We start from the raw sequence: 61,141 nt of genomic DNA, 5'->3' as shown, positions 1-61,141 counted from the left end.
ATAGCATGTTGTCAAAAATCATGAAAAAATGTCATAGTATAGTATGTTGTCAAAAATCACGCAAAAACATCATAGTATAGTTTGTCATCAAAAAAACAAAAAAATGTCATAGCATAGCATGTTGTCAAAAATCATGAAAAAAGTCATAGTATAGTATAGTATGTCGTCCAATATCACAAAAGAAGTCATAGTATAGCATTTCGTCGAAAAACACAACAAAACGTCATAGTATAGCATGTCGTCAAAAATCAAGAAAAAACGTCATAGTATATAGCATGTCGTCAAAAATCACGAAAATATGTCATAGTATAGCGTGTCGTCAAAAACTATGTCTAAATGTCATAGTATAGCATGTCGTCAAAAATCACGAAAAAAAGTCATAGTATAGCATGTCATTAAAAATCACGAAAATACATCATAGTTTAGCATGTCGACAAAAATCATGAAAAACGTCATAGTATAATATGTTGTCCTAAATCACAAAAAAAGTCATAGTATAGTATGTCGTCAAAAATCACGAAAAAAGTTATAGTATCGTATGGCGTCAAAAATCATGAAAATACGTCATAGTTTAGCATGTCGACAAAAATCATGAAAAAAGTCATAGTATAGTATAGTATGTTGTCCAAAATCACAAAAAAAGTCATAGTATACTATGTCGTCAAAAACCACAAAAAAAAGTCATAGTATAGTATGTCATCAAAAATCACGAAAAAATTTCATAGTATAGTATGTCATCAAAAATCACGAAAAAATTTCATAGTATAGTATGTTGTCGAAAATCACAAAAAAACGTCATAGTATAGCATGTCGTCAAAAACTATGAAACAATGTCATAGTATAGTTTGTTGTCCAAAATCACAAAAAAAAGTCATAGTATAGCATATCGTCAAAAATCATGAAAAAAGTCATAGTATAGCATGTCGTCAAAAATCACGGAAAAATGTCATAGTATACTATATCGTCCAAAATCACAAAAAAACGTCATAGTATAGCATGTCGTCAAAAACTATGAAACAATGTCATAGTATAGTTTGTTGTCCAAAATCACAAAAAAATGTCATAGTATAGTATGTTGTCCAAAATCACGAAAAAACGTCATAGTATAGCATGTCGTCAAAAATCAAGAAAAAACGTCATAGTATAGCATGTCGTCAAAAATCACGGAAAAATGTCATAGTATACTATGTCGTCCAAAATCACAAAAAAATGTCATAGTATAGCATTTCGTTGAAAATCTTAAAAAAAGTCATAGTATAGTACGTCGTCAAAAATCAAGAAAAAACATCATGGTATAGCATGTCATCAAAAACTATGAAACAATGTCATAGTATAGTATGTAGCCAAAAATCACGTAAAAACATCATTGTATAGTATGTCGTCAAAAATCACAAAAAAAAAAACGTCACAGTATAGCATGTCGTCAAAAATCACGAAAAAAACGTCACAGTATAGCATGTCGTCAAAAATCACGACAAAATGTCATAGCATAGTATGTCATCCAAAATCACGAAAAAATGTCATAGTTTAGCATGTCGTCAGAAATGACAAAAAAACGCCATAGTATACTATATCATCAAAAATCACGAAAAAAAATCATAGTAAGGTATGACGTCAAATATCACTAAAAAGCGTGATAGTATAGCATGTTGTCAAAAATCACAAAAAAAAAAAAATACTATACCATACCATGTCGTCAAAAGTCACGAAAAAATGTCATAGTATAGCATGTCATCAAAAATTATGTGAAAATGTTATAGGACAGAATGTCGTCAAAAATCACGAAAAAATGTCATAGTATAATATGTCGTCGAAAATTACAAAAAAACGTCATAGTATAGCATGTCATCGTAAATCACAAAAAAAGTAATAAAATTCAAATTTCAACGTCATCAAAAATCAAGAAAAAAACGCCATAGTATAGCATGTCGTCAAAAATCATGAAAAGATTTCATAGTATAGTATGTCATCAAAAATTAGGAAAAACAGCATAGTATAGCATGTCATCAAAAATCAAGAAAAAACATCATGTCGTCAAAAACTATGAAAAAATGTCATAGTATAGTATGTTGTCCAAAATCACAAAAAGGTAATGGTATAGTATGTTGTCAAAAATCAGGAAAAAATGTAATCGTATAGCATGTCGTCAGAAATTATGAAAAAACGCCATAGTATAGTATGTCGTCAAAACTCATGAAAAAATTCCATAGTATAGTATGTCCTCAAAAATTATGAAAAAACATCATAGTAAGGTATGATGTCAAATATCACTAAAAAGCATATTAGTATAGTATGTCATCAAAAATCACAAAAAAAAAACCTGTCATACTATAGCATGTCATCAAAAATCATGTGAAAATGTCATAGTATAGCATGTCTTCAAAAATCACTAAAAAAGTCTTGGTAAAGTATGTTGACAAAACCACTTAAAAGTGTCATAGTTTGACATGTCATCAAAAATCACGAAACAATGTCATAGTATAGTATGTCGTCAAAAATCAGGAAAAAACGTTACAGTATAGCATGTCGTCAGAAATGACAAAAAAACGCCTTATTAAAGTTTGACGTCAAAACTCCATAGTATAGTATGTCCTCAGAAATCATGAAAAAACATCATAGTGACGTCAAATATCACTAAAAAGCGTGATAGTATAGTATGTCATCAGAAATCACAAAAAAACCCCGTCATACTATAGGATGTCGTCAAAAATCACGAAAAAAGTCATAGTATAGTATGTCGTCAAAAATCACGAAAAAAGTCTTGGTAAAGTATGTTGACAAAAATCACTTAAAAGCATCATAGTATAATATGTTGTCAAAAATCACGAAACAAGGTCATGGTATAGTGTCTTGTCAAAAATCATGGAAAATCGTCATAATATAGCATGTAGTCATAAATCATGAAAAAAGTCATAGTATAGTATGTCGTCAAAAATCATGAAAGAACGTCATAGTATAGTTTGTCGTCCAAAATCATGAACAAATGTCATACTGTAGTATATCGACAAAAAATCAGGAAAAAACGTTTGTATAGCATGACATGTTTCATGACATTTTTTTGACAGACTTAACTGTGGCACTTTTTATGTAATTTCTATGTCATAATATACTATGACATAATTTATGAAATTCTTATGACAAACTATACTATGACACTTTTTATGACACTGTGTGTCATACTAGACTATGACATTTTTAATGACTTTTTTGTCACAAACTTTTTATGACATTTTGTCATACTATACTATGACATTTTTTATGAAATCTTTATGACAAACTATACCATGGCATTTGTTATGAAATATTTATGACAAACTATACCATGACATTTTTTATGACATTTTTATGATATATTACACTATGAAAGTTTTATGACATTTTTGTCATAAACTATACCATGACATTATTAATGACATTTTTATGAAATACTATACTATGACATTTTTTTGTGACATGTTTTTCACCCTTTTTTGACATACGCTACTATGACATTTTCTATGACCTTTTTATGACACCTTACATGTTGACATTTTCTCTGACATTTTTATGTCATACTACACTCATATTTTTTTTATGCCATTTTAATGTCATACATTACTATGACATTTTCACTTGACATTTTAATGTCAGCTTTTAAGATTTTTAAAGGCATGAATTGCTCTGCATTTTACATGATTTTTTTTTCTGACATACTATGACCGTTTATATGATTTTTTATACATACCATGCTATAATTTTTATGTTTTTTATGGCATACTGTGCTATGACATTTTATTTGATTTTTTTTTATCAGTAGATACTATACCATGACTTTTTATATGATTTATTTTTTTTTTTTTTAAATTGCTGTTTATAGTATTTCTGTATGACACGTACCTGAAGGGAGCCGGGAGGTAAAATTCCATGGGCACACTTCTGTGCAGTCCACCTGTGACCTGGTTTTGGCTCATCCTCTGCATAGAATCAAACCACTTGGGGAGAGGCGTTTTGCATGCCTGAATTTGTAGACTTGCAGATTTTGTTGATTTGGTAATGTTTCCTTGTCGCTTGTGCCTCTACCAGACTAAGTGAAAAGCCTACATAGTTATATTGTTTCTTTCTTTGTATTTATTTTTTTATTGTCTTTATTACTATGTTGTGCTGTATCGTATAGACAAAGTAAACAACATTAAAAGAGAGATATGGATCAAAGATTTGTGACTGTGTTTTACTTATTAAAAAAAGCCAGAACACAACTGACTTGTGGAGATCTGCACTCTGGGTACACTTTTCTAGTTTATGACATGTTTTATGACATACTGTACTGGGTATCTAGAACTGAAAGTAGCTATGAGGTCTTAAAATGTCTAAGAAGTGTCTCTGAAAAAATGTCTTAACTTGTATTAAATTTAGCTTCAGGATTTATTCATCTACCCTGAAAAGTAATTGTAAAAAATTAATCAAATTAAAATAAATAAATAAAAGTATGGACGCAGAGCAGCTAAATTCAACATTCAGAGTCATATTAAACATGCTACAAATAATATTTCCACTTTATTTACATTTAGGACATGACTGTGGTAATACACAGATGATGTTAAGGGTCAAATAAACTGAAGCTGTTACATCATGATTAATGATTTCCATCCATCTCCATCGTGAGTAAAATGGGGAGACAGTTAAGGCAAGTGTACAGACAGACATGAGCAACTTGTGATTTTACAGCTGATTTATGGCTGCTTGCTGATTCCCAAAATGGTTTGATCTTTTGACTTCCAGCAGAGCAAAATTCACAATCTGGCAGTGCAGATGAATCATTAGTCCCTGGAGATGTTTTATGATCCTTAATCTATTACCATCAACCCTTTTATACACTCACATTGCACTATAAACACTGGGATATAAAAGAAAGAGTATGCAATCTGAGTTCAGAGAGTACACTGTGACTCCCTTGATCATGAGAAACAGCCAACACACAAAAATAACACAAATCTCATTAAATCCTGTTGAAATTAGCTTAAACAAAAAGATGGAAAAACAGGCGTTAAGTTGGTCCTTGCAACTGCTTTTATCAACATGATAAACTGATCCTCTTCTGTCTCCTTTGATGTGTAGTGTCTTTCTGTTGGCAGGATAACTGAACACGTACTCATGCGTATGCACACGCACAAACATGCAGCATTTTTATTTACAAGAAATGCAATACGAAACACAAAACGTGAAGCTTGCTTAAGATAAGCATCTCAGCTGTAGTATTGTCCCAAATATTCCACCATTTTCCTCTTGAAATACGTGACAGTTGCTGTGTCTGCATGGACACAGAGGGTAACAGCACCTCGGGCTCCAGCTGTTCCCTCCTGCAGACAAACCGCAAGTGGTTCAAGTCAGAGGGTACATGCGCTGAAAGTCACATGAAAAATGGACAGTTTTATGCCAGGGAGTAGATGGTGTTCATTGGAGAGTGGAGCTCCAGACTTCCCCCAAAGTCCAACTCCCTGACGTCCCTCCTGGTTCCAGTGTACTGGCCGATGAACGAGCCGTCCTCGTTGAATGGCATCTCGCCTCCTTCACCGTAGTCCACCAGACTGTCGTCGCTGTCTGATCGCTTCATCATTGCCTCCATAGACGGCTGGCCTCTTTGAAGCCCTCTTTCCTCCTCTCTGCAAAATAGTGCAAAAGATAAAAACACTGACATTAGAAGACCAGACACCAGAGGACAACAGCTGGACAATAAAACCTAATGTATAAGTACATTTAAATGTACATACCGCCGAGGGTAAGGCAGAGTGGAGACACGTGCTATCCTAAAATATGAGGAAAGGTTGTTCATTTGTAAGACAGGATAGATGATTTTATCACATTTCATTCATCATCCACTCATGAAATGTTTATAACTGTTCCAATTTTCTGAATATACTATCTTGTTAATGACATACTGTAGAAATAACCCATAAAAGGTTTTACAGTTTAAAAGTCAATAGTGTCAATGAGTCAATATTTAGTCTTTTCATACCTTTCAAGAGACCTTGAGTGGTTCAGAAGGGAAAGGAACAGGGTTGAGGTTTGGGGAGGATAAAGGTTTAGGTAGAAAAGGTAGAGTAAATAGAAAAAAAAAACAGAAAATAATGTAAGTGTGATCAAAGAGTTATCATAAATAAGGCCATAAATACTGTAACCAGATTTGATTTGTACCTGTGCAGCATCATGCTAAAATTTAATCAAAATTAAAGGCACCCTGTGGAGTATCCAGCCTCTGGCAGCACTATAGAGCAGTGTTGTATTGTGCACATGCTGGTGACTTGATGTCCTTCTGTTCCACTGATCTGCCAGCCAGCAAACTTGTATCTACCTTTAAGGTACTGACCGAAATAATCCAGTACTATGTAGTATCGAAGCTTCTCCAGTCACACTATACCTTCATTCAATCCTTTTTGCTTCAGGGTTTTAATCCTGGATCATCCAGACTTCCTGCCAGATCAGCAAACTTTGTGTTGCCCACATCTCCAGACTCGAAACCACTCTGCTCCCAGTGAATGGTCAGTTCAATGTCTCCCCAGTTAGCATGATCAAACACAGCAGCAGCAGCTAGCAACTAACTCACTCTGACAACAAAATGTCTCGACTCTGTTGTCAACCCTATTAATAACCATTAAGTAACGCTAACTGTGTGATGCGAACAGTTAGCCCTGTCACTGTGTGTGGCTGGCACTCTCTACAGTCCAGTTCAGACCAAAGATACGCGTCGAGACAAGTTGAAACAAGCAACAACTTGCTATAAGCTGTTCTGCAACGTTCTAAAACCTGCCAGTTCACACCAATGCAACCAGATGAGATGGTGTATCATCTCTATGCAACAACCCTCTGTTTTATTTTGTGACTGAATATAATTTGTGGCTTCTTTAAATATGAATGAGGATAGTGATAGTGAAATACTGGCTACGGCTGCATCTGTAGTAGTGATCAAATGGCGAGAAACAAAACAGAGGCACATACAGCGAGCAGCAGCAGCGACCGACCATCCAACACCAGCGCACAAGGACGGAAACAGGGGGCTTGGTGGGAACAGAGCACCTGCGTACTAAAACCAGTGACTGGCAATTTGACCAGCTGAGTTGTGGGTGACACCATCAGCCGGCTTGAGTTGAGTTCAGACGGCCAGTTGACACCGCTGAAACTTGTCTCTGCAACGTTCTAAAACGGTTTCATCACAAACAAAAACTGTACGCGGCGCGGAGGTCACACTCCCATAGCAGCAGCTACACCCCATGCAGTCTGTGGTGGAAAGCCACTTAATTCACATCCTGGGTATCATGTTTACACTCAGTGAGTAACACTGAGTGTAAACATGTGGTTTGTTTGTTTACAAGATAACTCCACAGGGCAGCTTTAATTCACCAAATCAAAAGCTGATGCACAGCTACAGAGCAAATGGATGTAAATATAAGGCTACTGTTGTTATAGTTTTCAATAGTGATAGTGCTGTACAGTGTTATGGAAAACATAATGACCTTTTCAATGTTGAGTATTATTACCATGCTACTATATAAGTAATTGTACATGATGCAGCACACCTTGAAACCCTCAATACGTTTTTGTTTGGTAGATAAACACACTCACTGTAAACTTAATTCATTAACTTATTAGTCTGTGTTGTCTTTCTATTGTGTTTACTTCCCACCAGCTGTCTGCTGCGATGCTTACCTGTAGTCAAATGATCCCTCCTGATCTTTGTCATCCACCGGCTCCAATGAAATGTCTTTTTTGTCCCGCACTGAAATACAAAACAAGCTACACTGTAAGAGGAGACACGGTGTGATGTTATCAGACATCACAGGAAATGAGGAATCACCACCATACCTGGGTATTTCCCCCCTCGGCTCCTTTTGATGAAGCAGACTATGAGTAGGATGAGCACGATGAGAGCCACAGCACACATAATCCCGATGAACCAGCCCTGAGTGGAGATGTCCACCTGGTCCTGAGCATATACTGAGACACACACAAGCATGTGCACACACATGTAAGTATAGACATTGTTACAGTCACCTTCTTTTAAGCACTTCAAAGTGTTAATTTGGGAGAACACTAAATGTGACAGCAGTAAATTACTTTCAGTGGTGTAGTGGGGTGACTCCTCTGTATGCCATTCCCCTATCCCGATCCGAGTTCGTGCCGCCACAGAAAATCTGTATCGAGTGTAGCGGTCGTATCGTCGGATTGAGAAACTGGTGACATTTGGAGTGAACTCCTCAACTCGGAGCTCTTCTCCCCTGGTAGCATTCACTGTGGAGAGAGTGGAAATATCAGTGCGTTTGGAGGACTCTTGATGCTGGTAGAATGCCCACAACTGAGCTATTAAGTGGCTTACCTGCTCAGAGAGCGCCCACACAAGTGTTCATTACCCTCTTGAGAACATACTTCAGTGGTATTTTGGTCTTTGAGTGCATATATAAGTGTGCTATTATGTGCAACTGGGATGTGGACTTAAGTGTTGTGTGGAAATCTTTGTCAGATTTAGTGAAATAAACTGTTTCTTTTTGTGTTATTGCTTTTTCTCCGAGGAGGACTGCATAATAGGACATTATGAGGTGTCTGAGAGTGTTTCAGATGGATGTCGGCGTACCTGTCTGGTACTTGAGGATATACCCAGTGATGATACCATTGGGTTCTGCTGGCAGGTCCCAGTCAACGTAAATACTGTCCAGATGTCGCTGTTGGATCCTGAAGGATCTGGGAGCAGATGGTACTACGTACAAAAACACAGCAGGAGACAAAGCATCTAAGTTTTTTTTCCACTATGACTTTTGTATGACACTTTTATGACATATTATACTGTGACATTTTCATGACATACTTTAATACAACATTTTTTATGACACTTTTGTGACATACTATATTATGACACTTGTTATGACATACTTTAACATTTTTTATGATATTTTATACTATGACTGATTTTCTGTGCCATGTTTTTATATTTTTTATGACATATTATTAAAGTATACTTTCATGGCATGCTATACTGTGACTTTTTTTAGGATGCTTTATGGCATACTAACTATAATATGTGTGTTTTATAGGGAACAAGATTGTGTTTTTAGCTCTTATGTGTTACTGATACTTGCTTGCATTGGGTTTGCACTTAATTCACTCTCTTGTTCTTCGTTCCCATCCGATCTATCTGAGTTATGTTGCATTGATAGTGTTCCAAGCAATTACAGTCAGTGTATAATGAATGTAAGTCAAAGTGTATCACTGACTGAACTGGTTAGAAGTGAGGGTGGTGACGAAGTCTTAAAAATGTATGGAAAGGATCTTTAAAAAGGCCTTAAAAGGTACTGAACTTAACTTCGGGAATTCCTGCATATACCAGTTCTTACCTCCTTCAGGTGTTGAGAACTGTATATTATTACTGGGCGGCCCTTCATATCGATTGTTTGACACCACTACATACATCTTGTAGTTGCTATAGGGGATGAGCTCAGTGACGACCCCAGAGGGCTCTGCGACATTGTCTGGAAATGATTGAGACTTCAACCCTCTGTTGACCCTGTGCCACCTCAGCTGACTGCTGTCCCTCCAGTAGTAGACCTGAGAGATGAGAAGCAACACACCAAGCAGTCTGATAGTTAAGTTCTAAAGTATTCATACATATGTAGCCTATGCATCTAATATTGCTGTTCTTTTTCACTGCATTACATTCAGTTGGCCAAATAACTTCCTGTATTAGTAAACGTAATCATGTATTGGGAGGAAAAAGGGAGGAATCAGGATGTGTTGTTCTTGTTGTTAGGAATATCTTCCTAACCTGAAAGCAAAACCAGTCATACAAGACATATTTGCATTTCAGAGGTCTAATATGAAGATAAAAACAATAGAATTATAACTGTAAAGGAAGTTTGAAGTAAGTAGTTTAATATTCTACAAAATATCAAGTCAATATCACAAGCGATAACTTGTATTTTACGTGCTTAAGTTATAATAATATATATATATATTAATATATTCAGCATCATACTTGCATTGGGCCATGTCATTGAGCTAGTTTGCTGTCTCTGTTAAGTAGCTCACATTTGCGAGTCACTTGCAGTCCATTCAGAATGGACCCCCACCAGTTGGGAACCACTGCACGAGGTAAATTTTAGTTTGTCAAAACTTGTTCAAATACAGTCATATCTCTGTTCTCTTTATCCCTGTTAAATATATAACCCTCACCTTGCAGTCACCACAAAGAAGAAATGATTGTATTTTCCACACTATTAAATCAACTGAAACTCACCAGTATCCACCACTATCACCAATGGCCTCTCTTAGTGATCTACAGCATGCGCTCAATTTCTATTTTTGTCCATAAACATAAATAAAAGCTTTATTCAAAGTCCATGATTAAGTATTAAATTCACAATAGACACACCTTGTATTCTTTCAGTTCTCCCATCATAGAGCCGCGTGACACTGGGTCCCAGTGCACAGTCACCTGAGTGCTCTCAATGTCGGACACCCGCAGGTTCAGGGGAGCAGTTAGAGGACCTGAGGTAAAAACATTGCCCAGCTTTAATCATGATCTGAGCTCAAACAAACAAAAACAATGTGGCAAATGCAAAATAGACTTCACTAACACACATTAAGTTTGTTTTTCCTTCCTGTAGTATTCACCTAAATATTATAATGCAGCAGATTTAGGTACTTACGGTCTTCCCCAGAGTAACCAATGACAACAGGAGACTCTGGACCCAGCCCAAAGTCATTGACAGCCTGGACTTTGATCTCATAAGGAGTGAAGGTATCTGCATCATAGATGTAATATTTCAGCCATTTAGTGGTTGCGTTCTTCCACTCCTCTCGGGAGTCTCTCCTTCTCCACCACACCAGATACTTCAGGTGGGGCCCGTTCCACTCTCTGTAGGTCAGAGGCTGAAAACAGGGTGAACAGCAACCAGTGTAATTTGATTTCATTGTGGTAGAAACAAATAATGTTAACAGTCAAGATAAATATGGAAGTGTTACAGTTTTTCTAGTCATTACCTCCCAGCTGATCTCCATGTTATTCCTCCATGTACCCACACCCTTTAAGTTCTTTGGGATGACGTCCGGGGCTGTGCAGGAAAATCAGTGGTAAGATCATAAGCTTTAAGGGAAGAATTCAGCATTTCAGGAAATATACGTATTCGCTTCCTTACCATGAGTCAGATAAGAAGACTGACACCATTCCCATGTATGTGAGATAACTATGATAAGATATGAACTTCATTCTTAGTGTAAACACATGAGAGTGGTATTGATCTTCTCATCTAACACTTTTTAATGAAGCAAATAAGCGTATTTTCTAAAATGCTGAGCTTGTCATTTAAAATATGCGACATAACTGTCTGTTTTGTTAGTTCACAATCTGTTTCAGACAGGAATGTATTTCAGGAACAAGACACCCACGTGCACCGCTGCTCTGGAAGCGCGTCGATGGACGACTTGGGCGACTCATTCCGATTTCATTGATAGCGATGACCCTGAACTCGTAGTAGGTGAAAGGTGTAAGATGCAGAATGACAGAGTTGAGGTTCCCAGGGTACGCTGAGAGGTTTCTCCACTTCCCAGGCAACCAGTCATCGTCATCATACTGCACCAGGTACTCTGTAACAGAGCAATAAATTGAGAAATACAACACTTAGAGTTTACATCAATGTCTGTGAAAACATGAATGCTTCACACATATCTTCCCCCCGGCAGCACAGAAGATCTACACAATCAGCATAGTTTCAAGGTGGACACCCAAGATTAGTGTCACCAATTCAGTATCTGACCAAATGTCTCCACTTCTGTTCCTGAGGTATGGAGTAATGGCCAGAAAGTGTTTATGCAGAATATTATGATGTCGCAGTGCAGTTGACCTTTGACTTTCTGGATATAAAATATCATGACATCATCATTATATCCTATCACACATTTGTGTAACATTTTGTCTTATTAAGAGCATGAATTCTTGAGTTACAGCCAAAAACATGCTTCCTGAGGTCACAGTGACCTTAACCTATGACCACCAAAATCTAATCAAGTTCATTCTAAGTATAAGTCTACGTAAACGTTTGTGCAAAATTTGAAAAAACTCCCTCAAGGTGTTCTTGATACATTGTGTTCGTGAGACAGAGGCCAGGTCACAGTGACTTTGACCTTTGACCACCAAAATCTAATCTGTTCAACATTGAGCCTAAGTGAACGTTTGTGCCAAACTGGAAAAAACTCCCTCAAGGTGTTCTTATATTGCATTCCCAAGAATGACACAAATGGGGTCACAGTGACCTTGACCTCTGACCTATGACCATCCAATATCTAATCAAATCAGTTCATTCTTCACTCGAAGTGGACATTTAGCCAAATTTGAAAAAATTCCCTCAAGGTGTTCTTGATACATTGCGTTCATGAGACTGGGACAGAGGCCAGGTCACAGTGACTTTGACCTTTGACCACCAAGATCTAATCAGTTCGATGTTGAGTCCAACTAAATGTTAGTGCCAAACTGGGAAAAAAAACTCCCTCAAGGTGTTCTTATATTGCATTCACAAGAATGAAACATATGGGGTCACAGTGACCTTGACCTTTGACCACTTAAAATCTAATCAGTTCATTCTTGACTCAAAGTGGACATTTGTGCCTAATTTGTAGAAATTCCCTCATGGCTTTCTTGAGATATCATGGTTATGAGAATGGGATGAATGTATGGACATAGCGACAGATGAGAGGACAGACAAACAACCTGAAAAAATAACGCTTTCAGCCATGGCTACCACCAGCGTGGAGGCATAAAAAAAAACAAAAACAATAATACTCACAAAATCTGAGTTTATTTAGTTGAGCGGCTCTTACCTGTTATAGGATTGTGGTTGCTATCTCCAGGGACCCAACTGAGTCTAACAGTGCGTTCATATGGATCTGACAACTCCAAATTAGTGGGAGGATCTGGACGGTCTACACACAAAAATACATGAACAATTAAAAATCCAAACATGCTGTATGGTTGATGAAATGTCATTTATTTTAAACGTATCGTACCCATCACCATGAGGTGCGCTGAGGCAGACTTTTGTTCCAGCTCACTCTTGATGACACAAGTGTAATTGCCCTCATCGCCTCTGTTTACATTGGTGATGACCAGATTTGATTCATCCATAGAGAGTCTGAGGAAACAAGCGAGTAAAACTGGTGAGATTAAGATGCTTCTTGGCTCAGTGTGTAGGATTTAAGGATTTGACAGAAAAGGAATATAATATAATAAGCATGTTTTCTTTGGTGTGTTAATCACCTGTAAGTAAGAATCATTGTGTTTTTGTTACCTTAGAATGAGCCGTTATATCTACATAGGGAGCGGGTCCTCATCTATAGAGATTGCCATGATGCACTGCCATGTTTCTACAGTAGCCCAGGATGGACAAATCAAGCACTGGTTCTAGATAGGGCCATTCATGTTTTACATCGGCCACCATAGTTTACAGCCCCTCCAGGTTGACAGCATCAGAAAAACCCGTATTTTTTAAACGTGAAACTGCTTTATTCAGCGTTTTTACTGGTTTAAACCACCAGGTGTGTTTGTTTTGGAGAGGCGGAGACCTCTGTGGGTAATTCGGCTCCTGGTAAAAACCTCCTGAACAATAAACAGTGAAGTAATTCTAGCTGGGATAAGTTTCAGCTGGTTGCATCAGCAATCCTCACCACTAGAGGCAACTAAATCCCCCTAAAACTTACACGCTGCTCCTTTAATTGAAAATAGTGTATACTCATATACTTATGGTGTATGTCTCTGTAGAGTTCATTCAAAAGAAAGACGTACCTCCAGCCAAGAGTGACGTGTCTTTTTTCTTTCATCCAGGTGGTTATGACAGGAGTTGTGACATCTGATGTCACACCACACTCAAGGCGCACGTCGCTTCCACGCATGACTTTCATACTCTGTGGTCTCGTAACAATTAAGGTAGGCTCTGAGAGGAGAGGATAAAAAAAAAAAAAACACAATGGGTCACACAATTAAACAAGTATAGGTAAAAAAAAGTATGTGTGACTTTGCCTGATATCAAACTGAACTGTGAACTCCTTACACTTCGTTTCCATCGTTAGTCTTACATTGTCTCCACTCTAAATGATTTCTGTCGGGGAAGGGGAGTCGATCTTCTCCAAACAATCACAAGAGGCCAACATATTCACCTGAATCTAACATAATTTTAAGATCAAACTGATGTGGGCGGTTTTAAAGGTCTGTACCCAGCCAAAGTGTGACCCTCACCTTTGACTTCTATTCGGACTTGATTCTCGTCTCTTCCTGCGATGTTGCTGACTATACACAGGTAAGTTCCCTGGTCTTCTATCCGTATGCGTTTGATCTCCAGAGTCCCGTTACCATGGGTCTTAAAACGATTTCCTTCCAGATTCCCCTGTCCATATTTGGACCTGAGCAGACCCACAAACACAAACTGTGAGCAGATGTCTGAACACACTCTTTGCATTAAAATGTCAATCAGTACGTTCTCACCATCGCAGTTCAGGCACTGGAGAACCAAAGTAGCGGCAGTCTGCGAAGATACGACTGCCCTCCACCACCCTGAGGAGTTCATTCCTGGGCCCAAGAATACGTGGCGTTGCATCTGGAGAAATATCAATGATAAATAATTAACTTCATTATGATTATAAAACAGCGTCCTCTTTCCTTTAACCTCTGTGGTCTATTGCACATGTAGTCTATTTACTGATTTCTTCAGTTGCCAAATCCCTGATTGTGATTTTTGTGTAGGTGGATAGAAAAAGACGAAATAGAAAGAGTTTCTCTTTACGCAAAATACAAAATATCTTTTGGTATTATCACATTATTACTCAGGCTACTGCCATTGGGGAGAGAGGTATCTCTTCCATGATGGATTTCTCCCTGTGTGGTCATCCAGAATCTCTTTTTATCCCTAAAACCAGATATTTACCTCTGGCTAAAATTTGCAACTGTCACGCACTCCAGCTGCTCTAGAAATATATTTACTAATGTATAACTGTGTATCTTTGAGTTTATGGTTCAATAATTTTTGGTTATTTTACATGAGAGATTTGATCTGGATTTTTTTTCGTTTTGTCTGTGCTCTTCATATTTGTTTAAAGATGTACCAATCAGGATTCAGCATCATTTATATCAGAATCTGATAACAACTGGTTGACTGTTTGATCACTGTTGCTCATTTCTTATCAAATGTCCCCCACACGAAGTTTTAAAGAGTTAAATTAGTAATAAATAATACCTACCTCTTATTTTCTCAAACTTAGGTTCCTATTTAGTCATGAATATTCATGACTGGATAAAAATAAAGCATGGATTACCTATCACATTGTGTATTTAATTTATTTTAATGGTATAGCATTTGAAGTTTTTAAACCTTTTTCAGGTAACCACCACTATTTAAATGCTCTTATATTGCATATACATGCAGGTTTGTTATCAAATGCATATACAGTACGCGTTCACAACTTTTATCTTAAAATTCAATTTCAAAACATTTCCATAATATGAAAAAAAAAGGGAGTGCTGCACTGGGTGTAGTTGTAAAAAAAATCAGGTACTCTTCACGGATGGGGCAATTAGTCACTTAAAGATAAAACCAACGACTGGCCAGCTCACTCAGTGTAAAAGTCCATAGTACAAGCAGGCAGTCCAAAAATGCATCCGAGGCACTCTGATCCTGAATTAATACATAGATAACCAATGCAAATGATTTTAAACTACAGTCAGAGTGCCGCCTTGGATGCATTTTTGGACTGCCTGCTTGTATTAACATTTTCATAATATCCTACTTATTTTTGTGACTGCACAACAGTGATGCAGCAGTGAAGCAACTTAGACGTGCCATGACACTGAAAATTGGAGTGAATCGACTAAAACATTAAGAATTGTCAGCATATACCTAATTGTTTTTACTATTTTACTTATTAAACTGGTGACTGTCGCTGGCAAACCACTGAGAAACTTCAACTTATGGCTGAGTGAAAAACAATGCATTACACTGTAAATGTCATGAATGACAGAGTGGTTACTTACGTAGCACATTGACAAAAGCATTGGCCAGTAAGTACCCAAACTGATTGGAAGCATTGCACTGGTAGACGGCAGTGTTTTCAACGGTCACACTGCGTAAAGTCAGCGTGTCTCCTGACACCTGTCTGTTAGGCTGCGGTGTAGCACCTGGGGAAAAAAAAAAAGTTATTTAGATTTACTTTAACTAGTAGACAAGCTAGTAGATGTGCAAAAACATACTTTCAATTGGCTCCCCGTTGATGAACCAGCTGACTGTGGGACGAGGAGCTCCGTCAGAACGACACACCAGGCGTCCATTTTCCTCCGGGGCCAAAACCAAATCAGTGGGTTTCTCCAGCCAGAATGGAGCAGCTGTCAAATACAAGTATTTTAGTTGTTTCATTACTGTGCAGTAAGAACATACATGTTTCTGAAAGTGCCTCTCACCTTTGACCCTGACGGTTATCGTGTGCTGGATGTATCCGATCTTATTGGTAGCAGTGCAGGTGTATTCACCCACATCCTCAAAGGACGCCTTCGGGATTTGAATCATCTTGTTGAAGTTCTTTACTTTCATGCGTGGCGTCACCACCAGGTCGTCACCATCCTTGGTCCAGGTAATACGAGGAGTTGGCCTTGATGACGACAAACAAAGCTTTACACATGATGACTTTCATGGAATCAAAGTCAAAAATAAAAAGCCCTGCAGTTGTTACAGTTTATCTCATGATCTAGCGTTGACACTCACATTCCTCCAGCGATGCACTCCAGGAGCAGCTCCTCCCCCAGCAGAACCAGTATGGAGCTGGACGAGCCTGTGGGAGACAGCCAGGTGGGGGCCGCCTCAACCACTGTGCGGGCTGCAGAGGAACCAAACCAGAAGAGACGAGCATTCACAAACCCTTTCTGACTGTTAAACAACACAAGACCACAGTGCAAGTTAACTTAGAAAATAAGAGAAGACAACTGAAGCAGAGCACTCACTCACCACAATTAGTGAGTTTAGTTGGAGTAAATGAGGAATCTTTTTGGGGTATCGTCTGAAATAAAACAAAATGGTCCCGTTTGTGGGTAAAGTAATGACAAAAGCCAGGGAGTGAATGGAAAACATTAGGAATGATTGTTAATAGTGTATCTGTTTGGTCAGGACAGGTCAAGTTACTATAGATGAAGAGAGCAGACAGTGTTAGTGTGCAACAGCATTTTGACAATATACTGTCTAAACTGTTGTCCATGATGTAATGCTCGTCCAGAGTCGATGAGGGTTTTTTTATAACTCATATACTAAAAGAAATGATCACATTTACTTTAGATACATTTAATTAAACTTACTATAATATCAGTACCCTACAGTCATTAACAGTATGTTGTACTAGACTAACATGTTTCAGTAAATCACATGCACATTTTGAGACAGTATAGCAGCGCTAACATAAGTCAGCACCATTAACCTTTCTTTTTACGATGTGCTATAACGTTATCAAGCAGGATTTGCAGCCCCAAGAGCGACAGGTCATTGAAGGCTCACAACTTTTTTCACCAGTGGCCAAACAATTAACACTGCTTGGATAAAGTGTTAGATCCCTTTTGTTTAACCAGAAACAGCCCCAAAATCACCATTGCCAAAACAACCAGACTCCATTTAAATAAACAGTGATTTTAGCATCTATGTAGCCAGCATGTTTGTACACTGAACTGGATGAATTAAAGGTTAATTTTAACCAAAGAAGAGTTGGTGATTGTGGGAACAGTGGATCTGTTGACTCTGAATAAAGTGTGTTTTACAATGATAAAATTAATGTGCATTTAAATGGAGTCTGGTGGGTTTGATGATAATAATTTTGGGGGCTGTATGTGGATCATACTGTTTAACAAACGGTCTGCCTCTGTAGGGATCCTTTCCATAATTTTGTTAGACAATTACAATAACAATCTGAGCTGTCAGTTGCAAAAACAAGTACTTTCAGAGGACAGAGAATGACGGTATGAACACTCCCTGGGTGTTTACATTGCAGCCTGGCCACTCTCTCTCAATACTTGATCAATTAAAAAAATGTTGTTCCCATTAGTCACTTACACACAAAAACATGGGAATATGGGGTCTAGGTTGAAAATACCCTTAAACCCTGGATTTTTAAGTTTATTTGACATGCAGAAAGTGACACAGCAAGTCTTCAGCATGGTAGCAAATGATTTGTTTTCCCCTTCAGCATAGAGGGATGTGATGTTTTGTGGACATTCCCATATATACCCGCTGTCTCTTTGCCATAGTATGTATCCAAGGTTATCTTTACATATTTCTAATTCAGTTTCCAATTAATGTTTTGTAGCAGAAAATGCATTATGAACATGGTAACCGAAAACAACACATGAAAATGAATATCTTAACATCTGTTTAGGGAAAAGTTAATACATGATGAAATGAATTCAAACAAGTCAAACATCTTACTACCACAGACAACTACCACAGATTCAGAATAGAAACTGTTTAACCTGACCCACAACAGGTCAAAGACCCCTGCCATAACTCAGGACAATCCTTAAACCACAGATCTTTAAATCCAACTGCAGCTGTAACATGCAGGTTACAAGTGTAAACACCTGAAAATGTCTCTAAAAAAATCAGATGTGAATAAAAACACAAGGTGATGGCTGAAAGCTGGACACTATGGACACACAATCATACTCACTTGTTAGCACTTTAACAACCACAGGCATCTTCTGCTGGATGACATTCTTGTAGGGGAAGCGGGCATTACAGCAGTAATCAGCAGCAGAGTCGTTGACCAGGACGTTGGAGAAGTACAGATCTCCGTTAATTCCCATGGATACCCTGCGGTCCTGCCGCACAGGCTGCATGGTGGGGAAAGCTGTCTGAATGGGCCAGTTGAAAGGTCTCGCATATGAGCCTGAAATAAAGTCACAGTTCACAGAAAAACACACAATAGCTAAAACTCTTGACAACTAGTTTGGTTAGTAGACAGTTAAAAAGCCTCCTTGTTTAGGCTTATTGATCCAAACTTTTAGAGATGTAACTCAAGACACCTACAGCTGCTCATCCAGTAGGTTTCAGGTTTCGGTGGGCCTGGTGGCGGGTCACAGGACAGGACCAGAGGCAAGCCGGCGCTGACCACCACAGGCTCCAGAATCTCCTTCGGCCACACAGGAGGTCCTGCACAAGAGGGAAACAGGTGAGCAGCAAAGCCAGGGGTCTCATTTAAAAACACTGGGTATACACAAAACAAGGCCTGAAAGAGGCGTACGCCACTTCCTGCAGAAAAGTTGTAATCTTTTAAAACACACTTGATGGGAGAAACTTTGACACATGCTTACAAATGTTTTGGAAATGAGAAATTGGCGATGCAGATGGTGAGGTGGAAGCCTGAGCCTAGAAACTGTCGAGCCACCTCAACTGACCCCTTCCGACACAAGGCAGCAGCGGCTCTACTCCGAGCTCCCTTTGTATGTCTGAGCTCCTTACCCTATCTCCTATCTTTCTTGTTGTCATGATTCTACTGCCTCGTTTTTTCTTTTTTGCCTTAATTGGATGGACAGATTTAGTTTGAAAGGAGGATAGAGATGCAGTAAGGGGCCGTGGGTTGGAACCGAGCCCACAGCTGCTGCGACAAGGACACAACCTTTGTATTTGGGGTGCCTGATCTACCAGGTGAGCTAGTGGGCGCCCCCTACTGCCTCATTTCAAGCTAAAATTCAATACAGTAAAAAGTAATGCAGCTGAATTCTTAATGTCAAATTAACAGACAAATTGACGGAACTTTTCTGGGCCATGAGAATAACATATTGGAATTCTTAATTTAGGTAGTGTTCCCCTTTAATGGAAAAATTAGTTTGATAACTGAGGACACTGTGCTGTACGTCTCCTGTCAGTTGTGGATATGAACAAATAGTGTGTTCTCTAACAGTCTCAATACGGATCTTACTGTAGAGTCGTAGTCTGATCTTGTTGGAGTATGCAGATCCATACTGATTGGAGGCGATGCACTGATACTCTGCTTCATACTGGTCTGGATTGTTCCAGGCATAGATGTCCAGTGTCCCTGAGCGCCTTCGCATCGTTGCTTGGGAGTCACGCGCCACGTTGAAATATTTCCCGTTACGCCTCCATGAGAAACTTCATGAACATGTAAAGAAAGAATAGAAAAAACTGTGAGGTGGTGTGCAGACAGTAATGCCTTTAACAAAAAGCTGCGTCACCTCTTACATGGGATGAGGGTTTCCTTTGGCTTCACACTCTATAACCATGGTGTCTTTGGGGTCAACAATATGATCCTTCATCGACTGCTTTGTGATGGTCGGGGGCTGCCTGACTGTGGGCGGAGAAATAGTTCAGATTAGTATGTTAGAAACTTTTATGGTAAGACTATACATATGACAAATTACAATATGCAAGTTAAGTAACTAACTCACTTTCCAGAGGAACGTCGAAAGCCCAAACACTCTGCCACAGAAGCAGCAGCAGCGCTGGTTCGACCAGTGTCCCCATCTTTACAGAGCATGGAACCATGCAACTCTTCTCTTCACCAAGTCTCCTGGTCTCAGATTGAATGGAATAAAATATTACATTCATGTCATGTAGTTAAAATCCAGAACAAATGACTGTACAGGAAACATCTTACTACAGATTTAACTAATGGTTCACAAATCATCTGTAATGCAGCAATAAACATCTCAGTCGTGGAAAAAATGATACTACAATGTACAAACTGTGGCTGTGGTTAGTAAAAGTCCCGCATTCAAAATCCTGCTCAAGTAAAAGGAGATTAATATCACCAGCAGAATAAACATTAAGTATCCAAAGTAAAAGTACTCATTCTGCAGAAAAATGCCCCCTGTGAGTGTGTTTTATACATCAATTACAATTATATAACTTGTAAGTTTTTACTGTTGTAGGTGCTCAAGGTGGAAGTTGTTTCAACTACTTTATATACAATTCTGTAGCCTAATACAGTGGTTCTCAACCTAGGGGTCAGGCTCCCTACAGGGTCACAAGATAAAAAAAAACTAGTTTAAAGTCAATGGCGCACAATTTTCCTGCTATTATTCAGATAGTTGTGCCTTCATAGGTGGGTACACTCGTACACTCTGTTTGTTACACACACAAGGACTCAGGGATGGGTTGAGGAAAACATAAATGATATTCTCTAAAATGTGAACATAGCAGAGATCACAGCAGAGCTGCTGTCTGACTCTCTGTTAAGAGAGAAACTGTGCACATTTACGCACGAGGAGCAGCGTAACTTCACTGATTATTATTATTATTATAACTCTGTTTCTTCTGTCACATTTATAACTACATGTTTTACTTTTGCTGCTTAAATGTCCCACAATATTTGCTGCAGAGACTTTACTGCTCTAACTGCATCTGCCATGTGAATAGCAGTGTGCAGAAGAAGAAGAAGAAGAAGAAGAAGTCACACAGTTTAAATAACAGAACAGATGATGACTAAAATGTGTCTCAAGCTCTTGATTCTGGCAGAAGTGTTTCATTAAATGGCCCTACTCAAAATCTTTTCGCCACAATATTACAGTAAATATGCAGTGACCCACAGGTCATGTTAGTCTGAGCTGAACAAAAAGTTATCAGTGCCTACCTCTCTCATGTAAAGTCAAATCAGGGCTCTCTCCTCCCCATCTCTGTGACCTTCCCAGCACATCGATAATCCCAATGACTTTTCTCCACGTAATTATTCTTGTTTGTCCAGCACACCAATTAAAACTTCAGTCCTTCAAATATCAGGTCAAGAGCCCTCGAGGAGTTGATACACTTCAGTAATAGAGTTTCTGTCTGTCACTGCCACTTACACTCTGCCCACCCAGCTCATGAATAATGAATGAGCGCCATACACCACCTACTCCTCACCCACATCACTTCACTGTTCTGACCAGGCTCTCATGATCCTGAACAATCCATCGCAATCCAACACAAAGTTTGTTCACACAATAAACAAACTGAGGCTCTCAAGAGATGAAATAAACATTTGGATTTATGACACCAACAGCTGGGGCATTTTATATGAGTTGGACCGAGATCTTGAGCCTGATTTTTATTTTTCAAAGCACCAATTTGCATTCTTGTTGGTTTTGATGACATCAAAATGTGGGCTTTATTGTTGACTGGAGGGAACTGGGGAAACAGAGTATGAAAGCAATGTTTGTTTCTCTCATATGAATTTTACATGTGACAGATCTCAAGTCACATGACTCCACAGCACAGTAGCCCTGACGAAGGATGGAAAAATTCAACAATCAAAATTTCCTCAATAAGAATTTGACTCCTACTTTCTTTACTGTTAACCCTCTGTGGTATTAGATAACAAACCCCTCACTCCACCTCCTGTATTTTTAATTTCCTCCACTTTTCCATAGTACTAATTAGAACTTATCCTTTGTTTTGCAAGACATTTCTTTTCCACACTCAGCCATTCACATGCATATTTCCTCAGAGGAGGAAAAGGTCATTACCATTCAACTGAGAAAATCCTACAAGGGCAAGCAGCAGTTTTATTTTCTGGAAACAGTGCCAAAGTCGCAGGAGAAGCTGTATTTGTGTTAAACAAAAGCCATCTCACGGCTGCTGACAGAGTCCTGACCTGTGTAGGCTTTCAGGCATCCACACAGGGCTGCGTATACAAACCAGCCCTGACTGGGCTCAACAATAGCTCGGTGGTGGGGAGGGAGGGGGTAAAATGAGGTGGCTCTACCTACAGATGCAATTAAACTCGTGATTAAGATATGTATTCAGAACTCTGGTAACAAAGCTGGCATAAAAGTGGGACGTTTGCGCACTGATTATAATGACTTAGACATATTTTCATTCATATTTGGAAAGAGTATGAGACCACATGTGACGTAAACTATTAAGACTCTCATAGCTGTGTAGCTGACGCTCTGCATCCTCCAGCCCTCATTCCCTCCTCTGTGTTCGCAGCTGAAACACAACCTGCCTCACACAGAAGACAAAAGCAGAAGTGGTATGTTGAGCTTCTTGGCTCTCAGAATGGGCTTTTTTCTCCCCTCCATACATTGGACTGAAGCAGGCCTGGCAGTGAGCAGTGATCAGTGCCATGCACCAGATTGCACAGTGAAGAGGCAGAGAGGCGGACAGAGCCAGCTCAGTGACGACAAGAAGGTCTCTATGCTCGCGGGTCTCCTTTGGCACGTGTGCCCAGGGCTCGGCTAAAAGCAGATGGCAAGTGGGAGGGAGCGTTCGACCGCACAAGCTGCCTGTTCAGACCCGGAGCACCTTTCATTTGCACTTTGACGTCAGTGCATCAGGGAACGCACAAGACGAAGAGGCCGGGGATAAACTCCAGGACACTGTGCTAAACTGAATCATCACCTCTGTGCTATCAAAACATTACTGTCTCATAAACATGACCCCTGTGATTCTGACTTTATGGTGAGGTGAAGGAAAACCACAGCAACAAAACATTTTCTAAAAAGCACCCTGACACAAGAGTCTGCAGCCACGTTAGCAACTTTGTGAGCTAAATGCTAATGCCAGCATGCTAACACACTCAGGATAACAAAACTAACTGTTAGCCAATTAGCACTAAACACAAACTACAGCTGAGGCTGATAAGTGTCTTGAGTAATCTCAAAGCACACCTGTATTTATATCTGTGCACAATAGCCTCTATAACATGTGTTATTACTCTCATCATGACATAAATGTTTGTTTTTATTTACTGATATCAAATAACATTTGACAACCAACTATTACTCATGAAATAGTTATTAACAAAATTATTCAAGAATTCATTTTGAACAGTTTAAAATTACATCAAAGCACCAATAACACATCCATTTAAGTGGGAAATAATGTAAGATAATGTGATGTGTTATGGTCACACACTTAAAATTTCCTCGCACAAACGGCCACAATTTCTCTGTGAGTTTTTTTTTTTTTAATTAAATTAAATTACTTTTTTTCCTTTTAATTAGGAAATGGGTGCGCACAACATACTGATACAGTCAATTAAAATAGTCAATCATAACTTTTTGTAACGGCCCAGTTGAATATTGCAAACTTCAATCAATCAATCAATTTTATTTATAAACAAACTTAAATTGATTTTAAGATTCTTAACTTTTAAAGCTCAACATGGTTTAGGGCAGAGTTATATAGCTGAGCTTCTGACTACCTATTCTCCAAGTCCTGACCTAAGATCCTCAAGCCTACCCTCACTAGTCGTCTCCACATGAAAGCTGGTAACTAAAGGTGACCGGGCTTTTGCCATCAAGGCCCCGAGGCTCTGGAATTCTCTGCCTGAGGAGATTAGGCTGGCTAGCACATTACCTGTTTTTAAATCTTTGCTTAAAATATAATTTTATAGGAAAGCATTCCTTTTGGTGCCAGATTTGTAACTTTATTTCCTTGGTATTGTTTTGTTGTCTTATTTCTATGCACTTTGTGAAGCACTTTGTAAAGTTGTTTAGATAAGTGCTATACAAATAAAAATTATTATTATCATCATTATTGTTATTATTAGTATTAGTATTAATTATCATTATTATGATAATGTGTGGTTATCACAAAACCCCACGGCACACCAGGATTTGCATCGTCGCACACCATTTGAGAAGCACTGTGTTAAGGGTCACCAGAGTTATTACAACTGATCCTGAGGAGGAAATGATTGTCTGAACCAAGTTAAATTCAACATACGTAGTTATTAAGACTCAAAAACACAAATAACCACCTCATGGTGGTGCTAGACTAAAGTCAGGGGATCACCAAAGTCAATCAAATTTGTCATCTGAGGAAGATGAGTGTCTTTAAAAAAATTCATGGCAATCCAAAGCTGGTGTTAGATATGGTATGTTGTATATAACTTATCTAAAAAGCAAAGATCTTTGTGCTCAGCTGAGATCTGGTATTTTAAATTTAATTGATGAAACTGGACGGTATGTTAACATAGAAGAAGGAAAATGGATCCGTCTGAAATGTTGTCTAAACGATAGAGAAAATGAGATCCTAATGGTTTTCTACTGTCCTTTTTATTGTGACCTGTGAAATGTCTTTTTTGTTAGGATGAAAACAAATACAAGACTGAGATGGGTGTCACATATGAAAGATTTCACCAGTCTGGTAGAACAGAAGGGAAAAAGCTCAATATCAAGATGATCTGCAACAATTTGGTAGTTCCTTGTATGAATAGTTCATTTTAGATACTGTTTTGTTTAATTTTTAGTTTGTGTTTCTTTGCTTTTCCAAATGTTTTGTATAGGCAAGACCGGAAGATATATGTAAAATAATGGTGGGATGGGCCAAATGTTGGGCACGACACAAATTTAAAAGAAATAACAATTAAATAAATAAATAGATAGATATTTCAGTCTGGACCAAAGTGATTGACGAGTTGACTGACCACTCTGTTAGCATGGCTAAAACATAAAGACTGATGGATATTTAAATGTGCACCATCAGGGCAATTTTTAAGTTACCCTCTTAACATTAACAATCAAATGCACATCATATTTGTCACTGAAACATTGCCACATAAAAAAGGGATGCAAATTCATCCCAGTCGTCACACTGGCAGGTGTGAGTGTGTAACAATATTGTGTTCACTCTCATACAAATCTGCTGATGCAGCTGTAGACCCATCCCACTTCTCAACTCAGACTATGACATCATTAAAACCTGGACAGCCGTCTTGAACAACAGCTCCATGGACTAACACTCCTTCACGTGGCGACACACTCGATGCTCCTCCTTAAGTGTCCTGATACTGTCTCTGACACTGTGTACGTTATATGTAAAAACTAACATTTAAAATCAGCAAAACAAAGTACAAAGTGGTGAATGTTAGGGCTCCTACCTTAAGTGTGAAAGCGGACTCCTACTTTCTTCTCATTTCCTGTCGCAGTAGATTCACATCATCTTCACAGAGAGCTTTCCAGCAGCATGTGGTTAATGTGTTGTCACTCCATCAGCTTAAAGCAGGTGACAGGCAAGATAACAGAGGCTCGTGTGGCCCGTCAGAATGGCCGTCCCAAGCCTGGGTCACACGCCTGGCAAATAGGGCCTGGGAGGCTATTATAATAAATCCATTGTGAAATCCACACATAAATATAACGTCATCTCCACAGTGATGCGAGAATAAAGTTAAACACCACTGCCATGATATGTATGAGCTGGTGGATTAAGTTTAGGCGTCATCCAGCTCCTATCTAGCAACAATCAGCTGCAGCCTGCTTAAAAGATCAAATCATTTTTTGTATTTTTTCATGTGTGCTGTTGATGTGCAGTGTGTGTTAGATGGGGGGTGGGTTACTGACCTTGTGTCTTCACTCTGGCTGGCACGAACGCACACTCTCTCACACAAAGCGTTTCTGTCTGGAACAAAGTCAGTCTATTGTGGACAGGGAGGGCACGGCTTCCACACACACATGGGGGGGTTTAACTCGTCACATTCAAGTGATTGGATGGCTTCTCCCTCATTGATAAAGTCTTGCATCATTTGTCAAGACCAGGGTGATCTACAGTATTTATTGGGTTTACAAGAAGTGGTGCTTTGATGCATTTAGTACAGAAGAAAAGTCTTTGATGACAAGGAAAAGAGTCTATAAATAGGAATTTATTCAAAACAAATAAAATGCCCATTAGCACAACATATTTACAAATATATCATAACTTATTTCAAATTCAACAACACTGAGAAGTGCAACAGTAATAATAGCAATAATCAGTAAATGTTACATGTGCACAGTACACAAAGTGTTTTTAACAAAGTGCATGGAAGTGCTTTTGTCATGAACGTGCATGTCGTGCTCTACATCATGGACTCATCAAACAAAATGCTGTATCTGAGTGACTGACAGATATTGCAATATGAGTTGTTGTGCAAATGGTAATTTCTGCATAATTTTTTACCAAGAAATATATTAAAAAATTATGACAATATGATTTTTTGAGGGGTATCTGTCCAAAGCATGTGCCTTATGTCTGGAATATGATTTATAGGCCGATGTTTCATTTAAAATGGTCTGTTGTGACACATTTTGCCTTTATCAAAAAGGCAGCTCCTTTGGATATTGCACTTGGCTATATGGCAATTTTAAAAATATTTTTGATTAAATGTGCAGCCCTAGAGTGAGCCATGTTCTCAGCATCATGCTGATTTGCTATACAGTACATATATAAACAGGAAGTGGACAAAACGGCAGAAACATCTTATAACGGCCTTGACGAATTTGAGGGAGCTTAGCATCAACTAGATTCTTACTTGAGGTTGAAATCACACGGTGGTTGTCGATCCATTCTGCTGATCAGTACATAAGTTAATTCAACCTATGTATGCACAAAAAGCTCCTCTAAGGGATCACCAGAGTTATTAGAAATCATCCTGAGGGGGACGTTAATGTCTGCACCAAGTATCAGGGCAATGCATCCATTAGTTGATGAGAAATTTTACTAATAATCACAAACTAGTCCATACCCATTGGTAGCTTTGTCCCCTTCTACCTATGCCAATCCTCAATGCATATGAGCAGTTTCACATAGATTGACCACGTCAGTGAGTAGAAAAACGTGGGACAGACGGAATGACTGACTGACAGTTTCTGTGATTATGTACAGCATACCATACCATGACTTAGTCATACCAAAAATTAGAAAACAAACCCACAACATTGGGCCACAGGGGGAGCCACAGCGATCGGTCGCGTTTTAGCCATTTTGAAGCATTTTTCTGTTGTTATAGCGCCACCCAGTTGCCAATTAGAGTTACATTTCTCCAGTCACCTTGAGGCGTCCTGTTCTACATATCTACCAAGTTTAGTAAAAATCCATATGGCGGTTAGGCCTAGATAAGAAATTAGCTCTCTAGCGCCCCCATTTTGTTTGATGGGGTCAATAATGGAGGGGTCCCCTCAGATTATGTGTGGTCATATGCCTACAAAGTTGCGTGGTGATGGGTGAAACCCTTGAGATGTTATACACCTTTATGTGATGAGCCACGCCCTCCGCAATATTCATTGCCTTATAGAAGCTCAGTTTTAGTAAGTTTTCCAACTTTTGCCAAGAGGGAACTTTAGATATTGGTCCCTAGATTATGTTCACCCAGTTTCATGCAGATCGGTCAGACTTCCTAGGAAGAGATCGATTTTAAGTGTTTTTCAAAAAATTGTGCAAAGTTTCATGTCTCTACGACATACGGGGCATGAGATATGCCCATTCAAAGTTTGCAATTTCAATCGGTTGCTATAGCGCCCCCCTTTGGCCAATTGATGTGATATTGCTTCATTCGCATCCTCCCATGACCCTCTACCACTGTGCCAAATTTCACATGGATTGACCAAGTCAGTGAGGAGAAAAACGTGGAACAGGCAGAGTTTTCGTCATTATATAGTAAGATAAGATGTCAACATCATGGTATCGCTATAGCAAAAGTCAGGGGATCACCAAATTCAATGGGCTTCATCTTCATGTTTGAACAAAATTCCTGTTTTGTTTCTGTTATTTTGTCCACAGCCTGTATCAGTGTGCGCCTGTATCTCCTTCGTGTGGACATACCTCACACTGCACCTACTCACACCCATCTCTGCTTCATCTCCCACGCCCTCTCGCTCATCCAGTCCTTAGTTCTGCGAGCAGCTGAGCGCTCCGCCCCGAGCACCAAACAGAGCCGGGCCAGTTTGAGCCGGTTTCTCTCCAGGTAGTTCTGGGTGTCTCTCTGCAGCTGGTCCAGGGCCCACGGTCGGCTCTCATCCAGGGACACCAAAGAACTCAACATGGGGTTGAAGCGGAAGTACACGTCTGGAGCCAGCAGATCATCCAAAAGGGTGTGGACCCCTTCAGTGTCGGTGGCACTGCTGACCAGGTTGCTGATTTTGGCCCTCAGGCTGGTGGAGGTGGCAGGTCCCTTCTTAGCATTGTCATAGCGACCGGTGCCAAGGGACAGCACACACTGGAAGGGCTGGTTGGGCCACAACAGACGGCTCTCATGGACAGCCAAGGCACAGGGATTGTTCATGAGAATCCCTCCATCCTACGAAGACACACAGAAATCTAAAAGTGTGTAGACGTATTTGTTTCTCAATTCAAACCAACTCAAGAGCCAAAACACAAATCCCTGTCAAAATTCTGATTCTTCTATTTAGTTAACTTGGAACATGAATATAGATAATAAAACTAAACAGCTTTACAAATGATTGTAACACTGTCTTTTTTCTTTTGAAGGGAGGACAGTCGACATTTTTAGGGCGAATTTTTCTTCCCAGATATTACCATTTTGTCTTTGAAATTAAAACAAAAATGTGGCTTCGTGGGCACCACAGGTCATAAAAGTGTGTCAGGTCATTCACACAGGAAAACAATACTGCCCTAATTTTAGTAGCCTAATTGGTGGTTGTGTGAAAATAACTGCCATTAAGAATCCTGGCCTAATTTTAGTAATTGGTGGTTGTGTGAAAATTATTTTACCATTAAATGTAATTGGGTTACACCACCTTAAATTCATAAAGCTTTTAAGAGTAAACAAGTTTGTCTCTCTTCGTCACGGGGAGGAGCCAAAAATTATTTTTGAAATTATGCTGAGGAGGACCATGTGTTTTTATGAAGTGAAACATAATGTTAAACCCAGCTTCCTCAATAAATTAGATTCACACAGTCCCTTATCAATCAATCATTTATATGTCACATGGACTAATACAAGATACAGCTCCAGGGAAATGCGATTATGTCTGCTCCTTCAACTTCGCCCCTCCTGAACACAGGCAGTAACACTCTGAAGCCACCTCTGAACGCTGTGGCACAGGGTGAGGAGGAACAGGACAGCACCTCACACTCCTATTGCTACACCAGTCGCCTAAATTAGTGGTTGTCAAACTTTTTGTGCCCAAGGTGCGCCAGAGGGCAAGCCAAAATCTCAAGGCACGCCTGTATTTATATCTGTGCACAAAAACATGTGTTATCATATCACTCTTATCATGACATAAGACAGGTAGCTCGTAGTTCGTGATACTATCTGCTTTTTTTTCTCTTTCATTTCAGTGGTAGGTCGTCTTCACTGGTGCTTTGCTGTAATTTGCTCCCTACAATAAAGGGATCCATTGTCTCGCTCACAGCCTTCTCCTTTTAAATGTTCACACAGGCTGCAAATGAGGGCTTCTGATGTGTCACGCAATTATAATTCCCACGCTTGAACCGTGACAAACCTCCCATGAAGGTGCACATAAAATTAAATTACATTTTTTAGCTAGAGTTTGCCTCATTTTAGGAAGTGGGTGCACACAGCATACTGATACAGTCAATTAAAAATTCATTCATAAGTTTTTGTACAGGCCCAGTTGAATATTGCAATAATATGTGTGGTCACAAAATCCCACAGCACACCCAGATTGGCGTCATGGCACACCATCTGAGAATCACTGACCTAAAGCACACATCTCCTTCCCTTCTCTTGCCAGAGTCTTCTGCTTATCTCTCATTTACCACATTACTGTTTAACTCACATATAAAGGTGTTTTAAGTTGCATAGTTAGTTCCAAAACTCCACATAAAATGCAGCAATGACATCACCCTCCTACCTGGTGAATGTCACTTTGTAGGGTAAACTCCTGGAAGTATCCCGGGGCAGCTGATGATGCTCGCACTGCCTCCCACATCTGGCAGCCTGAGCCTCCTGCGTAGCGGCAGAGAGACCCTGGTTTGTGGTTGTAGTTGCGGAAGACAAAGGCCTTTGGACTGGTACCCCAGTTAACCACTGCGCTGACTGCTGAAACCTGAGCAGGCACCAACAACACCCTCTGTGACATGTTCACAAAACCTGTGCACACTGCAATTTTGATGTTAAGCATCAACAACAAAAATATGGTTCTAATCTTATCTTACTGTATAATTACGAAAACTCTGTCTGTGTGTCTGTTCCACGTTTTTCTCCTCACTGACTTGGTCAATCCATGTGAAATGTGGCACAGTGGTAGAGGGTCATGGGAGGATGTGAATGAAGCAATATCACATCAATTGGCCAAAGGGGGGCGCTATAGCAACCGATTGAAATTGCAAACTTGGAATGGGCATATCTCATGCCCCGTATGTCATAGAAACATGAAACTTTGCACAGAGATGCCTCTCCTCATGAGGAACAATTTTGCCTCAAGAACCCATAACTTCTGGTTATATAGATTTTCCGCCATTTTGAATTTTTTGAAAAACATTTAAAATCGATCTCTTCCTAGGAAGTTTGACCGATCTGCATGAAACTGGGTGAACATAATCTAGGGACCAATATCTAAAGTTCCCTCTTGGCAAAAGTTGGAAAACTTACTAAAACTGAGCTTCTATAAGGCAATGAATATTGCAGAGGGCGTGGCTCATCACATAAAGGTGTATAACATCTCAAGGGTTTCACCGATCACCACGCAACTTTGTAGGCATATGACCACACATAATCTGAGGGGACCCCTCCATTATTGACCCCATCAAACAAAATGGGGGCGCTAGAGAGCTCATTTCTTATCTAGGACTAACCGTCATATAGATTTTTACTAAACTTGGTAGATATGTAGAACAGGACGCCTCAAAGTGACTGGAGAAATTTAAGTCTAATTGGCAACTGGGTGGCACTATAACAACAGAAAAATGCTTAAAAATGGCTAAAATGTGACCGATCGCTGTGGCTCCCCCTGTGGCCCAATGCTTGTTTTTTTTCTTCTAATTTTTGGTGTGACTAAGTCATGGTATGGTATGCTGTACATAATCATGGAAACTGTCAGTGTGTCATTCTGTCTGTCCCACGTTTTTCTACTCACTGATGTGGTCAATCTATGTGAAACTGCACATAGGCATTGAGGATTGGCATAGGTAGAAGGTGACAAAGCTATGGGTATGACTAGTATGCTAATAATAATGCTTTTATTTTGACTGCAGCAGGGGGTTTGCTTTAGCAGCTGTAGCCTCATGAATCCAACAGTATTTTAGCAGTGCTGTGAGCCTAAAGGAGTTTTTGTAAAATTTCATACCATGGTGTTTGCAGCGTTCTTACCTTGGGACTCAACTCATCTCCTGCTGTTTTGATAAGTACTCTTTTTCCCAGCTTTTCTCTAAACAGGATGAAAACAAAAGCTTCTGTCAGACCAGACTGTATTGCCATCTTATTAACATGTTGAGAATTCACTTCTTTCACTGAAGTACTTGTATAGTGTTTTCAACTCTATATCTATCTATTGGAAATTCATTTTCTGGTAATATTTTGGAGCGCTATCCTCTGGGATTTTTGCCTCACAATACTCCTGAGTTGTTGTGCTTTAAAATTCTAAATAAAACCGAAATAAAATCAAAATTCTAGTACAGTAGTATTGTCTCCCAGGTCTCAGTGTCGTAGTAGGAGTGACTCCAGCCCATCTTCACGGTGCCAACGAGCGGGTTCTGCCGAAACACTTCAGAGCCAAAACGACGATACATGTCAGCGCACTCCTCCAGAGAAAAATGGGCCAGACCCAGCATGAAGGCAAGAACTGCACCTTTAATAAACACATGCAGAGACACCTGAGTGAGATACAAACTGACGGATTCAGACTGAGAAGCATCGAGATGTTGGTGAGAATAAACTATTTAGCTATCACTCTCAGTCCTGTTGTTTGTCACCTGTGCTCACTCCACAGATGTAGTCAAACAGCTGGTGGATCTTCTTGCCTGTCTCAGCTTCCAGGAGCTTTAACACCTGCAGAGGCACCACACCTCTGGAAAAGGCAAAGACACAATAAATAAAACAGAGTAAAGACATTATGAATTGAATAAGGAAAATAAATTAAACTAGGGATTCATTGACAATAAAAATAATCCCAAATTGCTGCTTCAGTCATTCATTAAAGGAGCTCTATGTGAAATTAAGAGCATATCTATAATTCAGCATCTGAGTCGGGACTGTCTGCACATTGCTCTGAACGTGGAGGTGGCTTAGCTGGCGGCTAGCAGCAGTGTTCCAACAGTGTTAACAGCATGATAAGTGTAAACAGTGCTAGCAACGGCATCAGTGCTGACAGAACTGACAAATGGTGAACCAGAGGGTGGAAACTACGCTTCCAAAACGATGCTGTGTCCTGATATCAGTGGAAACTAGAGTATAGGCCCAGTACAGAACAGTGGCAATCAGCTAGCCAGCGAGATAAACACACAGGGACTCATGTCACGCACTGACACGCACGCGTGGCTGGGCCGTCTACCACAACAAAGAACAGAGAAGCTCGGATTGCAACACACACAAAGGGAGCGTTACTTCATTCTCTGCTAGTGACGCCATTAATCTACTATATCTTTATAGCAAATAGTTGTTTGCTGCTATATTAATGCTTTGTATGTTGTATACAGCTCCTTTAATGATCAGTTTTCTTACAGTTACCTGGTGCCACCACCATCAATTGAGAGCACTCTAATGCCACGACCTTTGACTGGATCCACATAACCAATAAGAGCCAAGCTTTCTCTTAAGGCGCTCTGAAGCACCTGACTATCTCTGCAGGCTCGTCGCCTCTTCAACAGCGTGACTGCAGTTTTCTCCTGGAAACAGACACACCTTTAGAAATTCACTGAGGTCAAATCAGTTTATTGAATATTTGTAGAAAAGTGCTTGTTTCCCTTCCAACAGACCTGCCACATCACGGCTTTGCATGATGGGTAACGGATGAGGTGCTCATTGAGTGCCTCGACACAGGCTAACAGAGCTTCTGGAGATGAAGCCTGGGACAGAGTGACAATCCACCTTCGCGTCATTTCCTCTGCCTGCCTCCGACTCAAGACGAGCTGGGAACATACAACCAGGAATTATTAATAAACATTTGCGTTTAATGTGTTTTAGCTTCTCTAATATTACCAGCAATGTTTTTGCAACCTGTGGGGTCATAGTTTCAATTCAAATCTAAGCTTAATTAAGATCAGGCATGATAAGGCATTCAGCATGATCAGTTTCTCATATTCTTGATCAATCTCTGAACATGTCAGCTCACCTTTTTATTCAGTATTGCCTCTGGCGAAGTGACGGCAGGTTTGGGTTTACTACTCTGTGTCAAGGGGCCCAGCTTTAGATAAGCACCCAGGAGGTCAGGGATGGCACTCGTGGGGTGGCGAAGGCAGTCGATAAAGGATACAGTCTTGAGTCTCTCAGAGGTAGTTGATCCAGGGTCCATCTCTGTTAGGACACTTCTATTGATGTCCTCATCCAATTCACTTTGACCCTTGAAATACTGATTGATGTGACTGGCCATTTGGAAATAGTTCTCCCCAAAGTTTGTGGTATTACGGCTGCTGTGGAAAAGGCCCCCACTGACAGGGCTGACAGGTTCTTCTTGCTTCAGTTGTGACATGGCACCTTGAGCTGGTGAGGTAGACTGTGCTTTGTAATTGCTTTTCTTTTCTATAGGAAGGCTCCTATTCTGATCTTGTTTGACTTGTTCTGTAACCTTTGCACCAAAGTATTTATTGATGTGCCTTGCAAAGAGGAGGTAGCCCTCCTCCCAGCTGCTGGAGACATTGTTAGCTTCCACTGTTGCCTGATTTGCACCTGATTTCACTTGAGACATTTCAGCTTCTTTCGACTTTATGATGTATGTGTTTTGCATTTTTCTCCTCGTCTGCTTCCTGTTAGTCCCTTTGGTGGAGGAAATGGTTTCTGTATTCTCCTGCGTTTGAGCCTCTGTAGAACCGCGAGAGAAGACAGAGTTTATGTGATTAGCGACATAATTGTAGCTCTCACCGAATGTTGTCGCCAAAGAACTCATGTGAAATAGTTGCGGTCCAGAGTTGTCCTGTGTTGAAGGACTTGATCCTGAGCTCTCTTGTTTGCCTTTGCTTTTCAGGGTCTGTGTTGTGTCTTTGCCTTTGGATACATTCCGCTCTCTGACTGCCCGTTGACTTAGACTACGCCTCTGTGACCTGCCAAGATATTCTGGAGTTGTCACGACAACGCCAGTGTTTTCAGCCAGAAGTACAGCATCCTTTGTCTTAAAATAAACGTTAATGTGTCTGGACATTTTATGAAATGATTGACCGAGACGTCCTCCCAGTGAACTCAAAAGAAAACTGTTCTGAGCCTCCTCAAAGATCCCAACCGGAGCTTCGGGTTTTAATGTATTCTTATTGGAGGACGAGTAAAAACGCACCACATGGAGATGTTTTAGTTCTTTGGTAAAATCTCTGAGGAAGTGATTAGAGGTAGAGCCAGTATCACTGTGGTTTAAAATCTTAAAAGCAGCTTTTCTTGTAAATCTGGAGGGACGAGGAGGTGACAGCAGTGAATATCTGTGGAAATCCAGACCGAGTGGTGACTGAGCCAGACGAGGGTACTTTCGGAGAAGGCTCATTAGGTACCTAATTTTGCAGTAAAATCTCAAAGTCTTGTTCACAGAACTTGAACACAAGTTGGTGTTGAGGTAGCGACCCATGTTTGACCCGTTGTGGTGAGCAGCAATCAGTCAAAGTCCAAATGTGACTCTTAAACTTGCACTGATTTAGGCTGTAGCAGCATTTTCAACAGGAATCTAGGAAGATACACAAAACAAACACATCAGGGCGAGAGTTTACAACAGGGGGCGGCAACTTTTACTGTTAAAAGAGCCATTTCTAACAAAAAATCTGTCTGAAGCCATATTAAGTCTAAATCAGCCCATCAACATTAGTCATTCAGTTATATGATATCCTACAAGGTGGCTACTCTTATTTAGCACTTCAACTTTGCAGCATTGGTGGTGAAAGCAAATGAATCTGTCCACACATCCTCTACTTTCCTCCAAGGCTTTCTCTTTTTTGGATTTGGAACCCATAGTGAGCCATGCTAGAGAGACTCCAGGCCACTACTGAAGTTCAGTAAAATTTAGAGGAAAAGGCACCTGGTGATAGACGTATGACGCATTTTAGTTGATGAAACGTTAAAGCTTTTTTTAAATTGGATGTACAGGCTGCACATTTTGACAGTTGCAGAATGCTGTAATCACTTCAGGCCTACAACAATGAAAAATGGAAATCTGAATGTTAAAAAATAGCCGTTATTCATTTCCACGTAATTTTATGTCAAAGTCACAGGGAGCCAATGGAGATGGTCTGGATGTGGCTCCAGAGCCGCAGGTTGCCTACCCCTGGTCTACAACCATGCCAGCAGCTCTGTGAGACAGTTTTTTAGAACAGTGACGGTTTGAGCGAAATGCTAACATCAGCAATGCTAACAAGCTGATTTTGCAGATATAACATTGTTAACCATGTTCACCATCTTAGTCAACATGTACGCATGCAAGCATTTGCTAATTAGCAATAAACAACATACAGCTGAGGCTGATGGGAGTTCCACTTTTACAGGTATTTGGTCATAAACTTAAGTATTGAATTTTTAACCTGGCATCAGATGAAAAATCAGAGGACGAAAGTTTTCATGATTATTTGTAGAGACATTTCAATAACAAAGAATGTGAACTGGAACAGAGTAGTAAATCTTTGGTACTCCCTGTCACTGGGGAGGTCCATTCAAAGACAAAGAATCTGGCAAAAATATCCAAGTTTAAAGAACAAAAAGTAAGTGTTGAAGGTAGAATGCAACAGGTAAAACTTATTATGGTCTACAGCATTTTACAAAATCTATGTTTACATTTTTTTACCAGGTATTTTCTGTATGTTTGGGACTCTTATAGTTTGAATACGAGGGCTAGTGCAGTGGTTCCCAAATGGTCCAGCCACGGGGTCTAGATTTCTCCTTAGTCATTAGTTTAGGGTCCACACATTTTAATATATTCAGCATCCTACCTGCATTTGGCCATGTTGTCGAGCTAGTTTGCTGTCTCTGTCAAATAACTCTGGAAATTTACTGTACTTCAAAATCAAGTGGTTTTTATAAACTTGACACATTCAAAAGTCACCTGCGGTCCATTCAGAATGGACCCAGGACCCACCAGTTGGGAACCACTGGGCTAGTGTATCTAACCTGAAACAACCTAATCTAAAATGCAAAGTAGGGAGAAGCACATTTATCTGCATGAAGGGAGGAGTAGAGTAAAATCCAACATAAAATTAAATCTGCTATTTCTCTAAGTAGCTGAAAAAACAGATGCTGAGTACATTGGTATAGTGAAACATCCTTTCTAGGACAGGTTAGGTTTTGGACTGGTTTCTGAACTGTTTTTTTATTACTGTATAATATTGATGTTCTTTGTCAGGAGTATTAGTGTAAAAATGAGTTATAGGTAACAAGTAGCATATGCGTGTCATTCCCTTTACCCGCCTGCCTCCTAGACTAGACACCAGGGACACAATCTAAATGAGCCATGTCACTTTCCTGATGAGTTTTTGCACTGTATGCACATCTGTATTTTCAATTTATCAAATAAAATCAATCAATGTCACCCTGCTGGTGACACTAAAGGGAAAGATGAGGAATCAGAAGTCTTCAGGACACATCGTCTGCCAACCATGAATGCTTGTAAACGTCTTGTGCCAATCCATCTGGCAGATAAAGATAGATCACTGAGTACGTGACAATGTTGACCTGTTGGCGGGGTTAAATTCAGGAGGTCACCAAAGTTGTCATGCTCTAGGGAAAACTACATGCAAGTTAAATCAAGACACACTGTCACTCCTGATGGAGCGTGTGCACTTTATGGGTGAGCTGATTGTGTACAAACAGCAATAACCTTGCACTTGCACCTACTGCGTCTCCTCATAAATGTAACATGAAACCTCAGGGCAAACGTATCAGTTCCAATGACGTGTAAATGACCCTCATTCTGCCTGTAATGTGACATAGAAATGTGGCAACACAAGACAGCTTTGCATATAGTTTCTCTTTCATACTAACCAAATGAGTATTGTAAAGTGTCAGTATGTAAAGCACAGTGCATTCATTAACATTTTCTGTGGTGCCCTCCCTAAGAGAAAGGCAGACAGCTTGGCTATACAGTAGTAAAACATCTCCTACTGTTGTTTTCAACTTAAGTGGGGGAAGGTCATGACTCAAAGTAGCTTATAGCTACTCTAACCTTGACAGGAAATGTCAGACAGAAGAATACTCTTAAGATTTACCTGTAACACAACACCTGCTTCTTCTCTCTTCACAATTCCTCTTCAGCCAAATCTGTTTTTTGAAACCCAGTGCACCACTTTCAACAATCTGCCACTATTTCTTCTGTGTTTTGACACTTAATTCAACCCTTCTGTCGTGCAGCACTTTAATCTTATTGGCCGAGCTGGACTGGGGGGCGGAAAAGCACCACCAATGCTTTGTAAGACCACACAGGCTTAAGGTCATGTGGTGTCACTGCTGACTGCCAGGCTGGAAGCACAAGTCTAAAATTAGGGAGGGGGGAGACAACTAAAGGGTCTCAGAGAGCTGATGTTAGCTGCTTCTTGCGTCACGGCACGACTCACACGCAAACACACACACACCCTCAAAAATAAGCAGGCTTCGTAGAAACTGTGCACAGGCCACAACATGAGATAAAACAGTCTTACTTTTGTGTAGCCTACATACAGGTTACCAAGGAAATATTTACTGGGTTCCTAATGTACAGGAAACAAGGGGGTAAATATAAATACCTCAGAGCCCAGTATTTAATCTCAATTATAAAAAATGTAACCTATAAAACTACAAAATGTTAATACAACCATGTCATATGCTTTAATAATGATACATAAATATATTATAGGTTTAATTTGAGTGGCAGTTCAAATGCACCTCTTCGTGTATCCTCCTTTAATCCTTTGAAACCTGAGCAAATTGACTTGATTTCTTTTAAAAATAAAAGTAAAAATACAATGAGCAACAGAAGAAGAAAGGACCCAAAAAGTTATCAAGAAATTAGCAAAATAAGAAAATTAAAAACAAGAAAATTGGGAGAAAGAAAGAAAGTTAAAAACAAAAAATGAAATGACTGTGAAAGAGTGCTTAAAAATTATAATTCTGCAACATAATTTTAAGATGTAATATAATATTAATTATATAGTTTTCCCTAGCCTTTTTGTTGGACATTTTATATCAGGTTGCTTAATGCATTTTTCCCCATGTTTCGAAAGAAATTGCACCAATTTTCTCAGGGTTCAAAGGTTTCAATATTTGTGAAAGGCGTCTGAAAGCAGCACAAGAAAAGTGATGTCGCTCCAGCTTTTAACGGGTTAATAGACAAACCACACATACATGCAATAAATAAGGGGGGCAGCACAGGATCAGCCATAGTACAGCGACCCTGAAGCAGTTTGGGGATTTGTTCCTTGCTTGAGGCCACAGGAGGTGAACTGGCATCTCTCCAGCTGCCAGTCCACAGTCCATACTTGATCCGTACGAGGACGTGAACTGGTGACCCTCAGGTTTTCTCAAGTCCCCACAGAGCCACTGCCACTCCCATTACAGTAATTTCATTTTTATACCAACACTGTTACAGCATTGCCACTGCCTTGTTACCCAGTAAAACATAACTGTAACCTTATCTTATTTCTGTCATTTAGATTTTGCTGTTGTGAAAAGGCAACATATAAAAGTATGTGAACCAAAAATGTGTCTGCTTTATACCACAATGTGTTTAGTCAATGTCACTGACCTACAGCCACGACTCATACAACCTTTAACGAGCACATGCTGCTCTGCATTGCAATGTATTGTTGATGCTCACAACAGGAGAGGCTCCGGTGAGGTTAAAAGGCACGTCTGTATCTGTCTCTCTCTCACACACACACACACACACACACACACACACACACACACACACACACACTAGTTACAAAGAGTAATCCAAATGGCAACTTTCATGGTTGGTTTTTCAAGTTCCCTTTATTGTGAGAAACACTAGATATTGATGTCACCCATCATTTCTGTTTATATCTGCTACAAGGCAACTTTAATCATGATCTAGCAAATAATCATGACTGCAACACAACACAAGCCCTGAGGAGCAATTTTGCACTCATGGCTGATATTATTCTAGACTTACGGTGACATCTAGTGGCAGCTCCCTGACAGTTTGGTTGTCTATCTCCTTTTGAATGAACCTCAATCTGAGACGCTGTGTGCGACAGGAAATTGGCTGCATTTTGCTTCAGTGATTTTCTCTGTTCTGTATATTTGTCATAGTGTGACAGCCTTGTATACAGCACACCATTACTCTCTGTCTTTTGCTGTAAAGTTTCCTCTCTGCACCGTTGTTTGTTATGGTTAGGAGTTACAAAGCTCAGAGCTCCAGATGATGAGAATCTCAGCGTGAGTTATTGATGCAAATATAAAAGAAATTCCTGAGAAATTTGTGTTATTAGCTGTTTTTAAATGTTTTTTAAATTGCCTGTACTTGTTGGTTGTATTTCTTTGGATGCTAAATGCTAAACATGCATCAATATTTAATATTCAGGCCAAGTTCAATACACTGAAAACCTTGTTTTGCTTTCATCTTACAATATCAATATCTCTATTTGCATTTCTGGATCAATCTTAGTGGATGTTTTCTTTCTTTTCACCAATTTCACTGACGTGTGTTAAACCAAACCTAGTCTTAGAAGAAAATCTGCATCAAAATTTGGCTTCAAAATATACACATTTATTAAGGCAGACAGTGTTTCCCTTTAGCTAAGAACAGTCTTTAAACCTGACAGGTTCATGATAAACTGATGCTTAAACTGGACAAATCATGTGCTAGTAATCCAGTTCTTGACAGTAAATTAACTTATTAAACATACTTTATTTTCTCTGTGGAAAGAGTCATTGTGTTTTCTTTTCACAGCGTCCTGAGGTGCACTCATCCCCACGTCCGGTCCACTTTAAGCGATTCCTGGCAAAGATGGCATAGGACTTGTCCATGTACGGTCTCAGAGGTGACCACATCATAAGGCGACCCAACCAGCCGAGGCCCACTGCGCTGTACATGACTGCAAACGCTGGGACCCCACGGTGAACCTGCCAATACACAGGAGGTTAGCCCACTGGCTTCACACTACATATAGGCTAGTCTGCAACATTCTCTAAATGGCAACTTTCCATACAGAATATCACAGTCCCAGTAAAGTCGGAGTGATTTAAATTTACCTCGCCTCGGTCATCAATCACATGCATTTCCTCCATGGCCATCTCGTAGCTGACATCCTTGTATTTCTTTCCATCATAGCCTGGCAGGGCGATATCAATAAAATCTACTTTCCCAGGTCGGTTCCTCTGCAGAAACTGGAGGAACTTGATTTCCGTCACACATATGGGACAAAGCCCATCATACAGCACCTGAAACAAAGCAGGGACACAGTGATAACAACACTGTTATCTTCTGTTTTCAGTTTCAACCCAGAATATTTAATTCAATCAAGTGCTCAAGTTATCCTGTCTAGGTCTGCTCGAATGTGGTACAACAAGTGTTAAAACCAGGTTTGCTGTGAGGAGGTCCCACTACTACTTTTCTAGACAACCAATGCTCTATCGAAGGTGATCAATATATAACGCTGTGAACACTGAACACCCCTGAAGCTCAACAAAATAATATAACTGACAGACATCTGAAATTATTCTAAACATAAGTTATATTGTTTTGTATCATTCATTCAATCATTTTCCGTAACTGCTTATTCTAGTGCAGGGTTGCAGGTGTGCTGGAACCTTTCCCAGCTGTAATTGGGCGAGAGGCAGGATGCACCCTGGACAGGTTGCCAAACTATCACAGGGATGACACATATATTCACACCTACGGGCAATTTAGAGTAACCAAATAAGCTAATGTGCATGTCTTTGGGTTGTGAGAGGAAGCCGGAGAACCCAGAGAAAAACCACACTGACATGTGGATAACATATTATTACACTAATACTTTTTTTTTTTTTTTTTAAATCCAAAATTAAAATCAAGAAAAATTTCTGAATGAAAATGTGAGTACATGAACATTACAGCCCTTTGTTTCATAAAGTATTACATGTGCAACAAAATTAATTTAATCAGTACTTAAGATTACTGGGTTTTTTTTTTGCCTTTTTGTTTGTTTGTAAGACAACTGCAAATAACTTAAAACATTTCCACTACGGAAAAAAAAAGATAAAAAATTTCTTAAGGATGAAAACAAAGAAAAAATACATTTTTTTTAAACGCAGAAAGTCCAAAATTATTACGTCAAAACAAGACTTTAGCCAAATTTAACTGTGAGATAGTACGTCATAGTTTGGGGCTAGATTCTGCTTTAGACATTCAAAAGCTGCATTATATTTAGTAATACTAAATAGTGCAACATATTTTTTCCACGTATTTTAGCTACTGCCGGCTGACATTTAAAGCCAGGCTGAGAAAGGGGGTATCTGATGACGGGGTCACCGTGACACCCCCCCTCACACACATACAACACTGACCACACTCAACTTTTGCAGCTGGGCTGAAGTTAAAATTAAAGTTTCACAGGAGTGGAAACGCTGCTGCTGCTGTTGCTACTGCTGCTCGACCCTTCAGACTCCGGTGCTCCAGATACAAGCTTCACGCACACTGAGGTGATGTTTGCGTCAAAGTTAACTCGAAAACTAGATATTTATCTGCTGGTTAACTGTTGGCCATTACTGGACTGCGACTAAGCTAACGGTTAGCTGCTGAATGAAAGTGCGTGCACGCGGAACTTTGATTCATTAAGTTAACCGTTATAGAAGTGAACGAAACTGCACGTGCGGTACATTAGAGAGTATTTTATTACAGACAGACGAACCACTCAGTTTGACTTTTGTATTAACAAACGAGACAATACACTAATTTAAATACTTTTGTTGTATAATATCGACAGAGTGGGGGGTCTTTCTGTGGCGGACATCTTTGGCTAGCGTACAAATAGACTTGGCAGCGGACTCACCATTCAAAGTGCTAACGTTGCTGTAACGCTAGCTTGGCCAACTGCAGGAATTAACCCCACGTTCATTGACTACAGCTACTAGAAAGCATACAGTTTGAATTATGCTACTTTTCATAGATAAAATAACCCGATAGATTATTGGTGGTAGGCAGACATGGCTGCAAAACTGTGTTTATCACTGGAAAGTGACAAAACAAAGCCCCTTTAAATGATAGCAACACTGTTAGCTTAAGCTACTGTAACCTTCACTCATGAATGGTTGTAGCACATTGCCAAACTATCGAGTCATTAAGCCAATTAACCTTTAATTAAGCCAAGAGTTTATGAGCAGACTGTGAGATAGCAACAAAGGGAGAAAATTACCTTGACGCCTGCAGCCTCAGAGCTGAGGGTCCGATGCTGATGTCTACAGAAGGCGGGTACCGTTGAGTTTACCCGACTGGGCAATCTGGTCAAACCCGAAATTCCACTCACTCTGGAGAACATCTCCAAACACACTGAACCCACCACAGCGGCGAAATAGCTAAATAAATGGGCGAGTCCCCGGCTGAACAAACAGCTTAGCTAGCTCCTGTAAGTTAGTTTACAGTACCTGTTTGTGCAGCAAACACTAGCTAACGTTACCAGCCAACATCGTTACACAAGAGGTTGAGTAACACACACAGAGGTCACCCTGCAGACGGTGTTCAGAACAAACGCTCAACAGAAACCTGTAATATTATCTGCGTCCTTCACATCCGCCTATTCGGTAAGATAAAATTACATTCATTCAAACTTGTAAATCAGTGATTTAGTAGTGGCAGCTGACCGTAGAGCACGAGCATGTCTGAGGGGGGCGTGGTGGCTGCGTGGCTGCGTGGCTGCACTACAGTGCAAGACGTCTCACTCTGCTGCTTTTAATAAGCCGGAAGTAACTGGGGATAAAAAGCTGAACTCACCCTGATTTATAGCCTCTTTTAATTGGTACATTGGAGAGAGATAACTTAAATGAGCATCTGTAAGTGTATTAGCTTAGTGATATTCCAACATGCCCTCATGTACTAAAGATTAATTAATTTTGGGGTAATTTCTTGCAGAGTGTTTTTCATCATTCTTTAGAAACAGCTGAAACACAACTCTGGGTTATACTCTGAGCTAAATGGGTACCCACATTAATTAAATTTGAGCACCTCATCATTTTAATTCAGATAAAAGACAGCTTATTTTGTTAGTGTTCAGCAAAGGCAGGTCAAGGGCACATCTGTGGCTGAGGCACAAGGGGCTCCTGTTGTGGATGAATGCAAACAAAATAAATGTTGTCTCCAGGAGGGCTGCTGCTTTCTCTGTATATGGTCACTTGTGTTTGTGGTGCAAGAGCACGTGATGAGATCAAAGGCCTTAGAGCAGGGTCTTTCTGAGGCAGCCACAGCCTGGTACAACAGCAGGGTTCGTAGCCTGGCCAATACGCATTCAAGGATTGTGCAGAGGTGAGCTCTTGTGATTTGTAGAATGTGTGTTTCAGGGTCTGCATCATGTGAGCATTCAGTTTGAAATGTACAGTTGTTTTTACTCTGTTCACTTCTTTTTACCTGTACCCATTAGCCAGCCAGTGAACCGAACATGCCCCCTGCAGCAGCAACCAAACTCGGCTACAAACCACCAGATGGAGGCTGGGGCTGGGCGGTCGTCTTTGGTGCTTTCATCTCCATAGGATTCTCATATGCTTTTCCCAAGTCCCTCACCATCTACTTCAAGGAGATTCAGGAATATTTTTCAGTTTCCTACAGTGAGATTGCATGGCTGTCCTCAGTCATGCTCGCTTCGATGTATGCAGGAGGTCAGTGAACATCACATATTCTCACACAGCATATTCTATCAACATTTTGACTGTGCAAAGAAATTGTGTCATCAATTTTTTGTTCTTGATTAATCTAAAACATATATAGTGTCACTGCTGTATACTGTTAGTGAAAGATTGTACCAAGGAATTTCTCTCTTCTGTGCAGGACCTTTGAGCAGCATACTTGTCAACCGGTATGGCAGCAGACCTGTGGTCATGGTTGGAGGGCTCCTGGTTAGCGCTGGCATGGTGCTTGCTTCTTTTGGCAGGACTATCGTGCATCTGTATCTTTGTGTTGGAGTAATTGGAGGTAAAAAAAAACTTGTCATTAGCAATCATATTAGATATTATGAGAAAAGTTGCTGTTGTTCTTTGTAATGATTGCTTTATGTTGCCCGGCTGTGACTGGCTGATGCAGGGGGATGCGGGAGTTTTTTGATTAACAGGGTCAGTCCACTAGTGTCGTCTGGGCCTGTGTGGGGTTAACTAGGGTGAGCTTGTGCAATGTGTGAATATGTTCTCAAAACACAATGGAACAACTGTGCCCTGTGAAAATGGTGCCATCAAAGCAACACTGAGACTTGACTGGACCTAATTTTTTTTACTATGGCTCAGTAAATCGGGTGCATTAAGAAAATCCCCCAATGCCTGCATTTGCCCCAGACACACCACATGATCACGCTGATACCAGCAAGTAAACAAACCTCTCAGACTTTAAACTTTAAGCTAGTAATCTTCCCCAACCTACTGCAGCACAGAAAATACCTGTACGTGCCAGGTTTTATCAATGAATTAAAGATACTGAACCACTGTGGACATGAAATAAAATAATATTAAGAGTAAATCTGAGTTAGGGATGCAACTAACAATTATTTTCATTGCTTATTACTAATTTTATCAATTTATCTGTTAACAGTTTGGTCTATAAAATGTCACAATATAGTGAAAAAAGTAAAGTAAGTGAAAAGAAAGTAGGTAAAAAAAATTATTTTCTAAAAGCCAAGGCAGCATCTTTAAATTATTTCCTAAAAATGAATTAGTTTACTACTCTTACTACTCTATTACTCAGGATAATCCACAGACCTTCTTGTGAGCAGTTTCATGTAGGAACTATTTTCTTTCTACCGAACTAAACCCGCCAATCGTATCACAGCGCAGAAGGAAGTGTGCATCTACTCATGGACAAGAGGCCAATGCTTGTGACAGCGTAAGATGTAAACATTAATGGCGTCCTCCTCAGCTGAGCTTTAAGGTCTTTGCACACTGAGTTTTTTTTTTTTTTTTTTCGAATCTTCTTCTTCTTTCGGCCACAGCGAATCATCTGCCTCCATCTAACCCTACCCTCTGCACCCTCTTCTCTCACACCAACTGACTTCATGTCCTCTTTCACTACATCCATAAATCTCCTCTCTGGTCTTCCTCTAGGCCTGTTGCCTCGTCATCCTTCTACCGATATATCCACTATCCCTCCTCTGAACATGTCCAAACCATCTCAGTCTGGCTTCTCTGACTTTATCTCCAAAACATCTAACATGAGCTGTCCCTCTGACGTACTCATTCCTGATCCTATCCATCCTCGACACCCCCAAAGAGAACCTCAACATCTTCATCTCTGCCTCCTGTCTTTTCCTCAGTGCTACTGTCTCCAAACCAAACAACACCACGCTCACCACTGTCGTGTACACCTTTCCTTTTAATCTTGCTGGTACTCTTCTATCACACATCACACCTGACACTTTTCTCCACCCGTTCCAACCTGCTTGCACACGTTTCCTCACCTCTTTTTTTACACTCTCCGTTGCTCTGGACTGTTGAGCCTAAGTACTTTAAATCCTCCACCTCCCTGTAACCTCACCATTCAACTTGGGTCCCTCTCGTGTTTCTTTTCGGATGCGCGTTTTTAATCCGTCATCCGAAAAAAAATTATGTGCACAGAAACCTTGCATGCTGATTCCGATGCATTTTATTGCTCTATTCATTGAGAAAATTTGCAACACGTGACAAAAAGTAAAAGACACATTTCCTCCTTTGTCTCTCATTACCTCTCTCCACTGGAGTTACCTATCTGGCTGTCTCCACTCCCTCCCTGTGTCTGGCATTTAGCACCGCAGCTGCATGAAGGGGTGGAGCTGTCCTCATCCTCCTTTTCTTCATCATTATTCACCTGAATATTACTATCTGACCTGTTGAACATGAGCTATCTGAGTTATGAAATGATTCTGTGCGCCCCCTTCCTCTGTCTTGTCATGGATGTGTCCCGCTGTCGCATGTTCTTCACTGATTCTTGGTCAAACATCTCTAAAGGCTCTGACGGATGCAAAAAATCAAACCTCTTTCGAAAAATGTGATGACAGAGGAAAGTTTCTGCCTCAGTGTGCAAACATGATTGCTACAATGTGTATTTGCTTTTAGATGTGCGACAATGTCAGACAAAAAAACACACTGAGTGTGCAAAGGCTTTTAGTGTTAGCTAGCTCAGTGGTGCTAGGTGAGCTAGCAGTAGATGCACACTTCCTTCTGCACAGTGATCCGGTTGGTGGATGTGTTTCAGTAGAAAGACAACAGTTCCTGGATTATCCTGAGTAACCATATCATGATTTCTGGAAAGGTACATTGCCATTGAGTTTTTCAAATGCTTTTTTTTTTTAATTGTTTTGGTGCTTTGAGCACCACGAACTGAGTGCCATCTAGCTCTGTTTTATTTGACAGAAGGCAGGCATGTCTATAGTCTCGCGTGACCAGCCTCCCTTACTTTGGAATGGGAGTCTGGGGACATTCGTTTTCGTTTTGTAATAGAAATGGGCGGGGATATCCAGACCACGCAACGGTGTTGCCATAGGTACGGCACGTGTGTTATATGTAACAGAGACGTACCAGAAACACAGAGAGCAGGTTACCGGTGTGTAGTACTGTGATGTAAATTTGTAATGTAGTCAGTCATGGCTCAGGCTACTACACCGAAGAAACGTGTGGATATTTGTCGGGTTTTTTCGGCACTGGGGAACAGTAATTCCAGTGTAGGCGGGTGTAAGGCAAAGCTAATCAGCCGGGGGCGTCGGTAGTGTGTGGATAGTGCCGGTGCCCCATGTACAGAGGCGATGCCTCGACGCAGTGGTCTCAGGTTCGAGTCCGGCTTGCAACCATTTACTGCATGTCACCCCCCACTCTCTCTCTCACCCCATTTCACTCTGTCCTGTACATTAAAGGCAAAAAAGCCAGAAAAAATAATCTTTAAAAAAAAAAAAAAACCTAATCAGCCGTTGGTCGAGGAAGTACGGAAGTACACGGATTTGGATCCAATCATATCACTGGGAGCCAGCGCTAGTTCTATTACAACTTTCCTATGAGAATGTCCACATACGACAAGAGTCAGCCAGCGTGTGTAAGAGACTAGCATGTCTATGGCTGATATCTCCAACACTTGTCAACTTACACTTAAAGTAGATTAATAAACAGCACTACAGGTAAGAGGAAAAAGATGTATTTTTGATGTTGGGGTGAACTGTCCCTTTAAGCTCAGTGTCCACATGCTTCAGTGTTTCTTTATCTGTCTTTAAATTTCATTTTTTATTGAGACACCAGCTTCACAAGTTTTGTTGTATACTCATATGGTCACAAAATCTATTTTTAATGGGATGTAAATGAACCATTTTATTATTTCAACAGGTTTTGGCCTCGCCTTCAACCTACAGCCGTCCCTGACGATCATAGGTACCTACTTCCAGGTCAAAAGGCCACTGGCAAATGGGCTCGCCATGACAGGCAGTCCAGTTGTTCTCTTCACTCTGGCTCCCCTCAATCAGTTTCTGTTTGATTCTTTTGGCTGGAGAGGGAGCTTCCTCATCCTGGGAGCCATTGTTTTGCACTGCTGTGTAGCTGGTGCTTTGATGAGACCAGTCAACAAAAATGCCCACCCCTTACCAAAGACTGAGCAGCCAGAGTGTAATGGGGAGACCGCTGAGGCAGCTGCTACTTCAGACCCCAGTGCACAGTCAGCTAATTTTCTGACTGAGGGAAGCCAAGATGAGAGCAGGAGTCAGGGCTGCTTGGCCAAATTCATAGATCTCACACTTTTCAAACACCGAGGCTTCCTCATTTATCTCATTGGTAATGTGGTCATGTTCTTTGGGTTTTTCGCGCCTGTGGTCTTTCTTGCTCCGTATGCCAAACATCAAGGGATTGATGAATATTCAGCAGCTTTCCTGCTCTCTATTTTTGCTCTGGTGGACATGTTTATCAGACCAGCAACCGGCCTGATTGGTAACACCAAGTGGATTCGGCCGAGGATCCAATACTTTTTCAGTTTTGCAGTTTCATACAACGGTGTGTGCCATCTCATATGCCCACTGTTACCTGGATATGCAGGTCTGGTTGTTTATGCTGTCTTCTTTGGGTTGGCGTTTGGGATGCTGTCTGCACTTCTCTTTGAAGTTCTGATGGACCTTGTTGGAGCTCATCGCTTCTCCAGTGCAGTTGGACTTGTCACCATTATCGAGTGCGCACCGGTGCTTCTTGGACCTCCACTTTCAGGTTTGTGAACTTTGAAGACCTATATTTTTTAATTTGAGATTAAAAATGAATAGACAAAATATATTATATTATAAAACAGTGACCAATGATGTGTGCGTCTTTTCTTTCAGGAGCCCTGGTTGATATTTTCGGGGATTACAAATACATGTACTACGCCTGCGGAGTGTTTATGCTGGTGCCTGGCATATTTTTCTTCATCATGCATTACTACAACTACAAGAAACTGGACGAGGAGCGGAGGCAGAGTGAGGCTGTGGAGATGAGGACTAGTGAAGAGACAGCACAACTTCAAATGAGCCAGTGTGATAAAATAGCACATGAAACAGATGGATGAACTTGCTGACTTTGATTTTATTTTAGTGGATGGAGAGCGATGACACTGCACAGCCTTTAGAGCAGGACGTACAGTATATGGGGTATTACTGATAACAATTATTCTCTACTTTGGAGGAGGTTGTTGGACTCTTTGGACCTTTGCTACACAGATCAACATTTGGTATTTTAATGGTTGTTTTATATATGATATTATTACATTATGTGCCAAATGTAACTCTAATGGCCTTCATTTATAAATCACCCAGAGATGCTGCAGTTTCTTCCAGTGCAGTTATCATAATGGCTCTGTAAACTCATATGGTTCCTTTTTGTTCCTTCAGTGGCTGAATAAAAAGTAATTTTCCTGAGGGACTACTATAAAATAACGAGTTCCCCCAAAACACAGAGCCGTACCACTACTGTTTATTACCGTCTTATGACCACTAGATGGCACTGGACACTGCCATGTGAGATCTCGAGGTGCAACACATCTCTCCTATTAAACTGCAATTAAACAACAAACATCTTCACTGCTGGTTTGGTTCTTTACAGCACTGCTTTCCAAAGTCTAAATCCTGACCCTCCCGGAGGGGCATAAGATATGAATGGGTCGTCGAGGGTGCAGCAATTAAAAAAAACATGAGAAAATTAAATGTCTGCTGTAAGGACTACACACTATCACTTAAAATACCTTCCCTGAAACCCCCTCCTGCTGCCCATAAGTTAAATTCCCACTTTTAGAGAAAAAATCTTTATCCATTCTTCAAGTTTTAGTCTACACAGTAAAATATACTTTCAGTGCCATGGGGATCTGTAAAAGTTGTTTCACTGCGGCATCACTTTAGTGCAGTCATAAAAAAAAAATTCAGTATGAGGTTATGGAAATGTGTTAGCATCCTGGTTTTAAATAAGTCTTGGGAACCCTATATGCATTTAATAATAATACTGCATTTGTATGTGAAGGTAAAGAACTGAAATGTTTTACTCGGCTTCACCTACATTAAGTGTGCATATAACACCAGCACATTTATCATAGCTACAGGCCAGGCCTTAAAATATACAGGTGTTAAAAGTGCTGTTTTTAGGTTATTTTTAATCGCCACTTTCTCAGCAAATGCACGTTTCTGTCATGTGAAGAACCTATGAATACAAAATCAAAGATACTGCCTCATCTACCACACCACAGAGAAAATACCTGACAGGCCTTGAGCAACCGCAATACAATACAGAGTGGAGCCATTCAGGAAAAGAACAATACCATTAGAGATGTATGCTTAAATGATCCATTCTTATCATGTCCCTGCAAGGGAGCATATTGACTTCCTTTTGTTCAGATGGACGAAAATTGCTTAAGTGAGGGAATCAATATGTTTATTTATAACCCCAGATAACATTATCTGAAAATCAGATACACAGTGTAAGTCCACAGCTCATAGGTGGTGGTCTTCTCTTTGGATACTGGTTTAATTTCAATCAACTAAAATATCTAAAACTGTTGGGTTATTTTCCCAAAGTGGTTATTTCGATCGAATGTTACACACAACAAGCTCAGGTCTGAACATAAAACTGTCGCCAATCTAGTTGTTGTAAAAGTCCTGCTTTAAAAATGTAATTTAAGTTAAAGTACATATGTATTTTCAGTAAAATGTACTTTAAGTATCAGGTATTCATTGCAGAGAAATGGGGCCCATCTAATGATACACTATCTATATGCTATGTTACAATATGCTGTTGGATTATTACGATTTATACGTTAATGTGTACATTTTACTCTTGGTTAAAGGTGGAGCTATTTTTAACTTTTTTTAAAAGCGCTGCAACTAATGACTATTTTCACTATGGATTCATTTGCTGGTTATTCTCTTGATCAATTTATATTGTCGTTTGTAAGATGCAAGACAATAGGGACAAATGGCCATCATGTTGACCCAGAGCTCAAAGTGACATCTTCAAATGACTTGGTTTGTCCGTCCAAACTTTAAAATATTAACTCTAATTTAATGCAAGAAAAAGCAGTTAAAACTTTTTAACTAGTAACTATAGCTGTCAAATAAATTGAGTAAATAGTGCAATATTTCCATCTGAAATTTAGTATAAGTTTAAAGTATTGTTTAATGGAAATACTTCAGTTTAGTACAGATACCTCAAATTTGTGCACAGGGACAGTTCATCCCAAAATTGAAAATACATATTTTTCCTCTTGCCTTTAGAGCTTTTTTATCAGTATAGATTGTTTTTGGTGTGAGTTGCAGAGTGTTGAGATATCGGCCGTAGAGATGTCTGCCTTCTCTCCAACATAATGGAACTAGATGGCACTCAGCTTGTGGTTCTCAAAGTGCCAAAAAATACATAAAAAAAAACCTCAACAGCAATGTCTCTTTCCAGAAATCATGACCTGATTACTCAAGATAATCCACAGACCTTGTTGTGAGCAGTTTCATGTAGGAACTATTCTCTTTCTACCCAGCTACACTTACCAAGTGTATCACTGCACAGAAGGAAGAGTGCATCTACTCATGGACGAGACTTCAGTAGATGGCTATTGGTGCGCTCCCTGTTTGCAGAAACAGACAGGACTAGCACCCCAGAAGCTCAGCATACATTGCTGTGATTGGGGGTTAACACACACCGAAACATATTTTAACCACCCAAAAAAAGAGCCTGGATGTTAGTGGATGCTATACTGAGGATATTTTCATCAGCTGTAAAACTTTGGTGTTATTGTGCTGCCACTGCTGTATTACTCCACAGGTATGCTGTTTAGGTCAGAAAATGCCTTTGTAAGATTGGACATAAAAAAAATGTACTTTTGTAAATACCAATATTTCGAAGAGGGTGCATGCTTGTGTTTTTCCAGACTGTCCCAGTCATCACATACATTTCACTGTGTTCTGTTGATTGACATTGATCTTCAACAGCTGTGGCTAGTTTCACTCAATATGAACATAAACACTCCACCTGCAAGCCTGAGACAACTTTGTGTTTGCAGTGAACATTTCTCCCCAGAGAATTATGTAAAACCACCGCCATAAAAGCAATGTGCTGTTATTTCCCATCATACAAGTCGTATACAGTTAGATATCTGCATCAGTCATTATACAATAGTACTGAAAGACAAAACCTTACTTTGACGACAAATCCTCATTAGGCCCTTCTGGCCTGGGTGTTGTTTTTTTACAATTTATCTTTGGCAAATTGAAGAAGGTCCGCAAGACACCAACATTCAGTGAGGCAGGGAACTCTGGATGGTTGGTGATGCAATGATTGTACACTGAAGTGCTGGCATCCTCTGATTCAGAAAGATCCTGTATTTGCATTGCTACAAATCCAACTCATGGCAGCAGTAGCTCTATACACACAGGGTCTCTGGGTCCATGAGCAGGCATTTACAGTTCACAGTCAGCTTCTGCTCACTCTGGGCCTTCAGTTTCCATTGAAGCTTCCTCTCCCTCTGTCTTTAAGCCTCTTCAAACTCACTCTGCAAAATGTCTTCATCGCTATACTCTGGTTCATAAAGTTATCTTCTTGTCACCACAGTGAACGGCACTTCGTCGTCGCCGTCATAATCAAAAGTTTTCATTGCTAGTATTTGTCGTGTCTTCCATAAAAAGTTTTACATCTGAGAAAATGTAAGAAATGTAAGAAAACCAACTAATGATTTTTTTTTTTAACTGGTATTAACCCCCCTTCACATCAGTGTATTGCTGAGCTCCTGGTGTGCTAGTCCCGTCTGTTTCTGCAAACAGGAAGCACACTGACAGCCATCTACTGAGCATAATACATTGACTATATTTAAGTTCCTCATACAGCCCAGATTCAAAAACCCTGAACTATCCCTTTAATGTTTAATGACATCCTCCTGGGCTGAGCTGTAAGGTTAGCATTAATGTGTTCATCTCTCACTGTCACAACACGAGCCTCTCTTCCTTGAGTAGATGCACGCTTCCTACTGTGCGGTCATACTGTTGGCAGGTGTAGCTCGGTAGAAAGAAAATAGTTCCTAGGTCTGTGGTTTATCTTGAGTAACCAGGTCATGATTTCTGGAAAGAGACATTGCTGTTGAGTTTTTCAAATGTACTTTTTGGTGCTTTGACCACCACAAGCTGAGTGTCATCTAGTTCTATTATATTTAAGAGAAGGCAGACATCTCTATGACCGATATCTCCAACACTCTGAGACTCACCAAAACAGCCTAGACTGATAAACAGTACTGCGGGTAAGAGGAAAAATATGTAGGGTTGGTTTTAGGGTGAGCGGTCCCTGTGCATATGATATTTAAAAGTGCAAAGGATATACATATTATTAACAACTAGAAGGGAATAACAACTGTAAGTTTAAAAATAGCCAACGTACATGCAGTTATACCATATTTTAGTTTGAGTAAATAACCCAGCAGCACCCAAATTGGGTCAGTTTTGATGCAGTAATTTTCAGTGTATGGAGGGAAGCATGAATACATTATTTTCAGCTGTGTTTTAAAATATATATATGGTATAAATGTGATTATGCAGATATGGGAAATATTTGTAATCTATTCCAATGTAAAATATTAATGAGTGGACACAAAGTGAGAGAGTGAAGACCTCCAATTAGTGGCAGTTCCCATAAACTCTGTATCATCTCTCACCGAACAGCTTGAGCATAATCACTGTGATGAACTGTGACTGATGTCAGTAAATCTGACTTTAATTGGGACCGAGACGATTAAATCCAGGCAGCTCTGCGTCCAATCCCTGCGATGACTGCTACCGTGCTGAGACATGATGTTTTAACCACGCTGCTGGTTTGAGCGGTTGAACAGCAAGTTCTGTTTTAACTATGCGGTTGGGATGTCTGTGTAGAAGGGGAGTGATACTGTCTATTTAATCCAACATGTTTGTTAATAATCTCTGCTAATCTTCTTTACCCACAGCAGCAGAACTAATCTGTCTTCACAATGTTTGCACTCGGAGGGAAAGCAACGTCACATAAATACCACAGACTTAAGAGTTTATTCATCAGCCTTGTGGATGGAGCCATTCATGACACATCGCTGGTCTAAAATAAACATCGATAGCCAGGGCAGCGAACATGAATACGGAGGGCATGTCGACAGAGGAGCAATTGCCATGTCAGTCTATCCAAGGAGCTCTCAAGGACTCAATCACACCTTCCAGAGACTACAGACACTATGTCCTGCAGTGTGCCTTAACTGACTGTCGTCCCCGATGAAACACAAGATTTACTGAGATCATTTGGTGAAAACAAGGCACAGAGTACTCTACTCTCAGAATCAATAATCTTTGCAAACAGCTACCATAACATCGATCATGGTCACCTTGAAATTTATGTGCCGTAAAATCATCTGTATTTCTCAAATACTTTTAAAAAACAGACTTTCTCTCGCACAAGCAGTCAGCGTCTGAATGTGTGGAGGGGAAAACAGAGGAAGTCTGGATTTTGTTTCTAATCCCTGGAAGCAAAGCTTGAATCAGATGAAAGACATTTGTTCTACAAAACACTCGGCTGATTATACTCGTTAATGCTCATCTTGTAAGGACATTCATAAACAAATACATGTACAGTAAGATGTGTATCGCAGTAATGGAAACTAACTAAGTACATTTACCCAAGTACTACACTCCAACACAATTTTTAGGTACTTAATGTTACTTCAGTATTCAGTTTACTGATACTTCACACATCTCCACTACATTTCAGAGGAAAACGCACAACACTTATAATCAGCTACAATATTAAAATGCTGCTTACACATTGGATGTATCCATAATAGTAATCTAACAAAACAATATTTTTCTCATAATACCACTGTGCTTTTACTGAGAGGAGCTCTAAATGAGGTCCTGTTTATACAATGATTTCAAATGAAAAAGGTAAACTTTAGTTGCATTTACACAACAGCGGTGTTTTGGGGGCCTGAAAACGCAACATTTTGAAAACAGGTTCCAGTGTGCAATTTTTTGGAAATGGCACCATCTCCATTGTCATGTAAACTTGCAATATGCTGCTCCTCTGAAAACGGAGACTTTTCGCACATGCGCATTACGCTTCCAGTCACTAGGCATGCGCGAGAAAGTCGGCCATCATAACAACAATGGCGCACTCCCGAGCTCTGCTTGTGCTGCTCACCCTGTTGAATTTATCAACGCTTCCCCATTATAGTGTAGATTTACTGTAACAACTCCACCTCGTCATCCGTCCAGACAAATGTTTGTGCGGTTGCCATTTTGTGTGTTTATACATTGCCTCTCTGTAGAAGGAAACATAAGCGTCACACCGCCAACTACTGGCCTGGCATGTATACTGCAGCGTTTTTGGTCATTTTTGCAACCCGTGTGACGCGATTGTTATCAAAACTTTGTCGTCTAAACGCGGAACTTTTTTCAAAACGAAACATAGCCTGAATTTCAGAGCTATGAGTTGTTTGGGTTTGGTCCTGAACATAGGGTGGCTTAGCTAGCAGCTAACGGTGCTAACTCCATAAACAGTGCTAAGACAGTGCTAAGGGACTGTTCTTTACTTATCAGAGGAGGAGGTGGATGGAGTGTGACTTTGGTATTTTTTTTATGTTGTTGTGTTTTTTTACCCTACCTGAAGCTACAAATATTCTTCCTTGAGCCTCCCTGAGTGACTGGTGGAAAATGCCAGACCCTCCCTCCACTATAAATGAGCTATTTGTTTTTTAAAACTTACCCTCTGATGTTTGAAAGCTAAGAGTTGAAGACAAAATCCTTGAGCAGAAAAAAGCCCCAGTTTTTCAGTGAAGAAGAAAAAGATATAATTTACTTTATTAATCCCTGAGGGGAAATTCATTTTTTTTCACTCTGTTGTCATATACACACAGGCCCGAAATAATACTGAACCACATGCACAAACAGGACCTGTACATGCAATAAATGGAGCGATATCAGAGCAAGGGGCTGCTGATGGACAGGTGCCCCGAGCAATTTGGGGTTCTGTGCCTTGCTCAAGGGCACCTCAGCAGCGCCTAGGAGGTGAACAGGCACCTCTCCAGCTATCAGTCCACAATCTATGCATGGCCTGTATGAGGACTTGAGTCGGCGGCCTTCCGGTTCCCAACCAAAGTCCCTGTGGGCTGGGCTACTGCCGCCCCCAAAAGTGCAAAGGGTTTATTTTTGGCCATATTTTAAATAATATACATAGAGCTAGTGGCTAACTGTGTTTCTGCTGATTGTTGCTGAGCAGGTAGTGGTCAGTGGTTTTAGAGCTTCATCTGCTGAAAACAGCTGCCTGCTACGGCCAAAAAACAACACTATGAGAGCAGTGAGAGTGAACCAGAACAACAAAACAAAGTTTTGGGATGAGCAGTTAAACAAAGAGCTGAAAGTCACTATAAAGCTGAGGGGAGCTGCGGAGTCATCATACATTTTTATTCTGAAATAGATCATAGCTTTAAAGAAGTACCAAATAAATGAGTATGTGTTTATCAATTACTCACCCTGTGTTACTTTAGACTTAAGAAAATGTTTTACTCAAGACTGCATTGAACGAAGAATCCAAAAATGAAGAATATTCCTGATGAATTAAAGTCACGGCATTTAACAACAGCAAAACATCCATTTACAAACTCTCAAACAACGTGTGCAGCAGAATTCAAGTCTCCAAACAGACAGCCTTTTACAACTGAACTGAACTAAAAGTAAAACCATTCATGCTTGGGGCGGCAGTAGCTCAGTCCATAGGGACTTCGCTTGGAAATCGCCAACTCAAGTCCCCTCACGGACCAAGCATGGAGCGTGGACTGGTAGCTGGAGAGGTGCCAGATCGCCTCCTGGGCACCGCCAAGCTGCCCTGGAGCTAGGCACTAAACCCTGAACTGCCTGGGGCGCCAGTCCAAGCCAGCCCCCCCACATCTCCCCATTCAATGCATGTATAGGTCCTGTTTGTGCATCTGTGTGTATTAGGGGCCTGTGTGTATATATGACAACAGATAGAAAAAAATTAATTTCCCTTTGGGGATTAATAAAGTATGTCTTCTTCTTTGCTCTCTTCAAAGCCAAGCTCCACTGACAGCTTCGCTGCCACTGCCTCCATCAGTTTGTGTTGTGTGACTTTGGTGTTTTAAAGGGTTGGATTCACCAACGTCACACCATAACACCAACAAACCAGTAATCAAGGCAGTGGCAGACCAGCAAAATACTATTTTTTATCAATGAAGTCTGCCTTTGAAGAGAGCATAGATAGGTTTCCCTTCCAGTTGGGCTGTCTGCTTGGGAAGTACTGAGCTTACAACTGGATAAAGAGCCCGGTCTCACTCCGAAGTCGTCAAAATCTGGCACTTAGGCAGTGACTTGCGGCATGAGAAGCCAACGCAAAAAGGTGTCCTTTAACGTCGGCATGATACGTGGCCAGTTGCCATTATAGTTTAACGTATAGTATAAACGTATAGTTTAAAAGTCAAAGTGGGGCGGGCAAGACGGGTGGTGGATGAGTCCAACAAACACCAACTTTCACCCAAGACAGAGGTGTTCGCATCCTGTAATATTCTAAAGCCAAACCTTGTTTTTTTCCCTAAACCTAACCATGTGCTGTTGTTGCCTAACCCAAACTGTGCGTGTTATTTTGTTGAAGAAAAAAAACATCAATTCGTGGTGTTGTACCGACGTAGTGCGTTTATTTTGAAAGAGACTGTATGTAAACGTTTAATTTCCTGTGAAAACGGAAGCGTATCTTGAAAGAAAAGAACATGACATGAACGTCAACGTCAACAACCAACGCACCCAGGGTACATTGCACGTCATATGTCGAGGTGGAAAGTCCATGACCAAGGCGTCAATATGTGACGAGGTAGGAGTGAGAATGTCTGGGGATAAATAATAAATGATAGTTATGTGAGAGTTTTTACACAGATGTTTTAATATAGTTTTGCTGTTGTTAAACAGTTTCGTCTATGACTTCAATTCATCAAGAATTTTTTTGGATTCTTCGTTCACTGTGGTGGCACACGAGAAAAAAGTTTTATTCATGAATTCAATATAACAGGGGCTGATTAACTGCTACACAAATGGTTATTTGGGTGTTGAAGTAATCCTTTAAAGTATCCTTATATCCGTATATTAAAGTAAAGTATCCTAATACTTCGTCCACCACTGATGTATTGTACTGAGAATGTAGCTTTTTAGTGGAACAAAAAAATGTAAAACCTGGACTCGAAAAGTGAATCTCAACATTGTTCAGATGAACACATTTTTGAACGTTTATGTCTTCACCAGGCCAAGACAGTTTGGTATTACAGACTCTCAACCAGGCAAGCTGTGCTGTTGCTGCTGCTGTTGGACATCAGGCATCCTCGTGGAATACAAATTGGACAAAACAGGCCCTTATGAAGACGGCCATTTTTTGAACTCAAACAAAAGAGGAACTTAAACCCCTAAACTACTCAATCATGACTAATGCTTGTAAAAGAAATTGAGTCGCAAAGCAAAAGGACTTAATGAGATTATGTTACCCATAATTAACAATCTGTGAAACACATTTCCCAAAACCGAGAACACTACGGCTTTTTTGTCCGCCGTCGAGCCTAAGAATGTGTGAATTATCATCCAAACGCACATTTACCCCACTTTTCAGAGTTGACAATGCAGAGCCCCTGACCAATATCCTTAATCTGCCACTCAAAATACATTTAGCCTTTGTGAGAACAAATGTGCGCCGCTGAAACACTGGTTGTGGAGACTCTCTGCTGCCTATTAGAACCATTGTTCCTCTTTATCTGGTGAACACAGACAACCACTAAAGCTTGCGTGTCTGGGGACGCTGGTGCTGTTGTGTGCATATTACAGGAAGAATACAAGGATTGTCCTGTGGATTATAATCTATCCTTTGAATACCACACTGAATTACACTGCAACATAAACAATTTTGATTGAAGAGCTAAAGGACTGGATGACATAAACTACCCGCGAGCACTGTAGCATTTATACATTGTGCACACACGCGGTCTCTAATGTAATCTCTGTCATATGGATGATAAAAAGTAAGTGGCTTGTGTTATCGGTCTATCAGTGCAGCACACTTGAGTGACCAGTTCAACCTAAGAGATAACATTGTAAGATTTCGTTTAATTCCTCAGTCTTGATTTGGAAAACAGTATTGGATCTGAGATCGTTCCCAATCCCCATCTGCAGACGCCTCAGATAGGCATTCCAGCGTCATGTCCTCAGGGATCGACACCCAGGCCTGGGCTGAGACTGAGAGCATGACAGAGAGACTGGGCATGGAAAAAGGAGAGGAGCAGAAATAATTATAAGAGCAACTGAGGCGTAACGGCTTGTCCTTGCCTCAAAATGAAAAGCAGGATGAAACATGATGGCACAAATCAACTGCAAGCCCTTATACAGTACCTGATTCACTCTTAACATCTGTGTAATTACACATCAGGAACCTTGTAATACTGGGATTCTGCTACCAAATTGTGTCATCTGCACAATTCTGGCCGGGACCCAGAATAATTAAATGTATCATTACACTGAACTGAAATTGTTGATTTACAGGGAGCGGTGATGATGGTAGCTCTGGCTGGGGATGTGGGAGGCATTAATGACAAACTTATTATGATACCCAGAGCGTACTATGTCCTTTTATTGTCACTTGTCTGAGCTGAAAAGGTTTTGAGCACGCTGGCCTTTGTACCTGGGAATGAGAGCTACAGTAGCTGAAGTGAATCAATGTCATCAGGGGTTCTTTGTGTTTCAAGGACAGTCTCTCCTGAGTCTGAGGCTGACATGACGAGGTTGTTGACTGTCGCAGCTGCCTCGCTAAGCCCGCCAAAGGTGTGTGATTAAATTCCCATTCTTTTCCTAAAGAGAAGTGAAGCCATTTGGAAACCTATAAACCATATGGACAAGTCAATAAAATGTCTTTAAAGTAGCGCCTATAGTTTCTCACTGACGGAAATGACAATAGAAACTGGATGCATTTGTGTGCAGCACACAGTATGGGTGAACACAATGGGCCTTTTCAGATTTCATGTACAGTAGTTGAGCAGGTTTTAAGGAGTTGTCAAAAGCTACACAGGTGGAGAGAAAGTCATTCAGAACCTAATTTCCTTGTTTGTAGGTTTCAGGAGTATTGTTACGTAATTTTGAAAAACTGTTTCAAGGACTAGCACAGGATAAAGCTGTTGATATTTCATTTTTCTGTTATTGTTAACAGGCTCAAAGGGAAGACTTAAATGCCACACAGAGGATTGGGAAGTTGCTGCAGTCTTGAGAGTCATGGGAAATTGACTAATCCATTGTTGGTTTTAGTCCTTTCAAGGGATTTGTTGCAACAAGTCCCCCTGCCCTTCACAATAATACATATCGGCAGGATGATATATTTATTAGTGCCCTTCAAAACTGCTAGTGAATAAATAATTGCTGCAAAAATAAAACTGTTACTGATCTTACGAGATTTACACTGTAAAAACGTTGCTGAAAATTTTGCAGCAACTCACTGGCAGCTAGATGACGGTAAGTTACTGTAAAACTGTTGTTTTTTTTACAGTATTTATACTGTATTTTGAATTCACAGTGCCATTACTGTATTTTCATTTACAGTTTTACTACTTAATTATTTTACTATAGTACCGTAAATCTTTAATTAACAGTCCGGGCTATTATTTGCTTAAATCGCTGAAATCAACAGACCTGTATTTGTTTAAAAATTTGGCTTC

The 61,141-nt window shown here is 40.2% G+C and overlaps 4 protein-coding genes across 9 annotated transcripts; 1 reads left to right on the top strand and 3 right to left on the bottom strand.

Moving 5' to 3' along the window:
- Positions 1-4,532: 4,532 nt before the first annotated feature.
- nfascb (neurofascin homolog (chicken) b) lies at positions 4,533-26,493 on the bottom strand. Of its 2 annotated transcripts, XM_050065346.1 has the most exons (28): positions 26,318-26,493; positions 25,858-26,072; positions 20,441-20,562; positions 20,235-20,340; positions 19,954-20,144; positions 19,062-19,184; positions 18,703-18,921; positions 16,761-16,872; positions 16,460-16,647; positions 16,253-16,384; positions 16,037-16,180; positions 14,495-14,606; positions 14,249-14,412; positions 13,799-13,946; positions 13,024-13,148; positions 12,838-12,939; positions 11,410-11,607; positions 11,005-11,075; positions 10,671-10,893; positions 10,394-10,509; positions 9,360-9,570; positions 8,603-8,725; positions 8,089-8,262; positions 7,837-7,968; positions 7,681-7,750; positions 5,993-6,004; positions 5,748-5,783; positions 4,533-5,639 (listed from the first exon to the last, which is right to left on the bottom strand). In XM_050065346.1, the coding sequence occupies exons 3-28, from the start codon at positions 20,535-20,537 to the stop codon at positions 5,408-5,410; spliced, it is 3,561 nt and encodes a 1,186-aa protein (XP_049921303.1). In that variant the 5' UTR covers positions 20,538-20,562; positions 25,858-26,072; positions 26,318-26,493; the 3' UTR covers positions 4,533-5,407. The 2 variants fall into 2 exon arrangements, with proteins under 2 accessions (XP_049921303.1, XP_049921301.1); XM_050065344.1 differs by lacking the exons at positions 25,858-26,072; positions 26,318-26,493 and having other exon boundaries at positions 20,441-22,224.
- A 103-nt stretch (positions 26,494-26,596) lies between these two features.
- Positions 26,597-38,174, bottom strand: LOC126402970 (calcium-independent phospholipase A2-gamma-like). 3 transcript variants are annotated; one of them, XM_050065347.1, is made up of 9 exons: positions 38,040-38,174; positions 33,986-35,515; positions 33,630-33,782; positions 33,382-33,539; positions 32,628-32,722; positions 32,332-32,503; positions 32,026-32,083; positions 30,569-30,763; positions 26,597-29,028 (listed from the first exon to the last, which is right to left on the bottom strand). In XM_050065347.1, exons 2-9 carry the CDS (start codon positions 35,417-35,419, stop codon positions 28,570-28,572), a joined length of 2,724 nt encoding a protein of 907 aa, XP_049921304.1. In that variant the 5' UTR covers positions 35,420-35,515; positions 38,040-38,174; the 3' UTR covers positions 26,597-28,569. The 3 variants fall into 3 exon arrangements, with proteins under 3 accessions (XP_049921304.1, XP_049921305.1, XP_049921306.1); XM_050065349.1 differs by having other exon boundaries at positions 28,860-29,028; positions 30,569-30,663; XM_050065348.1 differs by lacking the exon at positions 30,569-30,763.
- A 1,587-nt stretch (positions 38,175-39,761) lies between these two features.
- Positions 39,762-43,297, bottom strand: LOC126402916 (uncharacterized). The gene is made up of 3 exons (XM_050065268.1): positions 43,164-43,297; positions 41,023-41,211; positions 39,762-40,893 (listed from the first exon to the last, which is right to left on the bottom strand). Exons 1-3 carry the CDS (start codon positions 43,284-43,286, stop codon positions 40,699-40,701), a joined length of 507 nt encoding a protein of 168 aa, XP_049921225.1. The 5' UTR covers positions 43,287-43,297; the 3' UTR covers positions 39,762-40,698.
- Positions 42,293-49,994, top strand: slc16a7 (solute carrier family 16 member 7). Of its 3 annotated transcripts, none has more exons than XM_050065254.1 (5): positions 42,293-42,450; positions 44,382-44,616; positions 44,786-44,929; positions 48,286-49,149; positions 49,260-49,994. In XM_050065254.1, exons 2-5 carry the CDS (start codon positions 44,400-44,402, stop codon positions 49,481-49,483), a joined length of 1,449 nt encoding a protein of 482 aa, XP_049921211.1. In that variant the 5' UTR covers positions 42,293-42,450; positions 44,382-44,399; the 3' UTR covers positions 49,484-49,994. The 3 variants fall into 3 exon arrangements, with proteins under 3 accessions (XP_049921211.1, XP_049921212.1, XP_049921209.1); XM_050065255.1 differs by lacking the exon at positions 42,293-42,450 and adding an exon at positions 43,408-43,548; XM_050065252.1 differs by lacking the exon at positions 42,293-42,450 and adding an exon at positions 44,106-44,266.
- Positions 49,995-61,141: the final 11,147 nt, after the last annotated feature.

This window comes from Epinephelus moara, chromosome 16 (assembly GCF_006386435.1).
Source record: "Epinephelus moara isolate mb chromosome 16, YSFRI_EMoa_1.0, whole genome shotgun sequence".
Classification (NCBI taxonomy): domain Eukaryota; kingdom Metazoa; phylum Chordata; class Actinopteri; order Perciformes; family Serranidae; genus Epinephelus; species Epinephelus moara.
The sequence above is the reverse complement of the archived record's forward strand: the minus strand, read 5'-3'. Positions and strand labels throughout refer to the sequence as shown.

Bases quoted from the DNA above. Each gene is read 5' to 3' on its own strand.
- LOC126402970 (XM_050065347.1), bottom strand. From the start codon at position 35,419: ATGGGTCGCTACCTCAACACCAACTTGTGTTCAAGTTCTGTGAACAAG. The intron at 32,084-32,331 runs GTACTAGAATTT...CATCCTGTTTAG, and splicing joins ACCTGGGAGACAATACTACT to AGAAAAGCTGGGAAAAAGAG. The intron at 30,764-32,025 runs GTAAGAACGCTG...GTGCCTGCTCAG, and splicing joins GAGATGAGTTGAGTCCCAAG to GTTTCAGCAGTCAGCGCAGT.
- LOC126402916 (XM_050065268.1), bottom strand. From the start codon at position 43,286: ATGTTCTCCAGAGTGAGTGGAATTTCGGGTTTGACCAGATTGCCCAGT. The intron at 41,212-43,163 runs GTAATTTTCTCC...GCTTTGTTTCAG, and splicing joins CTGAGGCTGCAGGCGTCAAG to GTGCTGTATGATGGGCTTTG. The intron at 40,894-41,022 runs GTAAATTTAAAT...GTGTATTGGCAG, and splicing joins TGATTGATGACCGAGGCGAG to GTTCACCGTGGGGTCCCAGC.
- nfascb (XM_050065344.1), bottom strand. From the start codon at position 20,600: ATGAATGTAATATTTTATTCCATTCAATCTGAGACCAGGAGACTTGGT. The intron at 20,145-20,234 runs GTAAGAGGTGAC...ATGTTCATGAAG, and splicing joins AAAGGAAACCCTCATCCCAT to TTTCTCATGGAGGCGTAACG. The intron at 13,149-13,798 runs GTACGTCTTTCT...TTGTTTCCTCAG, and splicing joins CACGTCACTCTTGGCTGGAG to ACTCTCTATGGATGAATCAA.
- slc16a7 (XM_050065254.1), top strand. From the start codon at position 44,400: ATGCCCCCTGCAGCAGCAACCAAACTCGGCTACAAACCACCAGATGGA. The intron at 44,617-44,785 runs GTCAGTGAACAT...TCTTCTGTGCAG, and splicing joins CGCTTCGATGTATGCAGGAG to GACCTTTGAGCAGCATACTT. The intron at 49,150-49,259 runs GTTTGTGAACTT...CTTTTCTTTCAG, and splicing joins TCTTGGACCTCCACTTTCAG to GAGCCCTGGTTGATATTTTC.